Here is a 72,089-nt window from a genome sequence, read left to right on the forward strand (position 1 = left end):
AACAAGATGGAGTGTAGAGTGGATACATACTCAGATAATCCACTGAAATCGATTGCTATTGGCCATCCCTTGCTGACACCAAGCGGTATGATGTCTGTCTCCACGTGATGCAAATGACAGAAGTCTGCTGTTTGCATGAACTGTGGTTCAAGCGTGACATATCAGTAAATTGATGCATACCAAAAAAAGATAGATCAGATACATACCGGAAGTGACATTGCTCCGGCACGGCCAATACCTTTTCGAATATTAGGCATCTTCAGTAGGGTTTCCATGAGTTCAGTGAGCTTGATTGACGGTTCTTTAGGAAGAGGGTTGTCACAAAAAGGACAAAGGTTCTCATTCTCTTCAGATTTGTCTTCAGATGATGAGTCAGATGAATGTTGCGAGCTTGCACTGGAGTCTGATTTATTAAGTGATTCTTCATCCGTGTTGTCAGCTAAGGAAACGCCCGTTGATTCTTTATCCACCTCGTCCAAAATGAAATCTTCTTTGATTTGAAAGAAATCATCCATCATTTGCACATCAGCGGCAGAGGTCGATGGTAATCCTTGAGCGGAAGCCGAAGAGCCAGAGCTGGAGGCAATAGGTAGGTTGGATGGATCCTCGTCTTGTTGATCTTTGGAGGTTTGAGAAGCACGAGATGGGCACGTTGTGATTTTGTGACCACCAATTTTGCAGTAGCTGCATTTGCTAAGCCGAGGGGTTTTCTTCGCCTCGTCGATTTCGTGTTGAGACTTCCATCTACCTTGACTCCCCTCATTTCCTTGAGATTTTGTAGCTTTGGGTCAACCACGATTGTTGGTCTTCACATTAGCATTCAATATTGGTAAGAGCGTGTATCGATTGGTCTCGAGTAATCCAATTTCCACATAGAGTTTGCGCAAAGTTTGTTCAGGTAGTTCAATAATGCGGTCGAATCTTGATCCAGCAGCAGCTTGAAGTCCGACATGATTGGCTGGAGGGACCTCCATGAAAAGATTCCACTGCGTGTGCATGAAGTCCGTTGATAGGAAATCCATGTTGTCACGCGCAGTTGCCAGTTCATGAGAGCAGGGAAGGCCCCAGGCGCCTCTGAAAGTATGAGTGCAAGGCTTTTGGAGCGAATCAGGCAATAAGTTGTACTGTTCCTTCATTTTCTTGAGTGCGTAATGAGAGATGCGTCCATTCAGGTCTTTGAAGAATATAGGAAGACCTTCAAGTGTTTTAGTCTGCTCAACTCCAACTGATATAGTGATTTTGCTCATCTGGTGTTCTTCAAACCGTTTGAAAGAATTGAAACAAGTGACAAAGTCGTTATTGCGGCCATTGAGGAATCGTTTGGCCCTGAAGTGACTGCCTTCCACTCGAGATGTTGATGAGTTACCAAAATGAGGTGATTCAGAGGTAAACAGCGTGACAAACTTCTCCTTGCGATAAATCCAAGTGTTTTGCAAGTAATCAAAGACATCATGGGCTCTTGCTACTTTGGTAAGTTCTTCAAGATTTGAATCGTATTCAGCAGGTGTTGAGGAGGCGACATACAAGTTCCATAGTTTCATAAAGTCTGTCCATTTGGTATTGGTAAACTTGTTCTTACAGTTTTTGGCGACATTCTGGTTGATGTGCCACACACAGAGGATGCGGGTAGCTTTGGGAAAAACCGTTCCAATAGCATTGAACAGGGCCGGTTCAGCGTCCGTTGCGAAAGTCTGAGGCAGCTGAACCGTCGCGGAGGCATCCTCATTGTGTAATAGGACGTCTTTGAGCTGGTTCAAGGCCCACTCATACTGGGGCTCCTTTTCGCTGCTCATGAAACACATTGCCACGGTGAATGATTTGTGAGTATTTGTCGTACCAACAATGTGTAAGAGTGGAAGGTTGAAACGGTTAGTTTTGTAAGTACAATCGAGAGCAAGAACCGTGGGGAATCGACAAGCCAGAGCAATGTCGGAAGGGCTAGCAAAGAAGAGGTTGAGCAATGTTCCCGTTTCCGAAGTTAAAGTGTGATGCGCCCAGTTGCTTGATGTAATCAAATCAAAAAGACCTTGAACAGGAGTCCGACCATTGAGCCAGTTAGTTCTAGCACAACTTCGGACGTTGTGTATGTCACGAACTAGTGGTTGAGAGTCGGGATCAATCTTGAGAAGGGACCGAATTTGAGTTGCACAGCAGCCAGCAGAGGAAAATAGGTCAATTTGCTCGAGGTTTTCAGGAGAGAATCGTCGATAAATTGAGAGATCACTAGGTTTATCAAAGGGGTCATGGTTGTGTTTTGTTTTGCAGGTCTTCTTGAGGTCTTGAGTGACAATCCATCGGTCACGACGGGAATGATAATTTAGGGAGATCTCAAACATACAGCCGGTCTTCTTTGAAGAGGATGATTGTTTCTTGGCTTGCAAAGGAACTTTGTGGCCGGCTTTCTTGTACCCAAGTGAGCATTGCAAATAAATTCTAACCGTTTGTTCTTTGTCGGATTTGTGACTCTTGATAGTGAAGGCATACCCTTGATGATGTGCAACGGCATACATGTACATCAAACCATTCTGCATTTGGACAAATTCCATTCCACCTTTGGTGAGCGAAGCAACCGAATTGGCAAGACACCTAACACAAAAAGAATGCACATACACGTCAGTAAAAGACGTAAAGAAGATTAGAACGGTATGTACATGGTTGGTGGCTATTTGGGCATACCTAGTTGGGGCCAGTCCGCGTCTCGTTCGTGAGGAACTTGAACCTCTTCCTCAATGGCCTCTACTACGTTGATAAGATCAATAACAGCTGGGATATTAATTACCGGGGTTGTGACGTTAAGAACAGGCGTTGCGATAAGGTTTTTGGGAGGTGATGTTTGAGATGGAGTCATCGCAGATGTTTGGATGTGGACAGTGGTCGAAGTAGAGCTTTCGGTGGTGGCAGGTGAAGTAGACAATGAGGTGGTGGCAGGTGAGATTGCAAGTGTTGAAAAAGAGGCCGTAGAGGGTAAATCACTCATAGTTTGATGGTTCAAAACAGGTTGGTGTGGTTGGTTTATGTAAGGATTCATCGGGTCGGGAAACAAGGGTGCTTGATGATACGCCGCTTGCGGCGGCCGATTCATCCCAGATGGATGAGGTTGATGATAACCAAATGGAACCGAGGGGTTGATGGGTCCTTGACTTCCGTTTGCGAAGAAAAAAGGTGCTGGGTACGGTGGATACCAGTAGGAAAGAGGGGGTAGATATCGATTATGACCTTGGCCGGTTTGGTCGAAGCCGTGGGGAGGAGGGTAAGCGTGATTATGGGTATTAGGATGGGTAATATTGTTGTTTGGGAGGTGGGGATGAGGGTCTGGGGTAACTTCCATTGGTGTTAAGGCTGGATGATGTGGGTTTGACATGGTGTGTATGCAGTATGTATTACGTGCTGTAGTGTTGTTGATCTGTGAACCGTAAGCTCAAGGTTTGATATTGACTATGAAGTATGAACGAATATGAAAGAAGACTGTATCTGTGTACTAGCAGGGCGTGTAAGCCGAGTTAGCTAGCCGTGTTGTTTGTTTTGGGGAAGTTGTGGGGTGTTTGTGGAAGATTGTGTCAAGATGTTAGGAAAGGATGATACTTGGTGAAAGTGGACAAGGGGGAAAAGGGGTTGGACGGCCAAGAAGTCTTGAAGGGAGTTTGTGTCTCTTGCGTTCTCTCTCCCTTTGGGCAGCAGGGAGATATGGTGTCAAGGGCCGGTCCGGGCATTGATGTCATTGATAGCCCTTTTGAAAAGTTTCTTCACAAAAGGAAACTTCTATTCACCCTATTGGGGACACATGGGGTGCAAATCAGGTCATGTGTGGAGCCCCTGGTGGGAATGTGCTTGTGAGTTGAGCCCTGGAGTCGCCCTGCATGTCCGACTGAGCCAAATTTAGGCTCATGAAATCGGGTTGTGTCGGATACCTCGGGTAATGCTTCCAAAAAAAGGGGCGACAGATATTTCCTAATCGGGCAATAAATAGTGGGGTCCTTATTATCAAGGTTGTTTTTCAAAAAAAAAAAGAGCAAAGGAAAATCAGTTTTCATTGTTATTATTTCTTTTTTGTCAAACTGTTGTTGTTTATTTTTTGTCAGTCTGAGCTATTGTTCCGCTACCGCCCCATAGGGGTTGTTTATTATGTTGAAGAATTTTATTACCCGGGGCATTATGCCTTGGGATGTTGCCCAAAACCCGTGCCACAATTTGTGGAATATTCTATCAAGTTTTTTAGTAAGTTTTACTTATCCATGTTGCAATCAAGTAAAGGTTTGCACTTGAGTTGAGGGGAATGAAAAGGTATGAAATGAGAGCATTAAAGTGAGGCTGAATGGATTTGTGGCCATAGCATACTTGGTGGGTGCACCTCCAGTTCAGTGATCTCAGGTGGCTCAAATGTGGAGTATGTGCCAGTTCATCTATCCCAACCCTTGCAAAACTGCCCAAATCATGATCATATATCATTTTTCAAGGTTTCAAGGGGGGTAGGGATATGAGTTTTTGTAATTCTTACAGAGATCTCAACATGAAGGAAAATCTTGGAGAGCTCATGTGTGAACTTGAATCAATGTGAACTTCTTGTGTTGCTTGGTTGTAGTGGGACTTGTGTCAGGCTAGGTGGGTTGCAGACTTCTGTGGAGTTGGCTTTGAGGATCTGATCTTACGGCATAATTAGATTTCCAAATGCTTTCAAGAAAGGAAATATGAACACAATTGGCAGACATTTCAAGGGCTATGCAGTCCTATTTGTTGCATTCTGAGCTCCCAGGCTGTGCTGTGTCAGGTATGATCTGGTATGATCACTGTGTAGGGTGTGGTGAAAGCATAAATGGATATCATAAAACTAAAACACCATCCTGGGCACCCTTAGAACAGATGGGCCAAGTTATCTACTGAAAATTTGATTGATCATATAGCCACACCTGTTACGGCTGAAGGTCAGTAATTGCTTGCCTCACACCTGGTGGGTGATTGGATGGAACACAAAGCTTGAGTCTGAATCTTTAAGAAACTCTGGAGCCATTGGCAGATGTGAAATGTTGTCAATGAAGCTTTAAGCCTGCTTGTAAGCAAGAAAGCTGCCTGACGGAATTTTCTGGTACATCTTTAAGTTTGTGAAGTGTTCCCGGAATCAGGGTAGCAAGACAAAGTTGAGACCACATGTCATTTGTACTATTGGCTTCCGGAGCTGGAAAGGACTAGTTCAAGATACATACTTGGTTTGTATGTATGTGGACACACAAAGAAAGTTAAACTTGTTTTGAATTCTTCAACCTTTGAGTTGCCCAACCAGAAAAGGTTTTCTACCAGGAACCCATCTGAATTGGTGCGGCGGAAAGAGCACAACATGCCTTGATACCTGTTGGCCTCAGCTGGCAGATGTATTTGTCGACCTGTGAGGACTCAGGAGTCAAGTCTGAGTCACGGCAGGAATAGGCACTCGACTTGAAGTGCTTCTTGGCATCAAAAAAGACCCTTTGGGAATCAGTTTGGCTCGGGTAGACAAGAGGACGGTGTGGTACTCTAGTTGAACCCGTGCCTGGATTGCAGAGAAAAAGATTGATAGGAGTGCTGGGCCACAGCTCGGCGCTGGACTACTCCACTGGAGTGTCACCCTACTTCTTCCTGATCGAATTGAGAGATAACAAAACTCCACGTGTTAACCCTCTGCTTGACAAACAGGGTGTTGAGTGGGAAATCAAAGAATGTAAAGAAGACCAGCAAAACAACAAAAAGAGAACTGAATATCTGTATATGGATAGATTTCAGTCATAAGAGCATCCACAGCCGTGTGGCGTAAACCATGTCGTACGGAAATTTAGGGCAAAATCATCCACAGCCAATGCCCTGAAATTTCACGTAGCTAAGGGAATTCCCTCCGTGCGAGCCAAAATAGGCCAAATATGTTCTATTTTGGCTCGCTCCCTAAATCCATCTGTACCTCGCTTCTCCCATAACTCCCACTTCCGCGAACGCACTCCCTGCAGAATATCTCCCTCGATGATCAACTAACCCATAACTCACTTCACAAAATATGCTACAAGCCGTACTGTACGACACCACGGCTGTGCATTGTTCGAAATTTATGCCTCAAACACTTGCCTAAATGATCTGTGCGGCGCTCCGTACGATACGGATTTACGGCACGGCTGTGGATGCTCTAAGGTGCATACTAGAAGAGGTTGATCATGGATAATTTGTGGCACAAGTTTTTATGATTTTTTAACGATTTTAGGTGATAGAAATGAAAAGTGGGAACAAGCTCAACATGGTGTACACTAAAATGAAAGAGAAGATTTTTCTGGCTTGACTGCCTTACAAACTCGTTGGGGAGATAAGTAGACTGACATTTTTGTTGCACATCTTCCTAGAGTGCTCTCTACCTATCTCGCCAAAGTTCTTGCCTCGGATGTTCCCTTTACCTTTCACAGATTCCCCTATGTTGTTACTTTGTACCAACCATGAACATCGTTTTTGCTTGCAAGCCACACTTACAAGTTTCGAGTTGAAATTTCCTCATCAAAGGAAATACGCCGCCGATGAAAAATATGACGTGTGATGAAACCACCACCACAAAGGATAGAATTGGGATACGATATGAAGAGTGCCATGATACACCGCATGCTCAGAGCTTGAAAACGATTTACCCGTTCACCGCGCCCCATGCCGCGCGATCAGTTGAGACATGCATGAAAGCTCTTCGACCTCTGAATGCAACAAATTCGTTTGTTAAGCTTAACTTCGTTTTCGTTTGTAGAGTCCGACGCTCGCTCCAATTTTGTCCGTTCGGTTATCCTCGCAGCGACCGGGTCACTAGATTTTCATCCAGGGCGCTTTGAAATCATCGTAAACCAAAAGTTTCATAGAGATCCCTTTGAGTTCATGCATCAGTCTACTCTTGGTCACTCACTTTTCAAAATGGCTGAGCTTTAAAGCCCAAGACACGTTACCTATGTAACCATTGCCAGCCATTCGTCAGCCCCACGCCCGCGGCTTCCAGAGGCGCCCGCAGCAATTTCATTCCGAACCATTCCAAAGTCGAGATCTCAAGAATTAAAGAAATCGAAAACGTTTTGAAGGAGGAAGGGGTCGAAGGCGTCAAAGTGACCTGTATCGTTTAGTAAATACCCATTCAGACTGGCTTGTCGTCATATCTCACCGGGGCCATATCTGGCAGCGGTGATGCTGAGAAATGATTCTGAAGCATACCTAGCACAAATCAGAACGCCACGTATAGTTTTTATAAAGCCTTGGTTCTTCAACTTTTTTCTTTGGGATATCTGTTTCACTCAACTCACGTGTTCTACTCATCCAATCAATTATCAAGAAAGTCATTCAAGACAATAAACAAATATGATAGGATCCAATCGATTCATCACCATCTTCTCAATCTTTTCTTTATGTTTAAACGTTAGCTTTAGTTATCCTAAAGCCAAACGTGAAATAAGAAATCTAGATCCATCTCTTGGTTTGAATTCAAATAATTTACATAAAAATGGGATCGCTATTGGATTCCTACCTGCCTTTGGTGAACCGATAGCTCCCAATGAACCAAGTCAAATCAATGCAAAACTTCCAGCTCCGATGGCTATGGTGAGTAATATTTCGCCGCTATTTCACTAATACCGCTCAGCCTACGCCTTGTTGATATCCTGTCCGTCTGGGTTAGATGGGAGATTACATTAATCTCGAGAAAACGGGACCAAATGCTAACGACATCAATGTGGTAAGCCAATGTGATCTCGTTTTTTTGAGTTCATGTTCAATTGAGTTACATATAAGTAAAGAGCTCGAGCTTTGATATATGAGCTGATAGCTAACTTATGCCTCTAACTCAGCATCTTGGATACATAAAAGGCTTAAAAGGAAATCCAGTTTGGCAGATTGCTTTAATGCCATATCTAGGATTGGAGAGTGTAACACAAGAAGTGGTACGTTGTCAGAAACCTCATTGTCACGAAATACCTTCAACCAAATATTGAGACAAGATGATCTTCCTCTTTAAAACTTGATATTCTTCCATCATTCCCTTCTTTTTGGTGAACCTGATTGAAAAAAATAGGCCAACAGTATTGCACAAAGTATGTTACGGATTAATCAGCAAGGTATCACTGTTTGGTTAAGATTTGCACATGAGGTATATATATTTTTTCATCTTTCTCTCTCTTTTAAAGTAACTTTTTTTTTGGATTTTCAATTAAGAAACTAATGATTTATTTTTTTTATAGATGAATGGTGATTGGTATAAATGGGGTATGCAACCAGAATGTAAGTTCAATTGATTTCATTTTTTTTAAGACAAATTTTCAATAAAATAAATCTGACGTGTTGAACGAAATTATTTCCTTTCAGTATTTTTGGAGAAATGGAAAATGGTTTGGGAAGCTATCAAGTCGGTCACATCTAGTACTTGTGAGTCTCACATTTTGAATCATCCCTCCAGATAAAGGTTTTTTGTTTCATGCGTTTTCATATATTGATGGATGATCATCTTTGAGGATTCTTAGACATGCTATGGGCTCCAAACTCGTTATTCGGCGGCTTGAACGATGTTAAAGGAGGTTACACACAGTACTGGCCAGGTGCTCAATACGTTGATATGCTTGGTAAGTACCAATTCTTTATCTTTTTTAATTTCAAACTAACAAGAATTTATCTTTGTTCTGAGTAGGTCTTTCGTTCTACCACTATGGAGGTCAGTCTCTCTCTCATTTCTTCACGGTAATTTCACTGTGTCAGTAAATTGAACGTTTTTTTGGGTGGTTTTGGTCATCATAACAGGATTCGAGCGTAATAATGTATTACCTGGTCCGACCATGGCACTTGATATGATCAAACAATTCTCAGACGTAAGATTTTATCTTAAATTTTCTTCTTTATAAAATTAAGGAAAGCTTACTAAAACGTTGATCTGTCTTGATCACGTTCTTTTCTAGTTATATTCTACTCCTAATAATTTACCAATCGTCTTATCCGAAACTGGAGCATCTTATACAGTTTCACTTCAAACTAATGAACCGGCTCCAGGTGGTGCTTCTGAACATGATATGAAGTTTGGATGGTTACAACAACTTTTAGCTAATAATTTACGTACTGATGTTCCTAATTTTAAAGCATTTTCTTGGGTTTGTATTTTTTTTCTTGATTCTTTTTTATACTCATCAAAAGAATAATAAGGTTTGGATTCTGATTAACTGGTTTACTTTGATTTCATCTTGGTTTAGTTTGAGATTAAGAAAAATGAGAATGCTTCGTAAGTCAATAGTTTTTTTTAGTTTGAATACATTATCAGATTTAACTGACTCTTTTGTATTTATGGAAAACAGTGGTGGTTCGGCTATCAAATCTGAAGATTTCCGATTATTAATGGGAAATCAAGATTTAAGTAAATCAGCCGTAACTTATCTCTCTTCTTGAAACCCAAGACTTTAATATCAAAAAAGTCAGATATAAGTTTTTTCCTATTCTTTCCTGCATTATCTTCAAGAATTTCTTGAATGAACTTTATTTTATTTTATTTGTTAATCTTTCGATTTGATTCATTAATTTAATGGACATAACATTTCATCATGAAAAAACTCTTGATGATCATATGATAATCAATTCACTTGGAATTAAATTTCATAGATAGATCAAAATCTGTTATTTTTTTCTGTGGACTTTGCATCTGAATGTGTAAATACAGTAATCTTTTGATGGACACATTGGCATTATCACTTTATCATCATCATAAATAGACATGTCTTTAGACTTTTTCTATATAAATTGATGAAAACGGTTTTTGGTTATTGGTTTGCTGAAAGGTTTAAATTCTAATCAAGGGTGATATTCAGAAAAAACTTACTCATGCATATTATCATCCTGATTTAAGGATAGATGAAAATCCAAGATTTCCACATACAAACAATTGAACCATTTGTTTTTTCAATAAGGATTTCCAAAACCTCTTAGTAAAGAACAAAAAGTATATTTTGAGTAAATTAAAATTGGATATAGTGATTAGTTTTGCTCAATAATAATCTTGTGAAGGATTTGTATATTTACTACTCATTAAACACATCCTAAATGAGCAGATGAGTTTCAATTTCCAAATCAAGTCTCATTAGATCCAAAGTGATAAGTCAAAAAAAACCTTGATCAACTCAATCAGTTCCTCACTTCAAAGCAGAACAGCAATCAATGTTTTCAACTGAGCTATCCTAATCTTTGGTTATGATTTTTAGTAGCCTTATGATCATAAGACCTATGTAATCTCAATCTTAATCTCAACTAACAAGATTCAAAATGAGGTTTACAGTTCATGAACTTGGTTAGCATTCAAATCTTACCAATTTCCTTTGTAAAATGAAATTCTTTTTGTATACATATATGTATTGAACCACTTAAAGAGAATTAACCTTTAGCTGGATCCGATCAAATAAGTCTTATGATCTCTTTGAGTCTGACGGTCGTTCCTTGACTGGTACTAGTGGATTCCCATTGCATGCATGAATGCGTGGTAAAAGCGATTTCTAAGTATCCATTTACGAACCCTAAACTCAATAAAGCGCAGATCTTTTCTCTTTTTGCCAAGTTCTTTCAAACATGTACGAATATATCTCATGGGTTTTTTTTGGCATTTTTTTCTTTCTTTGACCTCAGCATCAGACGTGTATTGAATTTAAATACTTAAAAACCGGTTTGAACTCATTTTTTTCTTGTTTTTTTGATGAAACTTGTTTAAATAGCTTTTCAAAACACACACAAACACGAAAGGAAATCAGTTTTTTCTTTTTTTAAATATATATAGGTTCAGGAGTATGTAACATCCGATCGCATTTCTTTTGTAGCTAACTAGCTTGATAAAGAATTTCTTGCATGTAGTACTGGCATATTGTTGTATGAATATAGATTTTTCTTAGGAGTTCAAAGAGCCGAGAAGTAGAAGTGAAAGTGATGGATATAGTAGGAATCATATATAACATACGATTTGGGCAGTTTTTGATGGTGATTGGTTGTACTAAAAGCGGTTCTGGAGTGGGATATGCAGATGTATTGATTTAGGCATTATTATTTCTGTTAATAGACAGGACAATTTTTGTAAGGAACTTGGCATTGAATTTTTACTGATGATCAGATTCAGGTTGAGAATTGAGTGTTTTGGATTTTTAGTGAATTGAATTGAGTTTGAGAGATTGAATTGAATTGATTGAGACTAGAGTGGGCTTGATGAAAAGTAGAAGGTACTCTTACTCTCACTCACTTGACCGTTTACCCTTTACCATTACCAGTTTACTTTGTAAATTCAACTTCAACTTCAACCTCAACCTCATTCAAACATCAACTATCATCATCAACTATCAACTACAACCACAAACCATTCATCATGTCAACCACTACTACTTCTTACTCAAGTCGAATCGATTCAAATCCTCATAAAAAACGTTCAAGTAAATCATCAGCTAATCTGATTCCTAACATCAAATCTCCTTCATTTCTTGGAAAATGGAAACGTAGACCAGTTCGAACTTCAATACGGTCAGTCAATCATTCAACTTATCTCATTATTCTTATTACACAATTCACTTTTTCACTTGTGTAAATTGTAAATCGAGTGGTAGTAGTCAGTGTGGTATACTGAAAATCTTATACCTCACTTGATGGGTTTTTTTTTGACTTTTTGGATTTCATCATGAGTAACTGATCTATTCTTATCATCTTTCTTTTGTTTTCATTCCAACATCTATATTTTCGAATACATTATTATTCATCAGTCTAACTGCTCAAGAAGAAAGAGAAACAAAAGAGGTAAATCATCAATTCTTGAACCCAAAAAAAAAACTGAATGAAGATCCAAACCATTTACTGATGATTTCTTTTGGATGGTTTGATTTTTTGGTAATAGCTTCTTCGATCTCATCTAGTTAAAAAAGATTTTAGTTTACCTTTAAATCTTCCAGCTTGGAGTCCACCTACCAAACTTAAAGAAGAAATCTCACCTGAATTACGTTGGTTTAGGGATTACAGTCATCTTAAACGATCTGGACAGCTTCGAAGTCTTCCTAGTACGGTAGAAGCTTCTGATGAATCGAATGGAGCTGATGAACGATCAGTTGATGAACAACTTAAACTGTAACGATTTTCTTTTTGTTTTAAACTTCTTTCGCTTTCCATACATAGACTCTTGAATCTTACTTTTTTGTTTTGATTACTTTGTTTAGATCTCATCATCATACTGAGAGCCCTCGACGAAAACTTGCAACTGAAACCCTGCTACCTCCTAGAGCTTCTACATCATCTTCCATCGATCCTTATCAAGCTCAACCTGACCGATCTCCTCCGATGGAACAGAGTGGATCCGGTAAAGGAAAACCTAACGTTGTAGAACCTAAACCGATTGAAAACTCACAGGTTGGCAAACCTGATGGTGATTCTAAAGCTCAAGAAACTACGGTCCTCGTTAATGGAAAAGGAAAAGGAAAAGCACCTGAGATTGTGATTGATTGGTCAGATTGGAAACCACACACTTATTCTCAAAGACATATGGCCGAACTAAGGTTCAAGTACGTAATCTATCTAATCATCTTAACTATCATCTGAACCGATCCACTTACCACTGACCCCTGAATGTTTTTTTTTCTTTTAGATATTCTGATCGAGCAAGAGAATTGAAACGAACCGCCGAACGACAACAAAAACATACACATGAGACCAATGAACGAACGCCGGTTTCAGAACGACAAAAGGTTTTGGAAGGATTAGAGAAAGCTAATCAAGTGGCTACCATTGAGATGGTCGATTCACTCTTACTCTTCACTCAATCTTTTCTCTGTCAAGAGGTGGATACAGCTCAATCTAATATCTCTTCCACTCAACGTAAACATGAGTTCTTGAGACAATGGGAATCGATGCTTGGGTTCTTTAATGCGGTCAAATCGTTTGCTAAACGATCTGGGATCGAATTGGCTTATGGAATTTGGTATGTTTTGATAATTCGTTTAGATCCTATTCAATCTTCTTTGGTTTTTCTGATTTTGTTTTTTCTTCTAGTCTTATGTATGAAGGACTATTATTTCATAGATTAACTGAAACCGAAAGATCTTTACTTTTACAAACTTATGGACACTTATCTGAACCAGAACAACAATCAGAAGCCTATAAGAAATTCAAAAACTTATTATCAAAACAAGAATCTGGTAAAATAGCATGGGAAAGTTCATACACGATCTTTGCCAAACTATTAGAATCGAGTAGTGAACCGAATGAAAAACCAGAGGGAGAAATGATTATAGATGATAAGAATCGAAAGTTACCGATCTTGAGTTCATTGATCAAACAAATGAAACCTAGGATGATGGGTCTCAGTCCTGAATTGATGAGTATGGATGAACCTTGGAGGTTTTGTTGGCCGATTGATAGGTTTGAGAGAGGTGGGATGGCTGATTTTGTCGCCTTTGCTAGGGCTGGATTGGATGAATGGTTGAAAGGATCTGGAACGGGTTATGAGTTGGAAAGGTTTGATGATAAGGATTGGTTGTTTGGATCGGGTTGATCTTTCATGGTTTAGTAAGCGAGAGGGGTGATTTGGTTGGGTTTGGATTTTCGGATGTCTTTATTTATTTCGTTTTTTATTCCGGGAGGGAAGTCAGGAAGTAGGATTGGAATGATTAGAGTGATCTTTTTGAACAGAAAACAGATGGAAATTTGGGAATACAGATATATATAACACACACAAGATATATATATTTATAACTAAAGAAAAGAAAGTCAAAGGGTTTTTTGATTCATCAAGTTTTATTTTTCGTTTTTGTAAGATTAAAGGTTTTCATTTCATTGGTTTAAACTTGATATTACAATTTGTTTATAAATCTATATATATATACAGTATCTCAGTGTGTGAAAGTTTTTTTTTTCTTTGATGGAGTTTCTTTGATTTTTTTCTTTGATTTTTTTTCTTTGTTTAAAGTCTTTTCTATATATATATTTCAACTTTTCTTTTATTAACAAAAAAATCAGATCTTGTGTTTTTTCTCTATCTATCTCTTTCTCTATCTCTCTATTTCTTTATCTCTCTATTTCTCTCTCTTTCTCTATTTCTCTCTATTTCTCTCTCTACCTCTTTCTCTACCTCTCTATTTCTCTCTATCTCTCTATATCTCGAGTTCTCTCTCTCTCTCCTGAGTGTGTGTATCAAAGCTTTAAGTTTTTTTTCTCTTTACCAAATCTTTATTTTTTAAAAAAATCTCTTGTTTTGTTTTGTTTTGTTTTGTTTCTTGTTTTTTTATATATGTTTTGGAAGTTTTTTTTGTAACTTGAAGTTTAAGAAGTTAGTTAAGAAGTTAGTTAAGAAGTTGATGAAATTTATTTATAAGTTTTTTTTAGCTTCTTTCTTTTTCTTTTTGGGTATTATATTTTGGTCAAAAGAAATTTGTGAATATTGGAAGAAGTAAAGTAGAGGAAAGGAGATGATAGATGTGGGGTTTGATTGGATGAGATTTTGTTGATTTGATGATTTAAGTGTTTGAGTCTGTAAAAACAAGCAGACACATAAAAGATATGACCTCCTCGGAACCAAAACATTAGGGGGTTTCAAGTCAATAAATTTACGGTGTTTTACAGTCCAACAAGTTGTCCAATGTTGCAAAATATACCGTAAATTTAAAAAAATCGGGACACCTAAAAAGGTGTCCCGAATGGTGTTGACCGTATATTTGCAGAAAAAAAACCCACCGTAAAATTTAAAAAACTTGTCCGTTTTTTAAAAAGTTTCACAAAAAATTTCTGACTTGAAACCCCCTATTTTGACTTGAGTCCCCTTATTTGCTTAAATTTATGCTACAGCAGGAGAAGTTTTTTACGGTGAAAACCGTAAAAAAAAATAAACATGGGAAAGTTTTTACGTTATAACTGTAAAAAAACTTTGCCAAGTTTTTATGATCACTTGTGAACCATGATCAAGACTTTTTGGCTTTTTTGCCTTGATGATCTGCTTAGCAAGGAGAAAACTGTTGGTAAGAGGATGCAAGGTTGTCCTTGGATTCACTCTCTAATCCACCTTTTTTCAAGAGTGAAAAAGCCCAGGTGAGGTCTTTAAATTTGGGTTGTAAACTTACCTGTTTACATTTTTACAAGAACAGGATTCATAAAATTTCCCGTTTTTGTAAAATTTACATAAATTTATGCTACGACGGGAAAGTTTTTTATGGTTTTTGCCGTAAAAAAATTGAACTTGACACCCCCTATTGCTATTAGCGGTGTTCAAGTCAAAATAATTTGGACCTAAAATGGCTTTTAGACGTCGCTCAAAGGTTGTAAAATTATAACTCACATTTTATGACTTGCGAGTAGCTTTAGAGCTACTCGCAAGGTCTAAAATTATACAACAATTAGGGGATACAAAATTAAAACTGGGAGTTTTTTCCCAGTTTCCCAAATACCGCCCAAAACGCAAACTGGGAAACTGGGAGAACGTGGGAAAGTTCTAAACACAGCCAAAAACAAAAACTGGGAAAAAACTCCCAGTTTTAACTTTGTATCCCCTAAATGCCTATAATTTTAAGACAATTGGTTTGTTTTTTGGATCAAGAAAAAAATACCGTCCTTTTTTGTTTCAAGAAAAGGCGTATGAGTAGTTTTTTTCTTCCCTAACGGTCGTTTTTTCGTCCTTCTCTCTTGTTGAGTCCATAACAGCAGATAAAATGCACTTTTTTCCAGCACTTGTACCTTTGTCTCAAAGCTTTTCTTCTTCTCGTTATAAGACACGGTGGCCTATTTTTAAACCATTCTTACGACATCCAAGTTGGTTTTAGGTAAAATTTGTCTTAAAAAACTCTCTCGGATGCTGTAAAATTCCTACTTGGAATTTTTGACTTGAACCCCACTATTGCTATTGCATATACTAATTACAACCAAAATGTAAGCCAGTTTGACCAGTTTGGACCTCTAGGTGGACATACCATGCATGTATGTACTTGTACAATAGGGGGCTTCAAGTTGGCCAAAAAGTGCCTGAAATGTTTGTACACGTCCCCACGCCTATGATTCGTAATCATCGGGTTCGCAACAGGCCCCGGCCCCGCCGCTGCAGAACTTGAATGATTACGTAAACCACTTGGAGGGGACTGTACTTTTGCCTCCCAACCCTTGAATTTTCATCGATTTTTTATAGAATAAACACTAGAATGTGCTTCTTGGGAACGGCTTTCTAGAAGTTTTTTAAACATTTGAAAATTATAAGCTATGTTTTTATGTAGGGACATTTGAATTTGAGGCATTTTTTTAACTTGAAGGAATTGGGTTTGGCATGTTTTTTGGTTTTGGATTTTCAAGAATAACTTGTTTATTATAAAAATTACGCACTGCAACTTCTGGAGTCTGATTTTTTGCGAACTGGATGTTGCGAGAATAAATGATGACAAATAATCCGCGAGACCCTGTGGGGTGGAACTAAATAGAATATGTCTGAAAAATAACTGGTTGATACAAATAAGTCTTATAGGGAGGGATGGTGGGTGAATAAAAATCTGCATTGAATAAGAACAACTTTTGAAATATAGGTAGCTAATAATTTGTTGATGATTGATCTGGATGAACAAATTCAGAAATGATAATTTCTAAGTACAAACAAGACAAGCACTTGAACGTATAACTAGATAACATCTGCACATCATTTCATCATTGCTCCTGTTTACCATTAGCTCTTACCAAATTGATCCTTTGTGCACCTCTTTTGTAAAGGTTTTTTATATCTCAAGTTTCCATTCTTCATCAATACCCGATTGTGCCAGCCCTGAATCCCCTATGTCAAAATATTTGTTCCAACTTCAAACCCCCTAATGTAATAGATAAATGAAGAAGATCTTTTAATCAAACTTGATGGGCATATATACTTTTTGGTTAAGGTTTATGTATATTTTATGATGGGTTTAAACTTTTCTTTGAAGTATAGTTTGAAACTGGTGACTGTGGCAGTGGCAGTGGCAGTGCACTTGATGAGGGATTTGGTAAGGTTTTTTTTGAATATGTACTTTGATGATGATGAGTTACTTTGTCAGGGGTCCTTTTGGTCAAGTTTTTTTTTGGTTGAAAGGGTTTGGATTGGTTGGAAAGAAGGTTTTGGATTGGTTGAAAAAAGATTTTGAGTTGGTTTTACATATGACTGAAAGCTACGATGGACGAGAGAGGAGGGTGGAGGACAAACCTCAAAACCCAAAACACAAACCTGTATTGTCCTGTACAGATACTCAATTTTCGAGTAGCTCTGATCAAACCTCACCAGGACCGTCCTAGAAACAATCCAGATCACGATGATAAGTTGCAATAACTATCCTTCCTATTGTACAAACAGCATTTTGATATAGATAAATTGTACATTGGAAATTCCAAACCGCATCTCACTCAACAAATTCTTCAAAAAACCAACAAACATCCAGGAATCAAGTACAAGTTTAATCGATTGGAGTTGATAATCAAAAACATTAAAAGTTTTGTCTTTTGACCATATCAGGAGAGTAAGGCATAAAATTAGTACATTTGGATACACAGACCCTCTTTTTTGTATGCATCATTCCACAAGCTTTCAATTTCAATTCACTACTTCAAATGCAAATAGTCTCTTGGGTTGGATTTCTGCTGTTGGGTCTTTTTCTGATCTTTGTTTAGACATCAATCTTTAATTTTCAACTCTTGTATTGAATTCAAACCTTGAGACTTTCCTATTCAGTATCATTGCACAAGAAAGAAACTGAACATTTATCACATGCTGAAGTCGTTACACAATGGGAATCAAGCCTTCTTTGTACCAGAGTCTTTATCTAAAAAAGTTAAACCTGAAGGGAATGGTATTGCTTGTCATTGTATGAACATTGAGCGCGGATAATTATTTGTCCGTTGAGTGAATTGTGTTGTTCACCAAGTCAGTCAGAATCTGAGTGCCTTTGATTTTGGAAAGGTGAGACTAAAATTGATTGAGATTTGTCTGTGATGAAAATTGAAAGAATCTAATATTTCAAAGCAACTCTTTTTGTTTGATAAAAAGGCCAAAAGAAAGCATATTTAGTACTTATCATTGTGATTTTAACTGGTTTTAAATGATCTAAAAACTTACTTTTCAATTCGAAGTGATGATTCGACAGCATTTTCAATTGGGAGTTAACTGGTATCATCTCAGGCATTGTCTGGATTTTTTCTAGGACGTTCTGGTGAGGTTTGATCAGAGCTACTCGGAAATCGAGTATCTGTACAGGACGATACAGGTTTGTGTTTTGTGTTTTGAGGTTTGTCCTCCACCCTCCTCTCTCGTCCATTGTAGAAAGCAATGTTGGGTGGGTGCGTTGCCTCAAGTGTGCAACGTCAAGCAACACACTGCAACAGGAACACGCAAGCAACGCTGAGCACCGCAACGGGTTGGCCATTGCGCAATGAGTTTCCCCCTCGGGCCAGAAATTTGGACCGTTGCATTGTGGTTGCGGTGCCGTTGCTTGCAACACAAAGGAGCAATGGGGACAGTCCAGGAAGCTCGAGCCAACCAAGCTGCTGTGGTATCAGCAGCTGCTCAGCATTCCTTGCTTCATCATACACTAAGGCCACGTTCACTTAAGCACTTTTTTGTGAAAATTTGCATTCTTGAATCTTGAGAAATCACATTCTGTGAAATGTGTTTGATTTCTTATTTACAAGCATTCTAGAAATCACAGAATGCTTATAAAAAGTGATTTATTGGGACATTCTAAGAATTTGCTATTAGCACATTCTTGTCTACAAAAATCACATTCTTCTTCCCTCAACCTGTGCCAGTTGACTGCTTCGTAAACTTTTTCTCAGATTGTACAAGGTACCTTCTACCGTACGGAACCCCTCAAATCTGTTGCAAGTCCCCAGTCATTGCACAAGTCGTCTCGAAACCAATCATCCACCACTATTCTCAAAATCAATCGTCCATCACCATCCTTGATTGATGTCATTCTCAACTCAACTTGTGTTGATCATTCCGACTCTCATCATGTGGATTAGATGTTACAAGAAATGCAATATAATTGTTGTACTTGAGATGGTGATTTGATCAAATGAAAGAACTTGAATCTAATCATTCTTGATGAATCAATAATGGATTTGGAAATCCATCTTCTAATCTCAATCCTTTGCAAAGTCGGTCAAAATGAAGGTTTTGATTTGTAACATTGGTTGTAAGTTTTTGTGGTTGTGTTGGGTTAGGTAACTGTAAAGGGATCAATCGGGTTTTGGTGATGATGTTCCATGGATTTGGAATAGGGTGGAATCTCAAGCTCATAACGCTTTCACTTTGAGAATGAAAAGTGATCAGTGCATCCAAATCAAACGACTCAAGAGCGCTTTTTTCACAAAATTTCACAAAATTTCAAATTTCATGTTTTTTTTTTAAAAAAAACGCTTTTCTACATGTAGAAAAGTGGTTGCTCATAATGTGATTTCTCAAATTCCCCACTAAGTGAACGCGCCCTAAGACACCATTCTGATCCCAATTCGAAAACCAGGTTTTGCACCATGATGCACATTTCAAAAAGGATCATTCATTCTCAAATCAGCTGTACTTCTTTTACTTGGAGCAGTATTGCTTTTGTTACTGTTGGTCTGATCTTTACAAGAATAGAGTTCATTACATTTTGAACTATGACTTGTGAGATTTGTTGGGCATAAGGCTTAATTACAGTCTCTTGTACTCTAATCTCTTCCATCTGATCCATCAAGAAAAGATTCTCTTTGTGTTATGGGGTGGGCCATCCAATGTCATTGAGCATTTTTATAGTATTTTGCATGAAATTTAACTTTCAACTGGACTATCAGGTGGCGTAATGAAAAAATCTATTGCCAGTCTTAACCAAGGAAAAACTTAGGGGATAATTTCATTGGGTTTTGGCATGAATGGTGTAAACCCATAACTCATAGTCACAGTTTTTTTACACCTTTGGAATAATAAAATTTGATGACTCAAATGCTCAATCCATCACCACTCACACTGTGTGAATGGAGTAGTTCCAAACCTCATTGAAAAAAGGTTTGGTGTCTGAGTCTACAACTTCCTTCAATTGTGGAGTTTGTTCACAATACATTCAATGGGTTCACAGGTTACCCTTGAGTTTCCCTGTCTATTTGCTGTACTAGAGAACACGCGGGCATGCCCGCCACAGGTTGACTGTTTATACTCACCCAGAAATATCCAGATTATCAAACTAAAGCAGTTAAATTAAAACCTGGATACTTTGTTATTGTTAGCATGTGTAATGTGGTTGTGAAAACTACAATATAATAATTGGAGATCAACTTGTAAAAGGACACATTCCATATAGTGCCTGTATTCCCAAACACTGCTGATTTATGTTGGGCGCTAAAGGGATTTATTAGGTGACAATGAATGCCAATTAGAAACAGCAACACTGCCATGAATTCAATAGTCAAAGCAAGAGTGGATGATATGCTATATACCTTACAAAGAGGCAATCTGAAATTGGGTATACAGTTGAGGTCAATCCACCAAGATATTACACAGGATGTAAATTAAAAGCAACTCAAGAACAGGAAAGAAAATGAGATATGTGAAAGTGAAAGGTTGTAGGCTTAGTGTGAGATGAAAGCAAACAAAGATGGGTACAAGTAGGCCCAACAGCAGACAGAAGGCAATGTAGTTGCTAAAGAAATGCCCAGAAAAAGATTCAATAGGAAATTCTCATATATGATTTGATAAATTGGGTGAAAGATTGAGAAATACAGTTGGTTTGCCGGTGGGGGAGTTGTTGAACCAGGTGGGACAGGTTACCTTTTTATAGAGTAAAAATTAATGTATACCAAGGCAGAAATACAACATTTGGAGTCGGGTTTTGAAAAGCTCACTTTTGAGAAATGCAGTTCACCCAAATAAAAGCGTTGCAGGTCACACAAACAAATGTGTCACAGGTAACACAAAGAAAAGAATTGTAATTGTACAATCAAAACAAAAGAATTGTAATTTTACGATCACATGCAAACAAAAACAGAAGATTGAGAACAATCAGAATAGAAAAGTGAGAATCTAATGTAAGGGGTCAAAAGCCAATCCGGAAAACTCAAATGGGTTCTTTCAGGTTCTTTCCACAAGGTGAGAGAAAGGCACAGTTGCGCACTAACAAAGCAGTCTGTGATTGCGTAGAGAATACAATAATGGATTGAACTTGAAAAAGTATCAAAAGTTCACTGATCATGATACAAAATTGACCAAAGCGCAACAGGACTGGACGGTACTCACATATGCGAGTCTGTTCTTTGTATTTATATATTAGATTTATAAAGCATATACACATACCCAATAGTCCCTTTCAAAGTATCTTCTATCTTTCTTCTTATTCATATCTTTGGCTCCAGGCTCCAGGATCCAGGATCACTGGTTGAGCTGCCAGAATGATTGCATCAAAGCAATTCAAGCCAGTGAGCTGTTGCTCTACATGGTATATTGTGTATGGTATAGCTCAAGGGGAACATGTGAACCTATTGTGAACAAGATCCATGATTGAAGGAAGTTGCAGACTTGGACACCACAATTTTACTCAACTTGGTTTCAAACTATTTCATTCCTGCAGTGTCACCGCTCTATCAAAACTTTAATGGATTTTGTTCTCAAATTCCTCCCATCAACTCAGCTGAGCCAAAGACCGGTGTTGACATAGTTGACATCAGTGGTATCACACCGTGACGCAAAAGCTAGCCAATCCCCTGCCCTGGCTCCCCCAAACAAACTTTGACCTCAGCCATGATCATAGGCCCAAAATGTAGAACCTTTTAATTAATGGAAATAAAATACTATATTTGGACATAGGGTATGATATATATTAACAGGATAAGTTAACAATATATACATAACCCTCCCTGCTTACCAAAAAGTAAGAAACTTAGAGAATGGAATACAACTTCAAGGTAAGAACTTGAAAACTTGATGGTGTTCAAGGGAATGGTTGGGTTCCATCTCTGGCGCCTGTATATAATTAGACAAGACAAGAAAGTCAGAAACCTTGAATCTATGTTTTTATAAGTTTGGACTTTCCAACTTTTGGTTGTTTCTGTCTTGAATTTCAGACTAACCTGACCTATCCCTCTCCCAAGTCTTTTGCTTTCAAGGATGATGATCATTTCAGATTAGAAATAGATTTCAGAGCTAATGTATCATCATATCTGTATGACACCAAGCTCATCTTATATCAATCAGCTCCTTTGGTTCATGGATTTCCCATCATTTCCTTGGGTTGAACTCAACTTGATACCACAGCAGTTGACCACTTATGATGTGCCCTACAATTTCTCTCAATGTCTACATGAGATATGAGCTGGTTTTAGGCAATCTTTCCAAGTTTTAATCTCACTTATAACAACTGTTATCTAGAGACAGCGCATGAGCCAAATTTTGCACCAATAATCCATGGCACACATACATCATCCTCACTACTTCATAGTTACCTTTCCAACATTCCAGGGTTCTGAGACATAGTTGAGTGCTTTTGGGTGCTCATATACACTATGAAATATCCATTAGATCTTGTGTTTTATGCATGTTTAAAATTGAGAGGACTTTGTTGAGTTAGAATGGTTTTCACTCACGCAGTGAGTTATTTTGAAGCATAGAGGGAGATTTGATTATGGGTTTAACCGGGTGAGATACACTTCAGAACCATTAGCTGCGTGTTTAACTCCATTGAATCTTCCTCATGACAAATAGTCATTTGACTTGAGAAAAAAGATAGACTATCAGAGCAATTCATCATGTTCCAAGAGGAAGAGAATTGAATCAAAAAAGGTACTCAGCAAAATCTACTCAGATATCTTTGCAAGAGATCGTTGATAAGACTCATATCGTGATTTGTGCAGTGTGAGACTGCTTTGATTGAGGTGATTTCTGGCCTTATGAAATAAGCAAATCAGAAATACGATTGAACTTGAAGAGGTAGACAGGTTTACGAAGTTTTGTGACTAGTTATCATCTGATATGCCATGAAGGGGCGATAGACAAACATACCACCTTATTTCGAAATGCCAGAATGGTGCCATTCGACTCCTGTTGCTTGCAGTGCAACATCTCTGGATATGCCCTCCAGCACTTTGAAGATACCGAGCCTTAGTTGCTATCCGGTATTTCTTACAGTCTGACGGCTCTAAAGAGGAAGCCTTTTGTATTGAAATGGCAGAATGAGTTTATTCTTAATCTTGACAAGATTTTTGAAGGTCGCTAGGAAGTTCCGCGTTCCGCATTTTCTAGATGCTGGGGATTCAACCTTCTGATTGGACTATATAAATCCGTCACCTCTATAGTCTCACTGAGAGGACTTCTCCACTAACCCCATTCAGCTCACTCTTCATCTCAAGGACAGACACATCATTTACATCATACAATAGAGTCATCATCGTTAGATCATTATCATAACTATCTAGTTAAGATGTCACTCGAGGGTAGCAAACGTAGTCCGGAAGTAGTCACGAGGACCAATCTAAGGTCCTTCAAACCGGATCTCTCTCAAGTCTTGGAGTCCTCGTCATCTCCCGCACCTTCCACTATCATCAATCTCGATGACCCCACTGTCAAGGCAGCTGAAGCTGCTCCTCACTCACCCACCATGAACAAAGCTCCTAAATCACCGGCCTCTCCTACCATCATAACCCACCCACCAAGATCCTGGTCGGTGTCTACACTACCCACATCATCAGAAGAAGAAGTCCCATCTGCTCAAATCAATTTATGGCTACGAAATATCACTCAATCGTCCCAAGGTGAAGGACTAGGGGATTTGAAAAGAAAGAGAGAAAGCGAGGAATCTCAAAGATCAACCCGAGCAAGAAATGACGATGAGCCTGGACAGTCTTTGTCTGAAAGACTCGATGGTCCCGAAATCAAGGTGAGTTTCGTGATTCTGACAATATCTCTCCATTATCCGTATCCTCTCAGTGTTTTTGCCCATCTTTTTTTCCTGTTTTAGGATTACGATTCGTAATCGGTCCCTTCCGGTATCTCTTTCTTGATCCACTTCTTATACGGTATGATATCTCCTCTCAATTCAAAATTCCGATGGTCAGATAAAGGAGATCTGATATGGATGGCGATAGACGTGAATCTGTTATCATGCTTAGAATTCTTCGGCCTTTCTTGATACAACTTCATCGAGATAGAAAAGTTCAGATGAGGATCGCAATGCACCAGTTGTTCTTGAGATTTCTACGATAACACATGCTCATTCTCACTTGGCCCATTCATCTATCTGTACGATTCTTATCAGCACTGACTTCCTGAGCGCTATCCAATGGTGATATGCTCCACTGTGAATCGTCCTATCGACATCAAAGTAAAACCGGTGCAATGGATTGGCCCTCAGGTCATGAGACTTTCCTGAATCATGATTCATTCGACAGGTGTATATTTGAGAGCTCTCTATTATTGAGCCTATGAATATTCACTAAGCTAGAGAAAACAATGCGACTGAATCAAAAAGATGAGCAGATTTGGTTAATGATCCTATAGTCTAATGCAAGCGGAGACCCCCTATCCAAGAAGGACATAATTTGGAAAATGACCGCCAAGAGAGAAAGGATTAAGCAAAGGTCAATATGCTTCTCTAAGCAAGTTAATTGAACAGGTGTTCAAAAGACTCAGCAATCCCTTTTGTTGAACACATACATTCAAGGGATATGGGGCATCATAAACTTGGTGTCTGTGATCAGTCTCATCTTGAACATCGTTCAATTAAAATTACGCCCAGGTGAATTGAGCTGCTGGACTCGCAATGGCGAAGGGATCATGCTGGCTTGCTTTTCTGAAAAGGAGTTTATTTGTATTTCCGGTGTATGGTCTACCAATGATGATGAGATCAAGGCTTAGATGATACTGGGCATGCTTTGACTTAGCTTTTAAGAAGTATGGCTCGCCAAATTCATCAGCTATGTAAGCTCTCAAGTCCCAGTTGGTGTATACAATTTGCAAGGCTTATTCAAGAATTAGGGTCATGTGGTCTATGATGATGGGAGATTCTAACCCTACTTAAGAGTCTTAGATTTCACTGACGAAAGCGACTTTTTATCAAAGGTATAAAAAGAGCAAGTAGTCCCGGAAAAATCGACATCCCCCATTCGATATCTTGCTCCATATTCACATTAACTCTGAAAAGTATCTGTCCTCCTCCATCTCTTTTCTCGTTTGCTTTAGTTATCTTTCTGAACCTTAACCCATCAGTCCAAAAATAGTTACAAATCCTCATCTCCCTGATTAACGCCCTATCAACCAGTTACCCTCACCCTTGGGACGAGTCATACCTCCGCCCCCTTTGGAGATGGCAGCTCTGAAATTTGCTCTCAAGGAGCTGGAACCATATCACATCTTTTGTGGCCGTACTCGTCATCTTCTGTCATTTTTCTCGTCATTCCCGATTCAGATAAAACAAACTCTTATTCTATACGGCTGTTAGTATCTATCTCTTTTTTATAACTCTGTGGCGACTTATCTCTTCAAGTCGACTTTAGTCACAACCCACGTCTCTCAAAGACTCCCGTTCATCGCTCATATTTCTAAACTTGTCCGTTCAAGGCTTTTTGGTGGGAATGATGCCCAGTCCATCGCAAATGAGACGTTGTGGGAGTTTGCGACTTTGATATGGGTCTCATCCGGCTTTTCCTCAATTTAATTTCGAATCATAGACGGCCCTCCTACATCTGCTTCATGATCAAAAGGCAGGTTACCCAAGTCTGGAGTTTGCAATTGCCTAAATCTTTTCGACTCCTCTAACATGCGTATTGCTTGAGACATTCCTTACAATATATCATTCGCAGAATCTATCTATGATGTCCGAAAGGCTTCCGTATTGAATCTGACGCCTAGGAATTCGAAAATGTCCAATTCATGGACGTGATCTGGTCTAGAATAACATCATGATATATTGCCTTCTTTGATCACTGTCATGTCAATCACCGCGAAGTCGCAGTGACAAACCGAGCACCTTGATATGAGTTCTTTGGCTTCAATCATGTGATTTCCCAATGGACATATTGGAAGATATCATAGTCTTTTAGTCTGTCATTCACTCAATCTGGTCTCGGAGGACTGCTGCAACTTAGCACGTGTAAGCTTCTTACAGTATAGGGTGTGGCAAGTTGAATCATGTGAAGTAACAGAACCAGCTTTCTTTTGATGACCACGGGCGAAGCACAGGTGGGGTGAAGTGTAGTCTATGTGCTTCATATCACTTTCAATCACATCGGGCACGATTGCCAGACAACAAGCGATGATGCAATCTGTTGTGTCTTGCGACAAACCATCGATAGTTACGAGGATATTTCCATCATATTTCACCTGGTGTATCTTGGCTCAACAAGCGATCACTTCAAGTATGATAATACCTTGCCTGGGTTCAATTTCGAAGACTATTCGAGGTTCGCTCTTAACAGTTTGTTTCATCCAAGATGGGAAAGAAGTTCCAACGCTGGTTTACTCGTTAACGTCTCCAGATTCTGAGGCTCAACAGCTTTAGCTTGCGAGTCCTATACGTATTCGACTGCAATCGGCTGGTTTTTGGTCCTATGTAGCTAATTGGACATCAACGCATGGGCGGGCGATGGAAAAACGTTTATTAATGATAGAGAAGGAGACTTGATCGAAAAACAGCTAGCGTTTCATTTGTTCCTCTACGCTTTTAAGGATTCAAGAGAGCCATGCCAGTAAGTGTTGAAGAGATCTAATGACGGCCAGCTCGTCCAGCTCGTCCACTCTGGCATCGATGGCGGAGCGGAAATCAAGAGTCTTCACTCAAATTCTCAAATCTTCGTACATCAGAGGGAATCATGTAACTAATTTCTGATTCTAGGCGTGCTTGCTTATCCTCAGTTACTTACGATAGCTCTCTATGGATTTACTGTACTCGAACTGACAGATAGAGCCCGAGAATGACGACGATCCGGGTAGGCTAAGACCATCGATCATGAACGTCATCAAAGCTATTCTGGGCGAATTATAACACGTAGTAATGTAGAAAGTTCTTCTTTTATTACAAGGTCAACATAATGATACTTGAAATCTATTCTGATCAGGTGACTCGGTCAAAGCGTTGAGGACGGGAGTACAGCAAATTATCGGAGAGTTGATGGATATTTGCTTTTTCACGAAGAATCTCATAAGGAAAATTTATAGGCAATCGTGATATTCATCAAGTTGGACCATGGCAAAGTCAGTGCCGTTGGTCTGATACATGGTAGATTGATTATCCATGACAAAGACCAGGGATTGATTATGAAAGAAGGAGATTTTTGAGTGGATAAATGGCAAAAAGGTATAGATGAGTTATAAATGTTCAAGATGTTTGATTAGTTTTGAAAGGTCAAGCTCAAGTCACCACGAGCAAAAAATTCTTTTCACTATGCTCAAGTTTGCAACCGGAGCCGGAGAATGACGAACATTATCTTGCCGAGTCCAGACCATAGATCATCAACATGGTACTTCACTGCCATCGAGTTACTCTGGTGAATATTCACGCCTATTCACATTCAAAATGCTTATCTTATCAAACGTCATCATACTCATGAACTCGCGCCAGGTCGCACAGGGTATCAGTCCTACGACCTTAGTGTTTCCTGAGGGCTGCGATATTTATCTTCCCCCTACTGGCCCAATATAAATACCGCCGCATCTGTCTTCGTTCCCGTTCCTCATCCATTTCAATTCTGTCTCCTAAAACATCTAATTCTTGAACGGTCAAACATACTCATAACTATACCACCATCTTGAGCTCTTTCTTCTAACTCAAATAACATCTTGACGTTTTATACCTCATCTATACCCATTTACCATATCTCCACTCAAACATCTCCTTCTTTCATAATCAATCCCCGGTCTTTGTCATGGATAATCAATATACCATGTATCAGACCAACGGCACTGACTTTGCCACGGTCCGACTAGGTGAATATCAAGATTCCTCAAGTATTTTCTTTCTTTAAACGTCTTGTCTAATCCTTGACCTTGGGGCTTTTACTCTTCTCTTCTTCAGGGCGATTACCGGAATTAACAGACGATAATAGTTACATTTCGTTTGCTTAACAAATTATTACTTATTCATGTTTTCTGATTCTTGAACGTTTCTTGGTGTTTCTTTACCAGACGACCGTCACTTTATTCGAGTCAGGCTATTTGGCAAAGACGCTCGTCCTGCATGTGTTTGGTCGTTTTTGATTATGAGTTGTGAGCCTTGTCATATCTCTTTTCGTCGATGTTTTTGATTTTTGACTGATGATTGGGCAAAACATTCTTTTGCATTCTGCGTAAGCAGTATTCATTCACATGCTTTGCTTTATATGCTTCGGTATCTTGATATTATCTCCAGGGATGTTCATTAAATCATTTTATAAGGTCAAAGAAAGGTCTAAATAAGATATCTCATCAATTCTAACATTGTCTTGCTGTCTGTCAAAAGGAGGTTCACAAATTATGTATACGGGATCGTCGTGATTGTATTTCGTTGATTATTTGTCTTCCTTTGTTCTCCCCCCCTTCGCCCACCGAAAATTACCAAAACTCAAACCGTTGCTTTATATTATGATTTTTTGATTCGTTTTCTTTCTGACATTCAAACGTATGTAGCTTCGCTCGAGAAACCCTCGGGGTTCTCAACAGTTTTTTGCCATGGATCTTGCTACTTAGTCTTCACCTCGTTATGGTCCTTTTCCTTTGTTTTGCCCTGGCACTCGATTGAATCATGCTGTGCGCTATTGCTAAGTGAGCGAGTTCCGCAGCTCTGAAGCTACACCCACAATCTCAACGTGGTTTATTGAACCATCTGGAGGTGATGTCTCTACAGACCTTCTTCACTGATTTACGACACAAATCAAGCTTCGTTGCAGGATTCTTGAGGCCGCAGCTCCGCCGGCCAAGCTTTCTTTGCAGCCCTGAAAAGAAGAATATCATCCAACTTCCTCATCAATTTTGAGCTCTCCATTGATGTTGTTTGAAATCCATCATGGGTCGCAAATTAAATCAACACGGTTGCCTGTTATTGCTGATCAAATTGAAGAACAACATCACATTGAGCTCTCATAGGCACTGAACCACAGCTTGTATAAAATGGAGCTCTTTGGGAGTCTCTTTCTCTACTTTGACTATCAAATATTTATTTTCATCTCCATGCCATTGATAACTCTCATATCAGCCTATAGTCCTGATGAGATGCTTAACCCTGGTCATCCTCCTTGTCACCTGCCCTCAAAAAAGTACAAGGAAAAATCACCCACCTATGTTTACAAGCTGGTATCTCTTTCCTGACATGACTAGTTTGATCAATTGAGCTTACTTTTCAAATAAACTTGGTAGCCTATCAAACCAAGTGAAACTCTAATGTTGACTTTAATTTTTAACATCTTCAAGTTTATACCAAGTAATTTTATTAGACTATGAGATTTATCCATCAATATTATACCTTCTTGATCATCTTTTATTGACACTGGATCATTTTCTATGAATACAGGCCTCTCTGAGCTCTGTTTGTAAAGTTTGACATTCTTCAATTGTCAATCTTACCACAGGACATTGATATTGAGGTCTGAATACATCATCCTTCCAATTATGTAGAATTATTTCTGCACATTTTGAATTGGGAATCAAGATTGTTTGAAAATAAAATGGTATGACAGCTCTAGATCAAGATTTATAAATCAATCTTAATCTGATCAATCTTGTATATGATGAACTCTTGAGAACCGGTCCTGAATCAGCTTCTCTGCTTTTGTTTTGTCTAAACAATTCACAAATTCTATTAGGATCCGATACCTTGAATAAAGATCCATTAATTTTGCTCATCCTATATTCCTTCCTTGTTTATTTTCCTGAGTGATTTTTGAATTTTAAACAACAAAAAACTTTGCTTTTCCTAGTAAGATGATTTCAGTCTTTTAGTCATCATTCAATCAAGATGAAATACTGAGATGGTCTTCAAGCCACATGTATAAGTTGGTTTTCTTTTGAGATCATATGGTTGTGATAGTTTTTCAGTCTCAAAAAATGGAAATGGCCAATATTTGGGTTTGTTTCCTTGCAGTTTTAATGTTGTTAGTGTATGGACTTCGCAAGGGAAGAGAGATGAGAGAAGGCTAATGAGCTCCTTTTAGTATCAAGTAGGCTTGCATCATGAGGAGCAATAACATCTGCTCAAGAGCATACATACAAGATGTGTGGTTTAACATGTATAACCATATGTAGAGTAGCCTTATACGGCTCATAACAGTTAGTTAGTGAAATTATTCATGGTGTTACTCATGGATAAGCCTCATATAGTCTCAGCATTCATGTGGGCACACCTTTTGGGAACCCCAAGGCATAGGTGCAAGGGTGAAAACTTGAAATAAGGGGTGGGTCTGCCACAGATTCCGCTTCAAGCTTTTTGTTCCATTCTTGGAATTTCTTCTGCTGTTATTACACCCCTATAAGATTCTAAAGGAGGAGTCTTCACTGGGCAAGGTGGGTTGGGAGCAAAGCTCCAAAGGGTAATCTAAAACCCAGCTGTCAATTCCAAAAGACTAGCTCTAACCAAAGGTATTTGTTGAATCAGTTCCTACTATAAAGATGAGAACACAAGGAGTGGAATAAGACAGCAAGTGATGAAAGGATGTGCTCACCTAGCTCCAAGCTAAGGTACTTGGTGAAGAAAGGGCTCTTCCTGGAGCTAGGTGTGTGATGACTATAATAACTCAGACCTGTCTACAACCATAATGACTTGTACCTCTATGTAACCCTTACATACCCATCCCCCCCAATCATGCCAAAGGACAAGATCCAGAGGATTTCTGAGTGGATTATACTAACTCCAAGCTTTGGCAAAAAAAGGATGGGATTTTTCATGTATGCAACTAAAACAATTTTGCAATTACATCATTGGAGGCAATCACTAACACTGCAGGTGTTGAAGGCCCTTTGTTGGGGATGTCTTCTCAAAAGACTAAGTTACAAGTTCACTGTTACGATCCTCAAGAGGCATGTAACTGTTAGTGAAATACCGGGTAGTAGATGTCACAGACACGAGATTAGACTATGTTGTACAAACCACAGTTGTCTTTTCTCTTTCTTCTTCATACGACAATCTGCATAGCTTATTAGACACCCAACCTTGATCCCCGCCGAGAACCCCACACCGAGGCCTTAACATATTGTCGTATCTACAACAAGCGGGCATCAACAGATCAGAAGAACTAGAATCAGAAACTTTAAGAATTGAAATTGAACTCGAATAAGATTAGAAACAACAAGAAGGATAGATTAGATTATATTTAGAAAATCATTGAACTGAAACTTTATACTTGATATTGAACGCACCACTGAAGATTAACACCGAACTACCTCCGCAGAACTCTATCGATCACGTCTCCCTCATACAGATCTCCCTTGCTCGACGACGACGATCCGGATAGTGATCGTGAGGAATCCTTTGTCGACACCAACCAAGCACCACCTGTCACTGAAATTACGGTCGATGAGATGGAGGAAATCCAGCGTCAGTTAACTGAACTCCAGAATTCATTAGCCGGAGAACGTCGCCTTCGAGAACAAGCCGAAGCCCGCAGTAGACAGGCGGAAGAGCGATTAGCCGCTATCGAGTCTTCTCGTAACACTACTTCGCATACCTTCACTAATGCGGGGAATGCAGCACCTCCTACAGTGCCACAACACGAGACGACCCCAAATCCCAAAGGGCCTAAGGTCGCCACGCCCGACAAGTTCGATGGCAATCGAGGTGGCCCAGCTGAAGTCTTTGCCAGCCAAGTCCAACTGTATATGTTGGCACACCCTCATCTATTCCCCACCGACCGTACTAAGGTCGTATTCGCGCTATCATACCTCACAGGTACTGCGAGTTCATGGGCCCAACCGATGATGACAGAGTTACTTGACGACTCCACTGCCCATTTAGTCACGTTTGACCGGTTCGTGCGTAACTTTAAAGCGATGTATTTCGACACCGAAAAGAAGTCGAAGGCGGAGAAGGCATTACGATCCCTTACCCAGAAATCCACTGTCGCAGCGTACACCTATGAGTTTAACTTACACGCTGCTAACACAGGCTGGGAAGTGCCTACACTGATCAGCCAGTTTGAACAAGGCCTGAAACGAGACATAAGAGTAGCTATGGTACTAGTTCAAGATGAGTTCACTTCAGTAGAGCAAATAGCCAACCTCGCGATCAAACTGGACAACAAAATCCACGGTACAGCAGACACTTCAACCACTGTATCAACACCAGCTCGAGACCCCAATGCGATGGACATCTCATCTTCGTTTACTCGACTATCCGATGAAGAACAATCTCATCGTTTACGTACTGGTGCTTGTTTCAAATGTGCTGCACGAGGCCACCGTGCCAATGCTTGTCCTGGTAGAACGGGTGATCGTAGAGGAAGAGGAAATGGGGGTTACAGTAGTCGCATTGCTGATTTAGAGGTGAAGCTAGCTGCTTTGAATGATAGTAGGAATGAAGTGAAGGATCGGGCAGAGGGTTCTAGTCGTAGTGATGTTTCAAAAAATGGAGGCGCTCAAGCTTGACGGTTGTGCCTAGCTTGAGCAGTATGGATTTGGGTGCTTCAATAGCTCTAGGAACTAGCACTGTTGTAACTTGCAATACGAGCGACCCACGCTTATTCCTCTCAGTTACCTTTTCCCTGACCCAAAATCCACGCGCCACACCATCGTATTACCCATCAGCCCGCCTCCTGATTGATTCAGGTGCCACCCACAATGTGTTGGGAGAATCATTTGCAAGAAAAGCCGATATCTTACACCTAGGAGTGAGCACTTCACGCGACATCACAGGATTCAATGGTTCAAGATCAAGATCTTCACATGAACTGGACCTCTACCTCGAACGCGACACCCAACCCACCAACTTCATCATCACCGACCTTAAGAATACGTATGACGGTATCCTAGGCATTCCATGGATCCGCGCGAACAGTCACAGGATTGACTGGAGTAGTGGTATCATCACCACAGCTAATGTTTTTGCTGCCTCCACAGTAGTGGAGTCGTCTGGACCATCAAAACCCTCCAAGGATCCCAAGTTGGAACACCCGAGGGACGCTAGGTACCGTGACGAGGGGATGTGTGTTACTGATAACACGTTAACATCCCCGCAGAGTGAGTCTTTTAATCTATTACCTCAATCAGATTCACCCGAAGGTGTTGGCAAGCATGATTCTCTTCTACAACAGCTAGAATCCAGTACGACAAACAACGAATACAACCTCACCGAAGGCACGATTACACACTCTAACCTGTTAACGCCCGACATCAAGACTCAAACTGAAGGAGACTGCATTGCGGCTGATGATCCAGCCTTGTCTACGCCGAAACATAACCCTGAAGGTCCACTGGAGGAGCCCACAGGGCACGCAAGGCAACATGACGAGGGGGCGTGTATTGTAAAAAGTACACATAAGCCCCCGCAATGTGAGTTCGACTCGTCTCATCTCAACCCATCCCCCGTATCAGCTGGCAAGCCTTTTCTTTCCCTAAATAACAGTCCCACCGAAATCAGCTCCTTGAAAGCCTCGTGGTCGACTTCTGCTCGTCTAGCAGCCGATGAAAAAAAGAACATACCCACTAAATCAGTGGAAGAGCTAGTACCAACAGCTTATCATCGGTATATCCGCATGTTTCAGAAATCCAATGCTCAATGCCTACCACCTCGAAGAAAATATGACTTCAAAGTAGAGCTGGTAGAAGGAGCGCAACCTCAAGCTAGCAGGATAATACCATTATCCCCAGCTGAAACTCAGACTTTAGACAAAATGATAAACACTGGCCTGGCAAATGGTACTATCAGACGTACAACCTCACCCTGGGCAGCTCCGGTGCTCTTCACCGGGAAAAAAGATGGAAATCTAAGACCCTGCTTCGACTACCGTAAACTGAACGCCGTGACGGTTAAGAACAAATATCCGCTGCCCTTAACCATGGATCTGGTGGACAGTCTCCTCGACGCTGACAAGTACACCAAACTGGACTTACGGAATGCATACGGTAACCTACAAGTAGCTGAAGGAGACGAGGATAAACTCGCCTTCATCTGCAGAGCAGGTCAGTTTGCCCCCCTGACAATGCCTTTTGGACCAACGGGAGCTCCTGGATACTTCCAGTATTTCATGCAAGACATACTGCTCCAACATATTGGAAAAGACGCGGCTGCCTTTTTAGACAATATTATGATCTATACAAAAAAGGGGGTGCGGCACGAAAATGTTGTATTACAGATACTAGAGATCCTTGATAAACACCAACTATGGCTTAAACCAGAGAAGTGCGAATTCTCAAAATCAGAAGTCGAGTACTTAGGCCTGGTCATATCACGCAACAAGATCAAGATGGATCCTACTAAAGTAAGAGCCGTATCCGAGTGGCCAGCCCCAAGAAACGTCACCGAGCTCCAACGATTCATTGGATTTGCAAATTTTTATCGAAGATTCATCAGCCATTTCTCACAGACAACCAGACCCCTGCATAATCTGACACGCCATAAAACGCCTTACTTATGGGATGACGAGTGCAAGAAATCATTTGAAGAATTGAAGAATGCTTTCACGTCAGCACCGGTTTTGAAGATTGCAAATCCATACAAACCTTTTGTACTGGAATGTGACTGTTCCGATTTTGCAATTGGCGCCGTACTATCCCAAATCAGCGAGGACGACAATGAACTACATCCAGTTGCATACTTATCCAGATCATTGGCACAGGCGGAACGGAATTATGAAATATTTGATAAGGAACTCCTTGCTATTGTGGCGTCTTTTAAAGAGTGGAGGCACTACTTAGAAGGAAACCCGAATAGATTGGACGTCATAGTATATACGGACCACCGCAATCTTGAATCATTCATGACTACCAAACAATTAACCCGACGCCAAGCTAGATGGGCCGAGACTCTAGGATGCTTTGATTTTCAAATTAAATTCCGCCCAGGACAACAAGCCGCTAAACCAGATGCACTGTCAAGAAGACCAGACCTAGCGCCAACTCATGACGAAAAATTAACTTTTGGTCAACTGCTTAGACCGGAAAACATCACACCCGACACTTTTCAACCCGAGGTTGCAAGTATTGAATCTTGTTTTGAGAACGAGGAGATTGAACTACCAGATGCAGAGCATTGGTTCGAAGTAGATGTCTTGGGAGTAAACAATGAGACACCAACCGACCCCATCCTCAACGACGAAGATATCATAGGCCTAATCAGAAAGACTACTAATGATGATCCAAGACTGAAGGAACTTATACAAGCAATTTCCAATCCCATATCTACAGCAATACGTCAAAAAACGGCCAACTATAGAGTACATGATGGAATAGTGTATAATCAAGGGCGAATCGAAGTGCCAAACAACAACGAGATCAAACGCCAAATCCTACGCAGTCGCCACGATAGTCTACTAGCGGGACACCCGGGCAGGGCGAAGACACTTAGTTTAGTGAAGAGAAGCTTCACGTGGCCAAGCCAGAAAGCGTACACAAACAAATATGTAGATGGATGTGATTCTTGCCTACGAAACAAATCAAGTACTCAAAAGCCATTTGGATCTCTCGAGCCTCTACCAGTACCAGCGGGACCATGGGTCGACATCAGCTACGATTTGATTACCGGACTGCCACTTTCCAACGGAAAAGACAGTATACTCACAGTAGTCGATCGCCTCACGAAAATGAGCCATTTTATTCCATGCAACGAATCCATGACAGCAGAAACATTAGCAGACTTAATGGTGAAATTTGTATGGAAATTACATGGCACCCCCAGAACTATCACATCGGATAGAGGGAGCATCTTCATTTCTCAGATCACAAAGGAACTGGATAAGAGACTAGGCATTCGATTACAACCTTCCACAGCATACCACCCGCGCACCGATGGTCAGTCCGAAATTGTCAACAAAGTTGTAGAGCAGTACCTTCGACACTTTGTCAACTACCGACAGGACAACTGGGAGACTCTCTTACCAATCGCCGAATTCTCGTACAATAACAAGGACCACGCTTCGACAGGAGTCTCGCCGTTCAAAGCAAACTATGGGTATAATCCTAGTTTCAGTGGTATCCCCTCCGCAGAACAATGTATACCTTCAGTAGAGAAAAGACTGACAGAACTAATCAATGTACAATCGGAACTGACTGAGTGTTTGAAGACAGCACAGGAAGAGATGAAAATTCAGTTCGACAAGGGCATCCGCTCAACCCCCGATTGGAAGATTGGCGACCAGGTTTGGCTCAACAACAAGAACCTTTCGACGACAAGGCCTAGTCCTAAATTAGATCATAAGTGGATGGGTCCTTTTAACATCTCCAAGAAAATATCAAGATCCGCATATGAGCTGACTTTACCTACGTCAATGAGGGGTATACACCCAGTATTCCATGTCTCTCTACTTAGGAAACACGAAACAGACGGTATTGAAGGTCGTCAGGAATCCGAACCGCAGCCAACAATCATGGAAGGAAATGAAGAATGGGAAGTATTAGAAATATTAGACTGTAGAAAAAGGTATAGGAAGAAGGAATATTTAGTCAGCTGGAAAGGGTTTGGAACTGAACACAATTCATGGGAACCTGAGGAAAATTTATCAAATAGCAAAGATTTAGTGAATGAATTCAACATAAAATTCCCAAATGCAGCAAGTAAATACAAAAGGACAAGGAGAAAATGAGAGAGGGCAAGCTTTTTCCCACTGGGTTTTTTAACGCTGCCCGTGGAAGGAACGCAGAACTTGCAAGAGGGAGTTTGGGCGTAAAAAGGGGGATAATGTTACGATCCTCAAGAGACATGTAACTGTTAGTGAAATACCGGGTAGTAGATGTCACAGACACGAGATTAGACTATGTTGTACAAACCACAGTTGTCTTTTCTCTTTCTTCTTCATACGACAATCTGCATAGCTTATTAGACACCCAACCTTGATCCCCGCCGAGAACCCCACACCGAGGCCTTAACATTCACATAAATGTTGATAATATCAAGATGACCTCTTAGATTGAGATGGATATTCAAGCTCAAAACTCAAGAGGAGTCTCTACAGTCAAAATCACCCTGTCAACATTTTTCACATCATTTTGCCCATTTCTTATTTTTTTGAGATTTTGTGTACATACTCAAAAAGCACTCCCTTGCACGCCCATTATGGGTGCTGTCAATAAGTGTGCTTATTGAGCAAGGTAAGAGCTTTAATAAGAGGTATCTTCTTATTAAAGATTACACTAATGAAGAGACAGTGACTCTAGCAATCAAGAATCAAGTAAACAGAGTATTAAAAGGATATCAAGGACGTGGCTATTACTAACTGCAGAGGGTTATCACTGGAAAGTGATCAGGCTTCAAAGAGGAATAGGGACATCAAAAATTTGCTTTTAATAATGTTGAAAACTTGGTAATATGATTGAAGGTAAGGAACAAAAGAAATAAGACAAAAGCAAGGGTTTATATACCCATCAGAACAAGAGTGACACACACAGTAAACAGTAAAAAACCACATCATAGAAGTGAATAAGAACTGATCATGAGAACAACTGATCATTGATCTGTAAGAAGTGAATAAGAACTGATCATGCGAACAACTGATCATTGATCCGTAAGAAGTGAATAAGAACTGGTCATGATAACAACTGACCAGTGATCTGTAAGTGAATAAGAACTGATCATGAGAACAACTGATCATTGATCCGTAGAAGATCTTGTATGATCTTTACAAATAGATGTGCATGTAGAAACCGTCCCTTTTAGCGTGAGTAAACCCATCCACCATTTAATCCTGAATCACCCTTGTGAATTATTCAATAACAATTCATCCTTTTAGCTCAAGGACCCTGGACATCCTTTTTTGGTGGCCATCACATGCCAAGAAGATCACTTTTAGATGATCAGTTACTAAGTTGGGTTCCCGATCCACCTTAGTAGCTTGAACTAGGATCACACGTGTGTATTAGACAGGTCATCATTAAACAAAGCCCTCCAGGATCATCTTCCAAATTGATCCGTGAGTATTTGTTTATTGAAGATTGACCAGCTTTTGAATACACGTGAATAAAGAGAAATATAGAAACTTTATAGAGAAAGTGATAAGTAAAGGAAATAAGAGAAATAAAGCACTATGTGTATTGTGTGTGTACTTAATGATTACATGTATGTAACTACATGTAATCCCTTGTTAAAAGTCCTTTCAGCTTATTACTACATGTAATTGATTGATTACATGTAGTTATTGATATGTAATAAGGTTTGTTTGTGAGGAAGGAGATATACTGCTATGGCCGTGTATTCCCTTCCTGACAGGTGCACCTTTGAACACCCAAGAGAGGCATACTGGATGCACTCTGAATTCAAAGATTGCACCCACCACTATAATCTGCATATCCTTCCAAGGATGTACAGCAGATTATACATGGTAATTTTACTGCAAGAAGACTCAAACATCACCTCCAAGAAGAGCTATCAAATGCATGTAAGTTATTGAATCTAAAGTCTGGGGAAGCAATGATAAGAAGCGGTTGCAGTGTGGAATCATGAGCAATACTGAATTGGTTTATTTTTATTTCAGCAACAATGGATCTCAGCTCAGTGATCTTATGCTTAGTACTCAGTAGAATCTACAATTGAAATCCAGTTCCCTCATTGATACATCACTAGCAACATGGAAATAATCATAAACCTGCATTGCACTCAAGATACCTTGTTCTCAGGCTGCTTACACCATTTTCAAATTGATACTTATATCCAAGAGAATTGTGTGTCTCGAAACATCAAGGACACAGATTCAGGTTTTATCATTGCACTTATCCTGTTCTTTGATTGTAATCAAGTGAAGCAATTTTTTCAACTTGAATGAACACACATTCCATAATATAAACTATTGTATAGTATCTATGAGATCTTTTCAAAGTAATATATTCTACATTCCTTGGCCCAATGCTTGATCAAATGTACAATGAATACTATCCTTCTGTGTTGATGATGGATCCGTTTTTATATGCAGATTTCCATTTATCTATCAAATTCCTGATCAGGTCAATGGATATATTGTTGTTGTCATTGTGATGAGCAAAATAAACCAAGACCTCTTGAGCAGGAATTCCATCAGTAAATTTAGCCTTCTCAAATTTTGGAATGAGTGAGGCAACTTTTGAAAAATCCAGATCTCTCCATTGATTCATATAATCCTTCAAAAAAATCCACCCTGCACAGAGTATTGGTACTTCTGCTGTTTCTCCTAGATATTTCATATTGTCCTTTAGGTATCCCAAGAATGCTGAAGTCAGTTTCTTTGCATTCCTTACCACTCTTGAAGTGTGTCTTCCATTAATTCCAGGAAATGATGCTAGTTGTGTATATAAGTCACTATCCAAAATTTCAAACCAATCCCCAATTAGGTCCCAAATTTAATTTTCCTGTACATTGTTCCCTAGCTTTAAAAGGTGTCTATAATCAATTGACATGGGCACTGGGATCATGTCAAGTTGGGGGCTGACGCAGTGACTGGAGCTTTGTGCTGAGAGGTGAGTAGATGAGTCTAGCAAATTGTCTGAAGTCTTCAATGATAGCCAATCATCCTGGACATCTTTGAAGTTCATAGCGGTGCTTGTATTAATCATCAGAAATACTAAAGCTTGTATTGTGCATTGTGAAATGTGCATTATTGGTCTTTTATAGTTGAGCGTTGGGCTTTTGGTGGAGTAAGTTGATTAGAATGTCTAAGTTTTACCTTTAAACGATTGCGAGAAAGAATATTGATAGCTGATGTCAATAAATTCAATTGATAAACTTTGAAATACAAATATGGTTCTTAAGAACACAAAGCTCCACAAGTTCCACAAGGTAATTTAGGCAAAACACAAAAATTCCAAACACCCAAGCACAATTCTATCAAATGAAACAAGTCATTGACTGCTGTATTGGTAGGGACTTCCCTGCACAGCAGACATGTATAGATCCTAGAATAGAACTGAATAACTTGTACCTTTTCTTGACAGAAATGGAAAAGGAACTTGACAATGCATCTATCCTTGAACAGAACTGACTCACCATAGGCTCTCCCTGAGACCAATGGCCAAGGAAATTGGCACCAAGGGACTTTCAACTTACACAGACTTCTGGCTACAGGACTGACTGAATGAAGGACCTCCCTGTGATTGGTGGACAAGGGATTTGATAATGTATGTATCCTGGAATAGAATTGACTGAATGAAGGCGCTCCCTGAAACCAATGGCCAAGGGACTTGCAACTTATACAGACTTTTGGACACGGCACCTTTCTGAAGATGATTTTGTTTCCTGTTTGAGACTCTATATGAACTTCAGTCAATTTGTATATATACTAAGATGCACCCAATTCAATCAAGTCCTTCCCAAAGACCAATGGCTCATGGACTTGACACTTATATAAACTCCTAGGCATGACCCCTTTCCAAAAGGATCCTGCCATTCGCATTCCATATAACAAACATCTGGGTTCTGGATTTCAGGGTGCCTAATTCAGTAGGCACATTCATCCTGCACCTGCATATGCATCTTTAGGGTAGGTGATGCATGGAAAGACCTAGGAATTCTGCAGGTCTGGGCCTGGGAAAAGTACCTCAGATGTGGAATTGCCTCATCGTAACATATTTTCAGGTTCAAAAAAAGTAAGGGGTGTAAACTTCAAGTTTTGATGCCAAAACTCTACAATACATAAATATTTTGACTTTATAACTAAAGATGAAGATGAAAACAGTGAAGCTCAAATTACAGTTATTGCAGTCTGTGAAGAACAATATGAAAATATGTAGCTGTGAACATAGTATGATTCAAATTAAAGGGGAGCAAATAATTTTTTGCTTTTTAAATGACTTAGTGTAGTTAATTAAACACACTCAAAGATGATCTCAGATGTCATGAATACAAGATCAAATGAATCAGGGTACAACTGATTTCTTGGTGATTGTAATCAGGATCACAAAGTATTCACTTAAAATGCATTACATGTAGGGATCTTTTTTACTCAAAGGTGCATTACGGATATATCTCTCTTTCACATCATGCCGCTTTGTTAAGTTCTTCAGGGTCCTTTATATATAGAACAAACCTTCTAGATTGTTGTTCTCTTTTTCCCAATCAAACTCAAACTAATTTGTTCCTCCGCAGATTGTGTTCCCTTTTGATCAATCCAAGTCTTCCTCTGTTCAGACTCTGTTTGATCTTGATCATTTTCAGGGAAACTGAAACTGCAAATACCCTTCTTTCTGTGGTTATGAGCCCAGTGCTCCACTAAGCCCAAATCACTCAAATTTTTTTGATCAAAAACTTCATTAATGTATTGTCAAACCAGGCTGACTTGAAAACACTCCTGAAACTTAGCTTTTGTTTTCAAACTCAAATTGTATGCCAAACAGTCCAGACCTCATAACACAACATTTGGTACAAAATCAATACTGGTCTTTGTCTTCTTCATTGATTATCATACAATGGTCAATGAATTTATTGAATTTCATAATAGAGTTTCACAGACAACGCCAAAGTAAAAGCAAAATGAAGCCAAATAGAGGAAGAATTCAACTGGGACAATAAAGAAGTACAAAAGGGCATGTTTGAGCTGGGAATCCACATGTACTGAATTACTCCAAAAATGCAACTTCTTCTTTCTACTTTATATTTACTGCAAGTATGTGGTAAACATTTTTATATATCTTATTAGTCTTAGTAGATCCCTGGTGAGTGAAATATCTTGAGTACAAAGGTCCATTGCCCGTTATCACTGTTAAAACAACCTTGCCCTGACTGGAAACTTGTCAATCCCATACTCCCAAGGGATCTTGAGTGAATCTTCAACTTGATCAGTATCATACATAGAGACTTTTAGATCCTCTGCAATCGATCTCAATGAGACTTTGGGAAGCAAAAGCATACAAGCTCAAATATCTGAGCTGAGAGGATCAGCTTTTGTGTGGTGAGGTTCTTTTGGAGGTTGAAGGTGAAAAATTTTAACAAAGGTTTTCATAGTGTAATTATCCCAACAGAAACTCTCAAAAGCGGGTTTTGGAATTGAACAGCTTAACAAAACATTCCAAATAAAATTCTAGCTGCAGTAAACAACAACAAATCAGCTTCAGAAAGAGTTTGAAGGCTTGAGAAATAGTACAGCTCTCACTAATAGAAATATAATATTTTCTGGGCAAAAAATAAAAATGCTGATACACAAAAATCTTGAGTGGTCAGGAGGAGAGAAAAAATAAATGTGAATGTTTATGGTACTCAAAGCTGTGTATACTTTGCTGTGTAGTTTTTTTGTATTTTTTCAGCTAGAAACAACCGGGAAAAAGTTTTTCTTGATTTAAGCTCAAGAATATGTACTTTTAAGCCAAAAACATAGTTTTTCCTGGTTATGTGTAGTTGTGAAGAAAGACAACAAAACTATTCACGGCAAAGTTTACAAAGCTTTGAGTACTGTAATTGTGCTCATGGTTGAGACCTTCAATATGAGGGCTTGCTGGTATTCTCAGAGTGCAAATGGGTGAATGTACTAACAAGAAACCTCAATGATCATCCGACCTGTAACAGATATCAGAATTTGGCTCAAGGGTGACAAGAGGACATTTTGAGTACTACAATAGCTGATATCTTTTGCAATTTGTGGACAAAATAATTGATCTCTGGTTCATTGAACAGCAGAACTCTGTGACCATATCTTCCATTAAGACAGTTGTATTTGGTCCCAAAATCACTCCATGTGGCTATATAAGAATTGTTTTTGAGCTATAAATGGATACTAGGGCCCCGGTGTAGTATTTAAAGCTCAACAAGAGCTTTACAACACCTAAGAAGGGATAATCTACTACTTGTAATATAGTAGAAGTTGCCTAAAGACTGCCTTCTTCAAAGAAACCAGCACAAGGGCACTTGCTGACCACTTTGTGATAACAGAGAAAAAGATAAAGGCACCAGAGAAATAAAGCAATACTGTTGTGTAGTATTATTCCCAGTTTTAAGTGCAAAAAAAGTCCACACACTATGTTATCACTAGCAATACTGTTGTTAAGTATTATTCCCAATTTGACTTATAGTCTTTAACACACGTAAATAAATTTCTCCTTGCTTTGAAGGGGCGGATTTAAGTGATCTTAGTACAAATATAGTAAATAAATGATGATTTATAACACTACAACAAAGGTATAAGATGCAGAAAAGGGAACAACAATCCCAAAATCATCAAAGAATATTTATATCCACATGTAACAACCTCTACAACAGTCAACAGCCTCAAAAACCAGTCAAATCCGCCTAAAGAACCCTAAAACCCATGTAATGACGCAATGTAATGATCTTGTTACTAATGTATGATGTAATTTTCACAGCCAAAAGTGATCAATGATGCAATGATGTAATGTACAGCACTTCTTAAGATGAATACAGGTGTTTTTTTCCTTGTAAACTAGCTGCAAACCCATTTTTGAGATTACAAATTTTTTCAGAAGTGGTCCAATTTTGATCTACTATAGTGCATCTTGTAGCCCTCGTGATACTGATCATTTATGACACCCATATGACCTATTTCTGATGAGTGGTGAGTAAGATATTGAGTTGTGAAGTTAAGGTTTTTGGTGTTACATGTTGACTTGTGACTGTAAATTCAAGATTCACACTAATTTCTTATTTGCCTTATACCTTTTTACATACACCTCCGTTACTAATGTTTTAAAGTTTGTACATTATGTAATCCACTCTTCTGCGTTGAATGAGCTATCTACCAACTTAATCTGACGTCATTTGACATATGTAATTAGCTGAAAACCTACATTTCCCACGAAATTCACTCATTTTCTTCACTTTTCACAGCTACTACTCTCTTTTTCTTGCTCATGTAATATGACATCATCTTCTATAACCTTAAAAATCCCGGAAAATCCTCTTGGCAACCTTAATTTCCACTACTACCACCATTACATATGTAAACTACACGCATAATCCTTGTTTACCAACTTTGAAAAAGTACCTTTCTGCTAATAACTTCTGTTTTCCCTTATCAACCTTGAAGATTAAAATTGTTAATGTATAATAAAATGTTGTTCTTTCATATTCTAACCTTATAAAACCCATAACTTAATTATAAATAAGCTAAAAACCATTTTCCAACTTTTACACCTATATTTTTGAATTTTTCTTATCTTTTCTTTTTCTGTCTTTTTGTAATGACTTTGTAAGTAAACTACGTTGATCTTAAGAATAATCTTGAAATGAGATGACATAATATTGAGCTAATAAGTATACATAAGCCTCTAAGAGCTTCAATTGATCTGAAAACCTGAATTTCGAATTTCCTGCTACACTGAAGTTTTCTAATAACTTGGTAAAGTAAAGATGATTAATTTTCTTGCTTGTTATCATAAATAGATCACCACACCAGCGGCTGGTGTCACCCTCACAATCTGTTGCTATTGGACCAATGGGTCCATTTTCACTCTGCAGGCAGTGCTTTTGCTCCTCCAAAAATCACACAAAGGGACCAGAAGCAAAAAATTGGCAGGATGAGAGAAATTTCCCAAATATGTGGAAGTCTTTCATTACAAAATTGTTCTTTATTAACTCCAAAGTTGTTTCTCAGCACTATCAAGTATATTTGACCCCAGTTTCTAGTGCTGGATTTGTATGCAAGAAAGGTGAAGTAGTGAGAGCAGACTATTTGGTGGTCAATATTGTAGGTAAGAAGAAAGGGCTGAACATTAGACATAACATGTGTATGATTAAAATGACACCACTTAATTCATTGAACAAGAACTGCTTTTGAGGAGCAGTGATTTATGCAATTGTTCAAAGGAAGAAAAACAAAATGCATTAATGTGATCAGAGTAAAAGAAGACCAAAAGCATAAAAAGAAGCACTGAAAAGCACTGAGCCCCATTGTTTACCATGTTCAAGGGAATAAATGCATCCAACCAAAGACCAAAAGCACTGGCACCAATTGTAATCCAGATTTAAGTTTTATGATTTTTGTGGGTCAGCCACAGCTTTAGGACATTGACAAAACATTTATAAGAAAGCTATAGCTTGCTTTCTAATGAACTAAACATCAAGTGTTTTGAAGAAGAAGCGCAAAATCAATGGGCATTTGGAGAATTGAAGATGTTCTCTTGGTTCTGGTCCAAGTTTCAGCAACTGTTATGGGTGGTCATCTGATGATCATAAATGTTTTGTGTTGGTACTTTCAACTATATACACTGTAAAAGCGCAAAAAACTCAGACTAAAGGTCTTTATCATGGAGACAATATGCATCTTTTTTTGAATTTTTCTCTTTCTTCCTCAGCGCTCAATATTTTTGCATATCAGTTGCAGGATACAAAGTAGAATCCAGGCATGTGCCCGGCTTTGTGCCCGGAATTATTTTGGCAGTAAATTTTGATTTTCTGGGCAAAAGTCCCGGCCCAGAATTTGAATTTACTGCCAAAAAAAATCTGGGCACAAAGCTGGGCACGTGCCCGGCTTCTACTTTGTATCCCGTAAGTGCTTATGTTTTCTGCCCAGAAAACATGATATTTCTTGTAGTGGAATTAGATGATTTTATCTTTAAAAGCAATAAATTAATTTCAAACTGAGCATAGGAAGAATCAATGATACAAATTGTCAATCAAAAGTGAAAAATTGATTTTACACATATTGATGTATCTACAACCTAAATTCATAAAGCTTGACAACCCAATCCTGTTTCCAAATTCCTTGCCAATTTAATCCACTTTCCTTTGTTTGCAAAACCCTTAAAAAGCTGATTGCCCTGCTAAGCCCTTGTCATGATAATTTCAAAAATTGAAAAAAGGAATGAGTCAAAAGAACCAACACTTTGGTTGCTCAAAATTTGTAGAAAATTAACAGAAACAAGAGCCAAACTAATGCCAACAATTATAGTTTTGGTCTTTCATTTGGAGATTGGGAGATCTTAACTGCAGAATAAAGATAACAACTGTGGGATTTGGGGTTATCACATAGAAAAGTTAACTCAAGCCAAAAAAAAGCCAACAGCCTTTTGCCAATGAGATACTTACACAGGCCACATACAGGCCCTGTGGCTTCCAGGGCAAGCATAGGGCCTTAGCCACATGGTGTGGGGTCTATTGTGGGTGTCTGCCCAGGCTCTGAGAGGCCTCAGGTTAATGGGCCCCGGGTGTGACTGTTAGTCAGATGTCACCAGTTTTTTTAAGAAGGTATCAATCCAGATGGGCCTCCAATCAAGGGTTGATGAAGTAGTAGTGCCATACCTCATCAGTCCAGACTTGTGAAGCTTACATTCTACCAGCTCATATTTGACAATTCATTCCAGGTCAAGCATTAATCACATCTATCAATTATGTATCAGATATCTATGCAACACAAGTACCAAATAGATGGCTTAAGACAGGGTGATGTTATCCTCCTAGCATATTGAGATAAATCCATTTCAAAAAAGTTCCAGGAAAAACCCAATGCTTTTATCAGTCAAGCATTCCAACATTTTCTCCCAAATGAACAAAGAATTGAACATCACCCATTCACAAATGTACTCTTTCCCCTCTATGACATCAAAACATCAAATGAAAAAAATTGACACAAGAATTGAATCAAGACATCTTCTCAACATTTTTTTCTGCAAAATTTCAAAACAAAACCACAAACAAAAACAAAAATTTCCAATTCAATTTATTTTCCTTCAACAAACACATTCATTACATCATTTTTTAGCTTTTGCTCCTCTCTTTGCTCCAGAAGCTTTGGTTGGTTTTTTGGTATTTTTGGTAGGTTTAGTTACTACTACTTCTTCATCAACAACCATTTGATTTTCCGTTTCAGTTTCCTTTTCTGTTACCATTTCCGTATCTTTTTGCGTTTCAGTTTCCTTTTCAACTTCTTTTTCAACTTGAATTTCTTTTTCACCTTTAGGAACAAAACCTTGTTCCAACATTCTTTTTAATCTTCTAACTTCATCTACTGTTTCAGCTTTTTCGATTGCTAATTTGATTCGATCTCTTTCTTCATTGGTTAAAGTTTTTCCCATTTGTCCTGGTAATTGTTGATCTTTTTGTTGATAATCCATTTGGATTGCATTGTTTTCAGTTTGAACATCTAGGATTAATAGACTTTTTGCTAGATCGGTGGGTAGTTTTGTGGTTGGATCGTAAAACAACTCTAATGATGTTTTTCTTTCCTGAAAGTTCAGAACAAAAAAGAAACATAAGTTTACGTAAACAAAAGAAAATGCTATAAGATGTTATGAAACAGGGGACGACTTTACCTGATCTTTGATTCTACGATGATCTAACATTCTAAGTTTCTTACAACTATAAATACACCAATCTCTATAAAATGACATTTTAGTAATCGGATTTCCATTAAGAACTAAGAATTCTAAATGTTTGAATTGACTCAAAATTTTAAAAAGTTGATTGAAATTAGTCAATTGACAATTACTCATTACTAGTGATTTTAAATTAGGTAATGATTGTGATAAGTTGGGTGAAATAAATGTGATTGGATTATTAGATAAATAAAGATGTTTCAATCGGTTTAATTTGGGTAAATTGATGACTGATCGGATTATATTATCGGTTAAGTCTAATGAATCGATTGAATCCTGTGAAAGAAAATCAAAATTGATAAAATGTGGATTGAATTAAAAAAAGGTGATACCAATGCCAATGTTTGGTCACATGGTATCACGTGGAAGAAAAGGAGAAATGTCCAGGTAGGCATAAGTTTGAATTAGTGGTAACAAAACATGATGAAAGAATTAAAGAATCACCGCATCACCGTATAAACGTTTTTTGTTTTGATTTCATTGGATCGGGGAGTTGAAGAAGACCGTTCAAGTATAAGTTAAAGTAAAGAAACAAAGTAAGTGATGATTTGAATAGTTTTTTTATATATGATTCGACTCATCTATCAGGTCAGTAAAGCAAAACTTTCAAAAGAAATGAAACAAATCAAGATCGAATCAAACTGACTTTAGTAACTGCCAAGTTCTCTATAGCTGGTATTTGAAAACCACGTAAGTCTAATTCACGATCTTTGAGTGGATTGAGGTAGGAATGAGTTGAAAGTAACAGTTCGGGTGTCATTCGCGGCATCTTGAATGTTAGTTTCTGGAGTGATGTGGTTTTTTATTTGATCGATCGTTCCGCCCTTTTGGATTGGTTCTTAATTCCTACTTTCCGTCGGTTTTAGTTGTTCTTGTCCTTTTGACCGCTCAGCTCATCCATATCCACTCGATCACCCCAAATTGCCTGTCGACGCGGTCCGACAGTACCGACTACAAATAGTGATGAACAAGTGTCCGACTCAGACGCGGGTCAGGGTGGGGGTGGAAATTGAACGGGTCTCAAACCTGGCACTACAATCCTCAGAGTCAAGGGCCAAGGCTCTGCTTTTTGGAGTGGAAATTGTGTCCCAAGTTTTTGAAGAGCCATCCATTTCGGATAAAACCATAGAATTACACTCGGAACCTCATGAGTCCTTGGCACTTGAAAACAGCAGTGTAGGACAAAACATTAGAAAAACCTTCCAAGTAGCAGATAAAGTGACAACATCAGCGTATGGATCTCACAAGCACTCTGAAGGATACTTGGCAAACTCAATGACATTAACAGAGGGATCTGGTAATATTGGAATCATGATATAAATTGTATTTTTGTACTCCAAATATATGGCAAAGATTCTGAACAAAATGGGTTCATGCTGCAGATTTTCACATTGGAGTATTGAAGGGACCAACAGTGACTCAATCAAAGTCATTGCGCCTGCAGCCATATAAATTGATCAACAATTACTTTGACCTGTGGCCTGTATGCATTCCCCTTTTTTTCAAACTCAATCCTTTTTTCATAATCAATCCCTTTTTCGAACATCTGATTGGTCCTTCATAACATCTAGCATGGAAATGTTTCAGTCCTAGTCTCGATGAAAAGCAAAGCAATCAACCTCTCTCAATGACTGTCTGCGTAATTCTCTTGGTGTGAAATGTCATTTGGGTGTGGCAGAATTGTAATTTTACACATGGAGACATTATTTTTGGTGTAAGTTTGACATGTGCAAATACGAGACTTGGGTAGGGTAGGGTATATACATTGTTACGCTGGAATATTTCAAACTGCATTTCTTGGTGTTAAACTTTCAGCGTAAAATGAATGTCGTGGCCAGCTGAAAGACTTTTGCACTGTTATTTTCAAACTGCAATCTTTAACATCGAAAAAAAAATCGAAATGAGGGTAAAAATCAAAACAGGGGGTTCGTTTATCTTTACACTGACCCAATTTTACACAGGATGCTTCGATTCAAATGACTCAGTGTAAAATTCCCCGTCCCCATATGGAATTATTGCAAAATTTTCTATCAAGATGTTACCGGCTAATCAAGGGTAGTGTTAGGAAGATGCTCGCTATTTGTCTACTCAGATATGTACACATCTTTCCAATCTTTGAGACTCGCGTCTTACATAGTGGACTATTTTGTGCACCCATACGCTTCGTGTCACGTACTGCTATGCAGAGCCCAGCTCCTTGAAAACATATCATTCTTAGAAACCCTCGTACAAAAACAAAGATATCTGGTCTCTGTGATCGCCGGCTCCATTGTATTGGGTTGTGGCTATGTTCTGGATCATTAGACACGTGCTTGTAAATCATATTGGCCGGAGGCCTTGGGGTCCGTCGAGTGTTGGTTTGTAACTTTTCACAGATTGTATATTGATAAAGTACAGATTCTTCTTTGAAGTATGAGATCTGGTTTAAAAAAAGATAGAACTGTGGCAACAAATGTCACCGGTGAACATCCGGCGGTGTTTGAAAGGCGCTCGCGATTGGTCTCTGATTGAATCACTCCGGATCCAAAAGATCTCAAAGACAAGACATCCGATAATCCATTCAAAAGGCTAACTCAGTGTGCTCAGACTTGTTTGTCGGATAAACCGCTTTTCACTTTGGACGAAGGGCTTGGGAGTTATATGACATTGCACGGGCGGGGACTTGGCCGCACAGAGAGGGGTTTGTCAAGCTAAGACTTCTGGGTTCTGATCCTCCACGTTGAAAATGCCTATTTTTGATGTTGATCCGTTTTTTGAATTCTAGGTCTTGAAGAGATGCCATATGTCGATATTTTCGTGCCTCGGCCACAAACTTCAAATGTAGAGGCACGCGGGACTTGATTAAGTTAGGATATTTTCGAAAAATGGCTCGTTAAGCGGAAAGTACAACATCTTGCAAGTAGGACAAACAGACGTTATCTAGGTAACATGCGCAGACGTCTCATAATGAACACAAATCTTTTTTTTGTTGAAGATTGTATCATCAGGTTCAAAAGATGGAGACTCTTCATTGAGTTTTCCAATTCAAGCAGATGAGAGGCCGGAGGTCACTTGAGAAAAAAAACAAAGATAAAACTTGCGAGAGCATATGTGATCATCAGCTACACTATAAATGAGTTCATGTCTTTCACCAAGAAAGTTTTAAACAACGCTTGGGTTTAACTCACCTTCTACTCAATAACATTCATATCATTTTTGATTACACGTAGTATTCTGTTTTACCTATACTCTCCTCGAGATGATTACCTTTTGGATTTCACTCGTTATTTTGATGGGTTTTCGATCTGTAGTGACAGCTATGCAAATAAGTGAAATACAAGATGGTAAGTCTTGACTTGCCTGGATTCTTTTCATTTGTTTAAGCTACTTATCATCAATGTGGTGGCATGGTAGAGGGACTCAGAGCTGCTGTTACCACATTTGCTCGGGACATTCTGCTTAACGAACAGACCATGGGAAGGGATTGCTACAACCAGAGGAACCTTGCGCCAGAAGCTAGAATCTTTCACCCGCATGTTGAGATCATCGAGATAATCGATGATAAAAAGGAAAATGTTGAAGTAGAGGGTGAGTTTGATTGAATTGATGAAAAATCTTCAATTGCCCCTTGTGATGTCTCATGGAAGCTGATCTACATACTGGTAATTGTTTTAGCCTTCTTGGACGGTATAGAGAACCACAAATACTGGCGCAGCGGGTACAGAATAGGTGAGCCTCAAGGAGATCATCAGAAGCGTGCCACAAGCATTCAAGCGTTATGTACTATTTGGTGACCATAGATCGAGTTGAACCAGTTGAAGGCTCAAGAATGAAAGTTTCTTGGCCTTTACATCAAGGAGTTAACCCGGTCATTACCTTTGGACTCATTGGATCAAATTGGAAGATTTTCAAGATGGAATTTGCAAATGTTCGCCCTCCGTCTCGTAAGGACGCGGACGGCAACAGCATAGACGAATACCCCCCTGACAGCCCCTGACAGCCCTCCGCCATCACCAACACTGCCAGAAAATAAAGCAATTTCCCTGCGGAAAAAATTATTACAATTGATGCATTAGATAATCAGAAATGCTGATTTAATGCATGTTGGCATTGTCATCCATTTGTTGCTCTGAATGGCAATGTAAGCTTTGTGACTTGTAAATTACTACTCTTTGTGACTTGTAGTCACTTGTTGATTACTACATGCAGAGCTGCAATCAATAGTACATGCATATCTGGGCATGCACTTGCTTGCTGATGCTTGCCAAACATGCTCAGCAATGTGCTCAGATGTTCAGCACAGTTGTGAAGTAGCAAATTTGTACAAAAGAAAGATAATATAAGAACATGCTGAGCAAGTTGACCTGTGTAGAATGTGAAAGATCAGATGTGGGCATATATCGAGCAAATTTACCAATTGAGGAGTTTGAGAAAGACTGATTTTGAAGTGTGAGCAATCCTGTGGGACTACCAGTATTGCTCTGCTAGTTTATCAACTAGCATATCTCATTACTATTCAAGATTAGATGTGGCCATCATACATCTCTTTATATTTTGAGTCTATGTCATTTGAAGTTACACTTTGGTGTACAAGCATTAACCCATAATTGGAAATTTTCAAATGTTCTAGACAAACATTACATAAACTTAAATACCTACCCCCCTTTGAAACTTCAGGACATGACTTATGATCATAAGCTCAGTGGTTTCACAGGGGTGGGTAGGAACTGTGACATACTGAGCATTTACACTGTGAACATCATTCAAATTCCCCAAGTTGGAAGAGGAAAATGATTAATAGTACAGTTTGTCATAAAAGGATCTAATACTGCACACCTGAGCCATAACACCCACACTACATATGTGCAGCAAGCTAAGTAAATAGTTGTCTATCATGTACATACAGGACGCTCAGTTTTTTGCCCACCAGAATAAATAAATCACATGTTATACTACATGTAGCTTTTTTGACTGTGACAAAATTGTCTCAAAAATTCACTACATATAATTCTTCAGCTGCTCAGGCAATATTGTTGAAGCTATTTCTTAGTAACAGAAAGGGTGTTACATGCAGTTGAGTTGATGAGATTACACCAAAAAGTTGAGTCAGTGTATGTAGTCAATCTTTTGAATGCTTTTGTCAATCTGAAAAAAGTGACAGCATGTATTACATATGAATAACTTATTGTGATGAGCAGATAACTGAGCCAAGCTGTATGTACATGATAACCACCTCTTCACTGAGCCTGCTACACATATGTAGTGTGGGTGTTATGGCTCAGGTGTGGAGTGATAGATCATTTTATGACAATCCCTACTCCCAATCATTCTTTCCTGCCCACTTGGGGAAGTTGGATAATGTTTGCAGTGTGAGGTCACCAAAGATCACTAACCTAGAGGTGCACCCATGAAGTATGCGGTGGTAACTGGTTACAAATCTATTCAATCTTACCTCAGCACTCTCCTTTCATACCTTTAAATCCATCCCACGGTGTTGCCAGATTTTGACAACTCCACAATAAATTTCTGCATTTTTCCACATTCTCACACAAGTTTTGGAAAGCATTTCATGAAGAAATTGCCATAAATTTTCAAAAGAATTTCTGAAGCTGTGTAGTATCTTCTGCAATTTTTTTTATTCAAAACAACTTCATCAATCAAGTTGCACTGTGACCATCCTTATATCACAAATATCTGACCAGAATCAATTTGAAAGCACTTTTCCAAAAGCATTTCAAAAAGGCCTTGATATACCCTTTGATCAGCAGAGTTGAAAAAGCACCTGTAATAACTTTTGAAAAGCATTAATTAACTTTGAGTCATGAGTTCTGAGGCATTTCCTTAATCTTGATATTGAAAAGTCAAAACAATGACTTCATAACTTTCTAAAGCATGTCCTTTCACTTTCAATCTAAAGCTTTGGAAGTCTCTCTTCACAAGATGTATTCCCCAAAATAACTGTTATGTTGTCATCAGTCAAGCTGAAATGCCCACATCAAGTACCACATAAAGCAAATCCTTGAACTCTTTTTAAAAGCAAATTGCAAAAAGCACTCTACTCTTTGGAGATCAAATTTTAAATAGTGTTTGCAGCAACTCCTGAAAAGCATTCCTGTCAACATTCAATCACATATTTTGGAACCTTTCACAAATTTCAGAAATCAAATAACCTACTATTTGGACATCACATTTCAAAATGCATCTGCACAAACTCTGGAAAAGCTTTGTTTTTGACTTTCAATCACATGCTATCAAACCTAGATTTAAACACTGTGCCTGTGGAGAACACCCTGGACGTTGGGGGCCCTCAGGAGTACAAAGGTTTGAAAGGCAAGGCTTTGTACTTGTTAGAGCCCCCAATGTCTGGGGCAGCCCACATGGGCACTGTGAAATGCCCTCTTGTCAAAAGCAATTGTGGACATACTTGAAAAGGATTCCCTTTTATCAGACCCAAATTTTCATTCAACATATCTTTTGCTCAACATGCCTTTTCTAATTAAGCAACACCGTGAGCATTGAAGACCACACAAATTCTATGCTAAAAGAAATATAACCTTGTCACATTCATCAGTGGTACACAAACCTGAACACCCAACCTAAAACCCCATGGACAAAACCCATGACAACCCAAAAACAATTGGGTAGTGGACAGACCCCCAAAAACAATTGGGTTGTAATGGGTTTTGTCCATGGGTTTTTAGGTTGGGTGTTCAGGTTTGTGAACCACTATTATATGTTGTTATACATGTTTGAAACAGTTTGCATACTTTTGACTTCTGTTAACCTTCTCTGCAAAAGGCAAATAATTATTTTGATTGGAAACTATATACATATCAGGAATCAATACCTCAACACCGTCTAAACACCACTTTGGTTCTGAAATATTATCTCTTTGAAGTTTGACTTACACACTCAAATTTTTGTCCTCTGTCTAAATTCAAGCACCCTTGGCATTTATGTTGATTTGAGCAATGTACAAGTTGTGATCTCCTCATCTCTTTTACAACTTTTATAGCCAAAGTTATCAAACACTCTTGAACAAATCACTGTACCTGTTATCTTGCTTAAAAGTCAAGTTCACTTGTTTTGTTAGATCATGAACAATAGGCTGAGTTGTTATCATTAAATAATGCATTGATCCACGCTGTCAAGACTCATTTAAACTCTGTAACCCAGTTGTAAATTTGCCATTTGGATCCAATTTGTATTGTAGCACATCTTCCCAGAGCTCTTCATCATGGAAACAAGCTCCTTGAGAGCATTGATTCTCACAAAGGAGATAAGAAAAGGGCATTTGGAGCCATACTGGCACCAATCATTTGAGAAAACATAAGAAACACTATTGACATCACAATAGAGATAATAGAGATGAAAGTACAACTTCAAGTTTGGAGAGAAAGTTTAGTAAAAAGTCCAATCAATCTGCCATGAAACCATTGTACACAATTGGTCTTGAAATCACTTCATAGATGCTGATTCAATAATCTCTCCTCTGTTGAGTAACGGTACTCAAAGTAACTAGGTGGTTTCTGCCTAGTTGGGAAACCTAAGGAAACTTACTTCCAAAAAGTAAGCGCCACCCGGAAAAAGTAGGCGAGCACTCTTTGTACCGCCGTGCCGGCTGCCTAATCTCAAGCTCATCATGTCCATCGGATCAACCACCACCACCATCCTATTCTGAAGTTCAAACCCTTGGTCTCCCTTTATCATTCACAAACTGATCTACGTGTTCAACTACTTCAATCAACTCACCTACTCATTCTAAAGATTCAATTCAACAAATTCTACTTATCATCTCATTCTAGCTTTGCATCCCGTTCGATTCCAATCTTTTCATTTGATAAACTCAATCAAGTCCTTACCCTAGATTTTCAACTGATGCAAATTGATTCTAACTTGTGAGAGTTGTGACATACAATCGATTGTTCAAAAGCTTTAACCCCGTGCGAGTTGTGAAAATTGATTATTTTAAAAACAATCAATGGGTTAAAGGGATCTGTTGTGAATGTGGCGCGTTTCCTTTTCTAGGCGTCTCTGAAATAAAAATTGAACAAAAGCCTGAGTTGAGAGTGCTCAGTGCAAATCTTGTAGAAAGTGAGAGTTGGAACGATCAATTGTTTCAAAAAACAATTGATCGTTCTCAAATCAAAAGTTGACATGATTTAGAGGTGAAGGTAGGCGTGTAAGCCTACATAAGTTAGAGGAGGTTGGAGGTTGTGAGGTGGACTACATGACAGATAGGACCTTTCTGGATGCTTGATCCAGGTCTACCAACGGTTCTTGCCGAGGGCCGATTCGAAGAGGCCAAAGCTATGTTTAGAGTAGAGAAAGGGTCCTCAAAGCTACCCAGTCGCGCCAAGCATACTTAGAAAGAAAATCACCGCCAAAAAAAAAAGTAGGTTCTAGGTTTCAAAGTAGTCAGAAACCACCTAGTTACTTTGAGTACCGTTAGTGTAAACAAACCAAGAATCTTCAATCTACTCCTATTGCCTAGAAAAGGTAGACCCATTCCAAACAAGATCCATAGTTGTTTTGTACACTGCGGTTCAAAAGATTCGTAATCTTTATGTGATTTCACCATCCTGTTCCAATGATGTTGTTTTCATATGTTGATGACATGCCCAGTAAAAACATGATGTAAACATATGTGGTTGCGTTGCAAACTTGTTATTCTGATCTTTGTTCAACACTCATCCTACATAATCGTGATGTAATCAGCAGGCATGCTGAAGGTATCAACAATAAAAGTCACACATACTTACGACATATCGCTGATATAATCTTCTTGGTTACATTTATGAAATGCAATACACACATCGTCCAAACATGGATTCTGGAACATGAATCCAACCCAGATCTTGATCGGTTTGATTTTGATTTGATTTTAATTGTCATTTTATTGTATCGGTATTGGTATCTCGATTTTGATTTCTGATTTCCTCTGTTGGCATCATTTGGTTTCCTTTTGGTCACAATACTTTGCTTACTGGGGCAACACAGTGACATGAGACGCTGGATACGTTCCGGATGTACCGTACAAATAAGAAAAACAACAATGTTTGTGCAACAAAAAGACTTTTAATGTAAAGAAGTAATTGTAGGTAGCCATAGAAGAAAATCCCAATGATATATAACAAAAAAAAAGGAAATGATGAGCCAATCCCCATTCAGTCAATATCTATCAGTACGGTACATCTTCTTGCCACTAGTTTTTGCCAGGGAGAAATATATTATTGTTTGGGGGTTGGACTTTGAGAAACTCAAGGATGAACTGAGAGGCCAATTGAGAGCAACAAAATTCGATGCAAAGGATATCCAGTCAATCCTTCGGGTTCCATACAAGGACATCCAATGAGCAGAAAAAATCACCATGGACTAGTGATGACCAGGAGAGATCAAAATGGGTTAGCAACTCTAGAATAACGGCTGGACAGACAGATACAAAGCGAGATGAAGGCATAAAGCAGCTATACTTCACTTACCAAGAATATCATATCACGATCGGTATGCAAGGTCGACAGATGTTCATCGGACCGACAATCTTCGCGGCGGTGAAATTGAGTTACCTGAAGTCACGCAAAAGCAGAAACACTCAGTTCATCTAGTACATGTTGCACAGAAAGATGTGTCGTACTATACCCACCAAGCCTTTCAAGTTGGGAACTGATTGGTCTTTGGTTGTATGGCCTAACTCAGGTCCGTATCAATAAGAAGAGTGATATATGAGGTCGCGCGAAGGTGGAAGGCGGGGGTCATTGATCAAAACCAAATCAAATCCAAGCAGCCACCGAGACTGATGAACGAAATTGGATAAGAAGGGAAACGAGGGAATGGATATGATAGTAGTATAGAGAAAAGAAAGTAAAACAAACAAGAGATAATAAAAAAACAAGTCAAAGAGCGGAACAATGTGAAAAGTGATCTGAGACTTGTTGTCAAAAGGGAAATGACTTGATTTGAGTGAAGGTTTTCATGACTTGGTTTTCCAAAAGTCGAACCTCGGGTCTCGTGGGCTTGCTTGCGACAGAGCTTTGGTATCAGAAGCTCATGAACAATCTACATCACTGAGCGGTCCAAGATGAAAATTATATGTGAAGTACCTGGTGAAATCATAACGGGCACATTCAGTTTATGTTGTGGTCAATTTATGTTCTGATGAGGTATCAAGATACCTCGAGAATTTGTGTTTTCAAATTATGACCCAAGTACATCAGCTCTACATATATTTTACAAAAATTCAAAATCCACATCACAATTACAAAACAGATTTGTCACTGGTAGGTAAAGTCCCATGTTTCTCAAATGTGATTACTGGGGGTGTTTTGAACACATATTTGCCCTTAAAGTTTGCACCGTAGTGTAGGTTCAATAACCAATGAATTTGATGCCATGTGGTACAAATTGAGAAATTGAGCTGGTAATGAGCTTCATATGATGCTCTGGTTGAGGTTGGATCAGTCAATACATTGAACATGATGAGTTGGTTTGGTTATGCCAACATACATATGTAATGGTATCAGTCCAACTGTTGCAGGCATGCCCACATCATCATGGTCTCTAGTGTTCTTCAAACCTTTCAACCCCAACCAGTGACATCCCAAAAAAAAACAATCAAAAGCACCCTCAACTTTGAATTAGTCCAATGGTACAAGTTCAACTTTATACCATGAGCTTGCCAAGACTCAAGTCATGGTGACTTGATTCACAAAGGAGACAAAAAGATAAAATATACTCAAAGTGCTATTGTAAAGACTCAAGACCCTTACTGTCCGGCAATACCCCTTCTACACAAAATGTTGATCAAAAGGGGTAGGCAAGTAAAACAATAATCAGCAGCAACCAGGTCAGTTTTTAATTAGATGGTAAAAAGTGGCAGAAAACATTTTTTCTACTGGGAAGGGGGTTTCAACCACAGCATGTTAATAGTGCCTCTCACATGGGAATCATATATTTTTGAGAAAGTTGAACATCAATTGGTGGAAGCCTTCTCCCAGTCAAGACTATAAAGCCAGCTTGACCAAGTGAAAATGAATCTAATTGATCTATGCTGTGTTGCACGATTGCACCAAGGACTCGAAAAAGCCTATAAGTGACTCTCTTCTGGTTTTATAGAAGAATGCATCAATTATCCTTGATAGTGCAGAAAAAAGGCAATCAGATACACAGCTTGGTGACTTGTAAAACGTATCCTGGTGATCCCTTCTAAAATCAGGCCCAAAGCTTGGTTATATCGGAGACCTGAAAAGGAACTTGATGCCAATTTTTGTATTCAATGTAAGATGCATCAAGTACAAATTTCAACTACTTCTCCCAACCCAGTAAACCAAATTCAGTGAGATTAGTCTTATTACATATCCCACCTTGCTTCATTTGCCTTCTGTAGCCATCGTATTGAATACTGAAAAGTTGTGGTTAAAAGCGGAGAGCTAAATCGTAGTAGAGAAATGAAAAGATACGAGTCAGAAGAATCACTGTGGTATACCAAGTCAGAAGAAAGACCCACCTGAAATTTCTTGGCGGAAGATCAAGTAGAGGTGAAGATTGAGAAGTGTACGTAGAATAAGCCTTTCGATCCACTCTATTTAATTTTTTAGCAGTTTTAGCATTGGTATGAGTACGTTGACCATTCACAGGAAATCCTAATGCATGTCTTTTTCCTCTATACGATCCAACGGCTCGATGATGAGCTATATTCGCTCGAACTTCTCTTCTTAAATCACTTTCGATTATTAACCTTTGAAGTGGATCTGCTTCTAATGAAAGTGTTTTTGGTTTTGGTGGATCAGAAAGTTTGAAATCTAGGATTGATGGTGGTTGGATTCCTTCGAGTGGTGAAAGTGGATAGTTGGGTGGTGGTGAGGTTGGTGGTGAGGAAAGTAGGGCCGATAATCTTGAGATTTGGTGTTCTGACATATCACCGACTGTTAGTTTCGGATGGAATTGAAGCCGATTACATATCAATTTGGCTGTGTAATGTCCGATGCCAACATACTGTAGTAGAGCGAACTTGAGAATAGAATGAAAGCAAGCTTGTCAGAATCGATCATCAATGAGAATCATGTTGAAAGGCGGATAGAAAGTTGATCTGGAATGAAGGACTTACTTGGACGAGTTTACGCTCTGGTAAGTTGACACCGAGTACAAACATTAGGGTTCGGTGATGATAGGTTGGTCAAATCGGCTTTAAATGAACCTCTGCTTCGTTTGAGTAGGATGATAGTTGATCAAGAAATCGTGAAGTTATTGTACTTGCAGGTTGAGCAGTGAGGATGCGATCAATTGAAATTCCAATGGAAACTTGAGTTCAGGTCTAGGTTTAATTTCGAAATTTCTTCCAAAATCCAGGAGTTTTGTGCATGTATGCGCGGATTGAGAGCGGTTCAGAGCAGCTCAGCACTAAATCTAACGTTTGACGATAAGTTATCAATCTCATTAACGCAAAGAGCCCATCATCTCATACCACATCCATTGAGCGATAACTCCGAAATCATGGCCACTAATAATCCGGAAAAGACTTATAAAATTTTATTTGTTTGCCTCGGTAAGAACTTCTTTCGATTACCGCATACACGCATGATCAGGAAGTGCATTCGATGCTGACTAGTTTGATTGAATCAGGTAACATTTGTCGATCACCAATGGCACAAGCAGTTTTTGCTGATCTGGTAGAGATAAACGGATTGTCTTCTCACTTTCCACGGATCGAGAGTGCTGGTACAACAAAGTACATTGATCCGATTTAGTTCTTCGATGGAGTCGTTGAAAAACTAAATGATGGGATAATCTTTTCGTCTGATTAGTATGCATGTTGGTGAAGCTCCGGATGATAGGTTGATCCTTTTTTAAATAAATCTATCCAAATAAATGCACTTCTTCACTAAAACTGATTTTGAAATTTTATGATTGTTTATAAATTACTATGAATTTTTATTATGGCACTTCCCATGTATCCGATCGGTGATCTTAGAACTGTAGCCATATGTCGAAAGAAAGGAGTACCGATCTCTTCACGTGCACAACACCTCAAAACCCAAGACTTCTATGATTATGATTATATTTTAGGAATGGATGAACATAATTTAAGAAACATTAGATTTATTATGCCATCAGATGCTAAAGCAAAAGGTATGAATTTACACCTTGAAATTATCTTTCCACTGATTTTCTTCCCTTCTTGATGCTGATGGTTGTTCCTATTCATTCGTAGTCCACCTGTTTGGAGGATTCTGTAATGGAGAAGTCATTGATGATCCATGTAAATTCTCATCCTCAATATACATACATAATTGAACACTTTACATTGACATTGGTTGTTCTTATATGTTGAATAGATTATGGCGGGAAGGTAATAAAATAGCAATCCTACTTGCTCGAATTTAAACAAACTTCATTTGACTTTCGTACTTTTTTCGAAAATTTAATTATTCAGGAAGGATTCGAACTAGTATATCATCAATGTAAAAACTACTCCATGGCGCTTTTAAAATCTCTAGGTTACAATGAAGTGACCCCACGAAAAGACCGATTTTGATAACATTATTCATCTGAATATAGTGTAAGGTGCTCTGATCGGTTATTCATTCTTTTCCTCTATACTGATATTGAGCTTATTTTTTTAAAACTTTGTTATTTAGATTTCAGAAATGATGAGAAAGGAAGAAAGAAAGAAATCTCGTCAATATGTATTTGTCTTGAAGTATTTTATTTGTAAAGACTATCAATTCTACAAGTGTCTTCGAACTCCCCAAAAGCAATAAATAAATCACATATGCCTCGGAAATTGTCACAAGTACAGTCGACCTGTTCTCTTCCATACCAAAATATGCACATGCGTAAGCAATGTGTACCACCAACTTAAGGAAGTCCCCCATCCTGGTGAGGCCATGTCACAAGGTATAGATTCGGGGGATTTTGTGAAATCTCTCTCTTATGGTGTATCAATGTCACAATTTTCATCAAAAAGATCTGGTATATATGGTAAATGACGGTGATAACAAGGGTTCTGGTTAGGGATGAGTTGGTGGCCTGCTTGAGAGATTTGGTATGTGCGGTTGAATACACTTCATGGATCCAGATTACGCATGCGAGGCCCTTGCAACCTTGTGCTTTAGACCCATTATTGTGTCAAAAATAATCAGAGACTGGCAGTGGTGTTGGAAAGGTTCCTTGTGGTTTGGCTGAGCTTCAAGTGCTTGACACCTTCTGTATTTGAATGGCCCTTGAAGGCCTTCCAACAACAAAACCTTCACTAGGGGCTGCACAGCATCATTCTTCCTTCTGGAATTATTATGGATGTTCACCCTGTTTTTCCGAGTTACACCATGGCTCAATTGACATCTGTTTCTCCAATACTCTACTTGCCAACAACAACCAAGGAATGATTCCACCAGTCATGTGCAACATGCTGGGCTTGGTTCATCTTGAACTGTTGATTGAGTGCTACTATGATGAATTGGCAAAGTTGAAATCACAGCCCAGCAACAGGGAAATTTCCAACTCAACAATCAAATACAAGTCTTTGTGCTCCAAGAAGTTGTAAATACAAATCAAGCATATCTATAGATCCAGGCCTGAAAACCTGAAATACAATGATATAAATGCAGATCTGGCATCTATGTGTGCTCCATCAGTCTATCTTTTCCCAATGCGTGCCAACAAAAAGGGGTTTTTGGGGGTCAAAAGAGGAGCAACTACTGTGATTTTTCTCAGTGGATGAAAACAAACAACACATCATCCAAACAAATGTGTCTATCGCTCTCATATACATATAACACTCCAAATAAGTTTAAACATTTTTCACCTCATAATCAATGATGTACATATTGAAGCCATGGAAGCAGTTTGCAGTGTTGAATGGAAATATTCTTATGTAGGGTTGACAAGACTTAGTTGCAAAAAGACATTCTCAAATCAAAGAATGTATCAAAAGATATCACGTTCAAGTTTCAAGATGAACTTGAAGATATGTGTGCACATATTCACTTTGATTTCTTGAGACCAATTCTTAATGAGAGAACACAATACATATATATATAGATGAACAGACTCTAAGTTTGACATAAACTGTAGACACTACACGAACTTACAAGCCATCAATATTGCTTGAAAAAGAGAAGCTCAAGGTTCAGGCCTTGAAGCAAGATGAGATCTTTGCAATAGGGCGGTTCAAGATGAGAAACGCTAACACCCTGCACGCCAGTTGGCAATCAAGGATTTTAAGGACGCCCAGTCCTTAAAATTTGGGTTTGCAAAGTGGCGAACACCTCTAATTTAAGTTTTACGTCTTGGTAAAATCAGGTTCAACGTTCCGAAAACCGCCATGGCCCTTTTTTTTTATCTAAAACATTTTCCGTTTTTTTCTTCTTGTGATTTTTTTTTCGTTTTTTTTCACCGATCTCTTTGATCTCATTGATCTCTTTATTAGGAGGCCGAGGTGGAAGAACCTAACATCCATACAGTCATCCATACCTCTTTTCATCTTCTTGATTTGCTTATTTCCTCACGACTCGCCTTTTCTTCCTGCATGCCTCGTGTCTCCGAACGAGTCTTGGTCATCCGTGACTTGACCCATCTATGTGTAGTAGCCCACTTGTTCTCAGAAGAGCCTTTGGCTGCCCCTAATCGCCTTGGCCACATCCCCACGGACGGCGAAATCATCTTCCGACATAATCACGCCCTCGCCGTCATGTACAACACCATTTTTGATCCCGAAAATCAGTGGGGTGAGTTGCTGGCTTATGTAATTGGAAGACGTTATCTTCAAGATAGAATCCGCATACCATTCCATACCACTTTCGACCTACGTGACATGCTCCGAGCTCGACGAACCGACTTTCGCCAGGCCATGCAAACGACGTCCGAAGGATTCCGTGCACTCCTGTCCATCATTGAATCACACCACGTGTTCCTCTCTTTGGGAAACCATCAACAGCCCCCAGTTGAAAAACAACTTGCAATGACCCTGGAACGTCTGGGAAGCAACGGGAATGGCGCTTCGGTGGGTAGATTCGCAAGAAACTACAAGGTTGGCAGAGGTTCGGTTATCAATAGGGACTGGGCGAAGCTCTGCAAAATTGCAATTCAACCGTAGTTGAAAGCGAGTTGCAAACAGCTAAGCCACTGTTCAATCAATATGAAATTTCCTTATTTTTTTTAGTAAGCTTTATGGCACTAAAAAAAATAGGGTGGCGCACAGGCATGACCCTCCCTAAGACGAGCTGTCTATTCAAAATTTCCCCCCCCACCTCAGCCAAAAGCCTATGGCAGAACGCTTCTGGATAGCCTGATATACCTTTCACAGGTTGCTCTCGCTCTGGTTTTGGTGAAATCATCTGACAGTCGGGTCTCTTGGGCTTGTAGGAGTAATCCTGACACCTCCTGTTTGCATAAATCGCTTCGGTCGACTTCCAGGGGATTCATGCGCTTATTGAGGTGGCTAAATCCTCTGTCGGTCGAAACCTCGCCCAGTCCCTAATTGCACTCGCCGTGTGATCACAGCGATCCTGGATTGTGGCTCTCACTATCTTACTTGGCCAAACGCCAACAGGCGAAAGGCTATCTCCAATGTTCTTTCACGTGACGGGTTCGCCGGGTGTGTCGGTTTTGTGGACGGAACGACAATCCCCCTCTTTCAACGCCCTGGTCGAGACGGCGAGGTGTTCTTCGACCGTAAACATCGATATTTGATCAATGTCCAGATTGTGTGTGATTGCAACCGGAGAATCACTTATGCGTACGCGGGGTGGCCGGGCTCGTGCTGTGACAGCACTGTCTATTCAAAGACAGAGATCGCAAATTGTCCAGATCTATTCTTTGGTAAAGGTACGTCTGAAAATCATTTGATTTCTTGACTATCATTTTTGCTGACCATTAATTGCCTTCACCAGACGAATTCATTATTGCCGACTCCGCGTACGTTCCGTCAGAAACCGTGGTTCCATCCTATAAAGGGCAGGCTGCCGAGGTTCAGAGGAACAAAGAGTTCAACTGGTGTGTTGCAAAGGCCAGGGTTCGAAATGAACACTGTATCGGAATTTTGAAGTCAAGATGGGCATCTCTTCAAGGACTCAGGTGCTCTTTGAACGATCGTAGTGACATGTTTCAAATCCTCAGGTGGGTCCGCGCATGTGTCATCTTACACAACATGTTGGCGGATCTGGGAAATGCATGGAATGAGGACGATGATGATATGGTTCTACCTGAACGAGGCGAAGCCGGAAGAATACGCGCTGGTGTTGCTGTGGATGCTGCGGGAGTGGAGAAGGGCTGGGCTAAGCGGGAATTGGTTTGAGATCACACCGTAGCATACAATTGGATGAGCGGAGGTTTACCCATCATTTCTTGACTTATTGTGCAAGATCGTGAGGGGTTGTGGTGATTGATCGCCTCTGTGTGTCTTTGTTTTCGGCTTACTAGTTTGTTTCAGTACTTGTTATTTCTCTTCTTGATTGTCTTTGTGTTTCTTAGTTTGTTGTTGTCATTTCTTCTTGATTGTCTTTGTGTCTTTCCTTTTTCTGCCTTTTGTTTGCTTGGTCACGGTATGTCTGCCAATTGTGCAATGAAAATTTTGTTCAGTCTGAACTTGTCTTTTCAAAATGTCTGAACCTGAGTATGAAGAACTTGTCTTTGTCTGAACTTGTCTTTTCGAAATGTCTGAACATGTCTTTTTGAAAGATGCAAAAAAGACATGTTCAGCCATTTTGATGGTGTACGGCACAATTGGCTTAAGAGAGGATGGTCTTTGACCTTGACTTTTGGCTTAAGGGAGGATTTTGATTGCAATAAACTATATAGAATTGCATACTCGAGCAGGACTCAGTACAGACGACCACAAAAATCACAAACTAGTAGTAGAAGAACTTGTAGAAAACAAGTTTGGAGAAGCACATCAAAGGAAAATAGGTGAAAAACCAGGCAGAAGAAAAAAAAGACAGAACGTGTATGAAATAAAAAAGGCCATGGGTAGGTAACATATAAACTGATAAAGGATCAAAGACAGCACGAAAAGCACTTCTGATAAGCGGATTACCTAAAACATCGGTGTAACAAAGTGATTGTTTGAAACATTAGCTAACTTTGACAAGCGAAGAACATGCAAAAGACAACTTACACCCATTCTTGCGTCGGGTATACGAGATGAAGATACGCCTCAAGTTCTTGAGGTGACTTCCCTTCCATTACCAATCGCTTGCAAAAGGCTTTTCTGTCCTTTTGTAACTCCTGTGCCAATCTTCTCGCCTCGGCGTCACGCTGTTCTTGACGATCAAGAAAATACCGCTCTTTTGCCCAGCTGAGGTCTGAAGCACGAGCATCCTGGTCAGCTTTCATTCGAGTCGTTTCAAGTTGTTGATGCAAATTGTTGGCTTTTGTGATCATCTCGAGCCTCGCTTCGTTACCCTGTTGAATGGCGGAAGCAAGCGCATGTTTGTGCTCTTTGGTTTGGATGTGGGACGGGTCAATTGAGGGCAAAGGGTCTAGGCCTCGGCGCGAGAGTGTCTTTTGAGATCCACCACGTTTCATGGCTGCTGGAGTTGCCACGTTAAGCGGTTCACCGTCTGAACTGTCGTCCAAAGCCATCTCTTCAGCGGTAAGTGCATGTTTCGAAGATTGCCTTTTTGAAACTTGTACACGTTTCTTTGTCGTCTTCTTGGGAGGCTGACTATCGACAGTGGTCAGTTGAGGGTCACCAACATTGACAGCTTCACCGTCTGAACTGTCGTCCAAAGCCATCTCTTCCGCGGTAAGCGCGTACTTAGAGCGTTTGTCGGCCTTCCCCTTGGGACGCTGATGTGACGGTGTCGCTTTTCGAACCGATTTTGTGTTTACGTCTGACTTGTCTTCGTCGCGATCGTCTGGTGTTGGCAGAGGCGAGTCGAAGCCAGTGTCGTTGTCGATGAACGAACGATAGTGATCGTTGAGAGGGTTAACGAAAGGTGTTTGCAAGGCATCTTGGGTAAGGCCATTTCCCTCTTCGGGCTCTGCACTGGCCAGGCGCTCTTTGCCCTTTGGTTCGCCAGTTTCTTGCAGTTGATTAGCAGGGTCAGGAACGCGCAGGTGGTCATTCGCCTTCGCATGTCCTGCACGGGGCACACAGGCAGAAAGGTCAGTGTGATATCACGCAGATCAAGACAAGACAGAAACAAACTTACGATGGTCATGACCGTCTGTGGTCTCTCCATCACTCTCATCTTTGGAAGATCCTTCCAAGCCTTCGTCACTATCTCCGTCTGATCCATCGAAAGGACCCACACCACTGTCGAGAATGCCAAAGGGGGTCACATTCCCTTTGTCACGGAACAACGCGTCCATTTCGGCATAGAAAGGGCACATTGAGTCGAGAAGCTCTTCCATTGTGTTGATACCGTCAGCGCAATTCTTGGCAGAAAGGCCACTCCCGGTCTTGCAACTAAATCCTTTGGCGGCGTTGTACTTTGACTTGTAGCGTTTGAGACGCAAGTGCAACACGCGGCCGTTTAATCGCATCTTCGTCGTATTATGTCGAATGTTGTAATCATTGTTGATCTCGATTGCTAGGGGATTCAACAGGGCTGAAGGATTCATCGGCATACCAGAAATGCGAGTTTGACTGACACCCCCGAAAAGGGCGTTACGAATTGTGGGTTTTGAAAGGTATGTAATGATGGTCTGATAATCGATGCGGTCGAACTTTGGGCTGTCTTTGGAAGTTTTACCGGACGGTGCGACCGAAACGCTATGAGCACGAGCGTTGGCAGCCAGTCGAGATCTTTAGAGCTCATCTATCCACCTGTCTGTCCAGGTGTCGAGTCATCTTACTCTAAATTGCGTAGATTGTCAAATCCGCATCGAACTCTTACACTAGGTGCCTACAGATGCTACCAAATTGAACAGGGTTTGTCAGCGGGAGCACATCGATTGAAACTGCATTTGGAAACCTGACCAACCTTTCCGTTTTGAGGGGGCTGCGATTTCGAAGGCATAATGAAGATGACCGTAGGAGACAGAAAAGCACGTAGAAGACCAGGGTGGACAAGTTGTATGAAGGGAATTGAGCCAGAATGTGAGGGCAAGAAAGTGGACAAGCAAAAGAGGGAGGAACACAGTAGGAGAAATCGGAGTATTCGAACAAAGCAAAAGAAGAAAGATTTGGGAAGATCTTGACGAGGACAGCGATTATGTATGCCACCGCTTATTTGGTCCTTCGGTATCCGTTGCGTCATTCTTGATCATGACCTGATGAGATTTGATATGAGACAGTCGTTCCTTTGTGATCGATGTCCTGAGATCCTGAGATCAAGTCCTTGGGCGGATGTGGTAGCCAAAGCTCGCGTAAGTAGAGGCCGCAGATGATTGAACAAGTCCTGAAGGGTTCGTTCATGAGCTTAGAAGGTCGAGCGGGTCCTGAAGAGTGTGTTCATGAGCTTTGTCAGGCAGGTGGACGGAATTGGGGATAATCTGAGGTTCGAGGAATCGGGGATAATCTGAGGTTCAACCGAAATATCTGTGTTTCGACCAACCCGTCCTGTTGAAAAACTTTGTTAATGAAAGAGGTAACTGTGGGAAAAAAAAGAAAGCATTTTTTTTTTCCCACGACCATTACATCCAGGGAGGTATTCAAAAAAAACGAGAAAGGGAATCAATTTTTTTTTTTCAACATTTTGACCTGAGGCTGAAATCCAACGTAAATTGTTGCTTCGCAGGGATGAGGTGTAAAAATTTTAAGACCGAATAGGTGATTGCAAAACTGTGGACCACCTCTAAAGGTGGTCCACGAACTTAAAATTTTACATAAAATTTAAGTGAACCGAACAAAACTTAAAACTTAAAAATGAGCTGTAAAAACCCTTCTTGAACCGCCCTAATGTAGTATGTACATCATTCATACTTACCATACCTGAAGTTAATCTCACCAAAGCTTAAGAAAGTGTCCCATGGGCCCTCACAACCTTGACAATTCATGTTCAAAACACTACTCCCTCAATTCATTCTTTTATACATTTCACAACAATTTAAAAAACAAGCTAACTGTGAAATCTCTGTTTTTGGAAACATGCCTACCACATCAATACTTTATTAAAGGAAATCAAATAATTTGTCTTTCAAAAGAGGTGTGTATACATATCACGAGTATTTGTGTGGGAAATTTTATGATTTAGAAGCCAACTGCCAAAAGCCAGGGGGAAAAAAGAATGACAAAGGATCACATAGGCTTTCTGATTTTGTTTTCAGACCTTGGAAGTACTAAGCGCATGAGACGAGGTCAGCTGTTATATATCCAAATAAGGTTAAATATCTAAAACAATCTGGATCATGATTTGGTTCATGTGAGGCAATTCAACCCCCAGGCCCTGGTCCCATCCATTTATCCAAAACATCTCTTAAGGCCACGTTCACTCAAGGAATTTCTGACCAGAAATCACATTCTGTAAATTTTTTAATGCAAAAATGAAACATGCACCACCAAATGGACACTTCAAATTTTGCAGAATGTGATTTCTCACCAGAAGTTGCCCAAGTGAATGCGCCCTAAGGGCGCGTTCACTTAAGCAATTTCTGGTGAGAAATCACATTCTGCAAAATTTAAAGTGTCTATTTGGTGGTGCATATTGCATTTTTGCATTAAAAAATGGGGACCTATATTTTTCCACCCGTTTTTTTCCACCCGTTTTGTGGTGTAAAAAAAGGCGGGTGGAAAATTCCATAACCTGGGGGATCATATGCAATTTTCCGCATTTTTTCAATTTTTTCTCCCAAGTGGAAAACAAAAGGTGGAAAAACTAGGGTGGAAAATTACATCCTGGGCCCGGCAATATGCAATTTTCCACCCAAATTCTTTCCGCAAGAAAATGAGTGTAAAAATATTTGTGTGTAAAATTCTATATAAGCCACCTCAGATAGAATTTTCCATCCAGTTGTTTCCACCAATGTAGAAAATTACAGCTTCCTTTTACGCTCAAAGGGAAAAGTTCAATGTGATATTGAACTTTCATTATTGAGATGCATCCTATGACTTGAACACCTTCAATTATATCATTGTACCAAATGATTGACCGGGCCAAAAAATACAAGTTAACTTTTTGAACCACTCATCAAATACCTTTAATTACATCATCATACCTGATGATTGACCGTTAAATGCACTTCAAGCGGCAATTGTAAACCTTTATAGATAAAAAATATAACTATCTTTTAAAGAATTTTTTCTCCTCTTCAAAATTTGTGTTGCTTTGGTTTCTGGTAAACATGATTTGACAGGTTCAAACAAATTAGATGGAGCAGAACTGATACCAGAAGAGAAAGAAATGATCACAAAAAAAGAAGGTATAGAAATATTAAAGGAGAAAACAAAGAAGCAACAATTTGATTCACTAGTTGAATAAATGAGCAAACAAGTTTAGGAGAGACAAGAACAATACCATCCTCCTCATCTCTTACGCTTTGACTTCCGCACACTACCTTCTTCCATTGACTCTTGGAAATTGAATACTCCTACATCAGTGTTGTCAAGAGCTTTATTCTCAACCTCAACAATAGCCCACCCTTTCCAACCTTTAGTTTTTTTGTTTACTGCTTTTGCACAAACAACATGCAACATGTGAGCTGTGCCTTAAGTGAGGGTAAATATGTAATTACTGACCTTTTGGAGATTTTGGTTTCAACGTTGAAGTGTCACCTGCTGCAAGAACATCTTTTGAATCTGTCAAAACTGCCCTTTTGTTGACCTTACGCCTCTTGGATGGTGCTGTCCCATCAATTTCCGCCGTTGAAGGATCAACTTCAGCTTCTAAAACTGAAACCTTTTGATTCACCTTGACCTTTTTATCTACCTTAACATTATTTGCATGGTTGTTTACTGTAATCACATTTTATAGATCAGAGCTTGTGGAAGGGATCACATAGAAAAAATGATTGCACACCAGTTTGAGTTTCCAAGAAAAGTTCATCTGTGTTTCCATCTGAGGCACATAAATCTTCCTTAGTTGATTCAAGTATCTGAGGTCGATGAGGTGCAAGTAATTCAGCTACACCTTGAGAGGTAATGAATCCAGGATAGTTTGGATTACTACGCTTGATAAGCTCGACTGATTTACGCAGGGAAGAATCCTCTTCTATGGTGGATTCGCGCGAGTAGAAAAGCCAACTGGTGTTTGGAGACGGCCCGCCAATATTTGAGATTTTACGATCTATTAGGCGTGCAAAGCCTGCATTTTTGCTATCATCAAAAAGCCAAACTGCAGGTAATCCATCATGATTCCGTACGACCTTTGTCCAGAAGTGAGCTGCATTCCAGTAGCCACGAGACATTAATAAGTATCTATGTCCATTAAGTGTCAAAGTAGCCGGCCAATCCATCTTGCTCATAAACCTAGCACGTTCATCCAAGTCTAGTATTGATGTGACTTCAAGATGAAAGTAAAGGTGAAGCGGCTTGGATTCGAGTTTGAGTGTCGAGTGCTTGATTAAATCTGGAGGATTAAAGGACGAATTTGGTATTTGTTTTACCACTTCCACAGTTGAAGATTCTGATGATGGTGTGGTAGGAGTCGATGTTGATTCTTCCTCATAATGTCCTTTTTGGTGTTCTTTGCATGTAGTACAGACTCTACCACATTTGATAGTGATTGCGGTTGTTGTCCACTGTTCAAGGAGAGCTGAAATGTTGTGATGATCGATTTCGGCACCATCAAATGCATTACGAGTGATTTTGATAGTGTTCTCAGTGCGGGTATCTTCAGAGTGATGCTTCTCTGGGAAATGTGCACAATGATATTGTAAAGTGTTGGTGAAATTGAAGAGGGTCTTGAGGATTACAGCTTTATTTTTTGATGTATCAAGAATGACTTCGATGAAATAGTCAGCAGAGGCATAACATCCAGGCCGAAATGAACCTTGATATTTCTTATCTAGAGCACGAGCAATCTTATTCTGTGCTTTAGTGAGTATGGATTTGATCCCACCGGACTGATTGAGCTCGTAGGTTGCACGTGAGTCAAAATGATAGGTGATAATCGTAAAGATGTCGGTTTCCCGTCCACGAGATCCTTGAATCCAATGAGGGCTGAACAAGCAATACATTGATTCTAACACTGAAGCCATCCAACATCGATTTCTAGAAGTTGCTACATCTGAGGCTGAATAACTCTGGTAGGTAGTCACCGGATTGCGGTCAACATTGAGACTTCCTTTAGGCCGCCCAAGCTTTGCACCCTTGCCAATCAAAGCCTCAGTAGTATCTGGAGCTCTTCCGTCAGTCTTCTCATGTTTCCGCTTTGCAGGCTTCTTCTGACCAAGCGACTGAGCAATGTAGGTGTAGGTCTTGCTCTGAGATCCGTATTCGACCGGGATACCACGGAGAATCTGCTGATGATCATGCTCATGGCAGCGAACTAATGCAAAGAGCTGAACCATCCCAACTTGCAAGGATGTCTTACCGTCACTGGTAGAACCCACAGGTGGATGTAACTATGAGTCAGCTATATACAAATCAGATTGATTCTAGAGACAAAATTATATTTCACCACAACATGTAATATATTCGATGCATTGACTCTTGTGCGTTTGTCGTGTCAGGTAATCCATGGTCTGCATCGGGCAAGTCTTCCGGGAGGGGCCGACGACTTGGAAATACCATTGCTTGAACATCTGACATTTGCCACCAGTCTAACCATCGCTTTACTTTAGGAAACTTTTGACGGATGTATTCTAGCTTTTCTTCGTGAGTTTTTCCCCCGTCTTCCTTTTCTTGTAGCAAACCCATTGCAAGTGCGGCGAAGTCAGACTGTTGATATTTCCACAATGAGAAATACATAAATAAGCAAACATCACCCCC

At 39.5% G+C, this 72,089-nt stretch overlaps 9 protein-coding genes across 9 annotated transcripts in view; 5 read left to right on the forward strand and 4 right to left on the reverse strand.

Moving 5' to 3' along the window:
• Positions 1-7,651: 7,651 nt before the first annotated feature.
• MELLADRAFT_51995 (family 26 glycoside hydrolase) lies at positions 7,652-9,399 on the forward strand (the record flags this gene model as incomplete). The annotated part of the gene is made up of 11 exons (XM_007407060.1): positions 7,652-7,708; positions 7,821-7,913; positions 8,045-8,119; positions 8,211-8,250; positions 8,335-8,394; positions 8,490-8,588; positions 8,654-8,677; positions 8,830-8,831; positions 8,919-9,107; positions 9,207-9,235; positions 9,309-9,399. The coding sequence occupies 11 exons, from the start codon at positions 7,652-7,654 to the stop codon at positions 9,397-9,399; spliced, it is 759 nt and encodes a 252-aa protein (XP_007407122.1).
• Positions 9,400-11,336: 1,937 nt separating this feature from the next.
• On the forward strand, positions 11,337-13,513 carry MELLADRAFT_115732 (uncharacterized protein; the record flags this gene model as incomplete). Its single annotated transcript, XM_007407061.1, has 6 exons — positions 11,337-11,499; positions 11,736-11,769; positions 11,867-12,093; positions 12,183-12,524; positions 12,608-12,940; positions 13,012-13,513. The coding sequence occupies 6 exons, from the start codon at positions 11,348-11,350 to the stop codon at positions 13,511-13,513; spliced, it is 1,590 nt and encodes a 529-aa protein (XP_007407123.1).
• A 9,880-nt stretch (positions 13,514-23,393) lies between these two features.
• MELLADRAFT_61063 (uncharacterized protein) lies at positions 23,394-23,945 on the forward strand (the record flags this gene model as incomplete). The annotated part of the gene is made up of 2 exons (XM_007407062.1): positions 23,394-23,849; positions 23,931-23,945. The coding sequence occupies 2 exons, from the start codon at positions 23,394-23,396 to the stop codon at positions 23,943-23,945; spliced, it is 471 nt and encodes a 156-aa protein (XP_007407124.1).
• Positions 23,946-46,678: 22,733 nt separating this feature from the next.
• On the reverse strand, positions 46,679-48,148 carry MELLADRAFT_77115 (uncharacterized protein; the record flags this gene model as incomplete). Its single annotated transcript, XM_007407280.1, has 3 exons — positions 46,679-47,152; positions 47,240-47,578; positions 47,949-48,148. The coding sequence occupies 3 exons, from the start codon at positions 48,069-48,071 to the stop codon at positions 46,679-46,681; spliced, it is 936 nt and encodes a 311-aa protein (XP_007407342.1).
• Positions 48,149-50,540: 2,392 nt separating this feature from the next.
• MELLADRAFT_104071 (uncharacterized protein) lies at positions 50,541-51,278 on the forward strand (the record flags this gene model as incomplete). Its single annotated transcript, XM_007407063.1, has 4 exons — positions 50,541-50,625; positions 50,666-50,869; positions 50,957-51,010; positions 51,082-51,278. The coding sequence occupies 4 exons, from the start codon at positions 50,541-50,543 to the stop codon at positions 51,276-51,278; spliced, it is 540 nt and encodes a 179-aa protein (XP_007407125.1).
• Positions 51,279-58,849: 7,571 nt separating this feature from the next.
• MELLADRAFT_31252 (uncharacterized protein) lies at positions 58,850-59,432 on the reverse strand (the record flags this gene model as incomplete). The annotated part of the gene is made up of 3 exons (XM_007407279.1): positions 58,850-59,079; positions 59,200-59,287; positions 59,385-59,432. Coding segments are annotated over 3 exons (366 nt in total), but the record flags the coding sequence as incomplete, so codon positions are not given.
• A 338-nt stretch (positions 59,433-59,770) lies between these two features.
• Positions 59,771-60,638, forward strand: MELLADRAFT_95848 (uncharacterized protein; the record flags this gene model as incomplete). Its single annotated transcript, XM_007407064.1, has 6 exons — positions 59,771-59,822; positions 59,867-60,005; positions 60,082-60,111; positions 60,249-60,406; positions 60,489-60,536; positions 60,613-60,638. 6 exons carry the CDS (start codon positions 59,771-59,773, stop codon positions 60,636-60,638), a joined length of 453 nt encoding a protein of 150 aa, XP_007407126.1.
• Positions 60,639-69,370: 8,732 nt separating this feature from the next.
• On the reverse strand, positions 69,371-71,335 carry MELLADRAFT_104073 (uncharacterized protein; the record flags this gene model as incomplete). Its single annotated transcript, XM_007407278.1, has 4 exons — positions 69,371-69,420; positions 69,897-70,112; positions 70,177-70,322; positions 70,626-71,335. 4 exons carry the CDS (start codon positions 71,333-71,335, stop codon positions 69,371-69,373), a joined length of 1,122 nt encoding a protein of 373 aa, XP_007407340.1.
• A 394-nt stretch (positions 71,336-71,729) lies between these two features.
• Positions 71,730-72,089, reverse strand: part of MELLADRAFT_95849 (uncharacterized protein) — a gene marked incomplete at both ends in the record, with an annotated part of 1,932 nt that continues 1,572 nt past the window's right edge. Inside the window, 2 exons of the mRNA XM_007407277.1 lie at positions 71,730-71,733; positions 71,779-72,038. Of these exons, the coding sequence (XP_007407339.1) occupies positions 71,730-71,733; positions 71,779-72,038 (264 nt within the window). The remainder of the gene's footprint in view (positions 71,734-71,778; positions 72,039-72,089) is intronic.

The sequence above is a fragment of the Melampsora larici-populina genome, assembly GCF_000204055.1.
Source record: "Melampsora larici-populina 98AG31 unplaced genomic scaffold MELLAscaffold_8, whole genome shotgun sequence".
NCBI classification, from domain to species: domain Eukaryota; kingdom Fungi; phylum Basidiomycota; class Pucciniomycetes; order Pucciniales; family Melampsoraceae; genus Melampsora; species Melampsora laricis-populina.